At 34.7% G+C, this 72,089-nt stretch overlaps 6 protein-coding genes across 6 annotated transcripts; 4 read left to right on the top strand and 2 right to left on the bottom strand.

Moving 5' to 3' along the window:
• Nucleotides 1-16,064: 16,064 nt before the first annotated feature.
• LOC123683288 (histone H1B-like) lies at nt 16,065-16,430 on the bottom strand (the record flags this gene model as incomplete). Its single annotated transcript, XM_045622224.1, has 1 exon — nt 16,065-16,430. A coding segment is annotated over one exon (366 nt), but the record flags the coding sequence as incomplete, so codon positions are not given.
• Nucleotides 16,431-19,859: 3,429 nt separating this feature from the next.
• Nucleotides 19,860-20,226, bottom strand: LOC123682397 (histone H4). The gene has a single exon (XM_045620995.1). The coding sequence runs from the start codon at nt 20,215-20,217 to the stop codon at nt 19,906-19,908; it is 312 nt and encodes a 103-aa protein (XP_045476951.1). The 5' UTR covers nt 20,218-20,226; the 3' UTR covers nt 19,860-19,905.
• A 191-nt stretch (nt 20,227-20,417) lies between these two features.
• Nucleotides 20,418-20,892, top strand: LOC123682396 (histone H3). Its single transcript, XM_045620994.1, has one exon. It carries the CDS (start codon nt 20,423-20,425, stop codon nt 20,831-20,833), a length of 411 nt encoding a protein of 136 aa, XP_045476950.1. The 5' UTR covers nt 20,418-20,422; the 3' UTR covers nt 20,834-20,892.
• Nucleotides 20,893-26,971: 6,079 nt separating this feature from the next.
• Nucleotides 26,972-27,405, top strand: LOC123682117 (histone H2B-like). Its single transcript, XM_045620528.1, has one exon. The coding sequence runs from the start codon at nt 26,986-26,988 to the stop codon at nt 27,355-27,357; it is 372 nt and encodes a 123-aa protein (XP_045476484.1). The 5' UTR covers nt 26,972-26,985; the 3' UTR covers nt 27,358-27,405.
• A 4,743-nt stretch (nt 27,406-32,148) lies between these two features.
• On the top strand, nt 32,149-32,636 carry LOC123682824 (histone H2A). Its single transcript, XM_045621630.1, has one exon. The coding sequence runs from the start codon at nt 32,170-32,172 to the stop codon at nt 32,542-32,544; it is 375 nt and encodes a 124-aa protein (XP_045477586.1). The 5' UTR covers nt 32,149-32,169; the 3' UTR covers nt 32,545-32,636.
• A 14,633-nt stretch (nt 32,637-47,269) lies between these two features.
• Nucleotides 47,270-47,757, top strand: LOC123682822 (histone H2A). Its single transcript, XM_045621627.1, has one exon. It carries the CDS (start codon nt 47,291-47,293, stop codon nt 47,663-47,665), a length of 375 nt encoding a protein of 124 aa, XP_045477583.1. The 5' UTR covers nt 47,270-47,290; the 3' UTR covers nt 47,666-47,757.
• The last annotated feature ends 24,332 nt before the right edge of the window (nt 47,758-72,089 follow it).

Below are 72,089 nucleotides of genomic sequence, written 5' to 3'. Positions count from 1 at the left end.
GACTCGGATGTCACGCAGGTAGCTATAATCTCCCACGTGGTAAGGTCAATTGCTGCTGTAACCACAAATGCACGACTGACTTCTGTTGTTGATTTCATTTGTTTGTTATTTCCTTCTATGTTTCTCATTCTAACACTATTCATCGTATTGCACAGGGACGAAAGCTTGACACACGTGTCTAAGGAAACAACTTTGGTATAAGGGACTGTTCTTATTCCCTTTTTTTGTTCAATCAACAATTATCCAAGTAGGCCACTTCACATTGTTGATTTTCTTGGACTCGGATGTCACGCAGGTAGCTATAATCTCCCACGTGGTGAGGTCAATTGCTGCTGTAACCACAAATGCACGACTGACTTCTGTTGTTGATTTCATTTGTTTGTTATTTCCTTCTATGTTTCTCATTCTAACACTTTTCATCGTATTGCACAGGGACGAAAGCTTGACACACGTGTCTAAGGAAACCACTTTGGTATAAGGGACTGTTCTTATTCCCTTCTTTTTGTTTAATGAACAATTATCCAAGTAAGCCATTCCACATTGTTGATTTTCTCAGACTCGGCTGTCACGCAGGTAGCTATAATCTCCCACGTGGTAAGGTCAATTGCTGCTGTAACCACAAATGCACGACTGACTTCTGTTGTTGATTTCATTTGTTTGTTATTTCCTTCAATTTTTTTCATTCTAACACTTCTCATCGTATTGCACAGGGACGAAAGCTTGACTCACGTGTCTAAGGAAATCACTTTGGTGTAAGGGACTGTTCTTATTCCCTTCTTTTTGTTTGATTAACAATTATCCAAATAAGCCATTCCACATTGTTGATTTTCTTGGACTCGGATTACACACGGGTAGCTATAATCTCCCACGTGGTAAGGTCAATTGCTGCTGTAACCACAATTGGACGGCTGACTTCTGTTGTTGATTTCATTTGTTTGTTATTTCCTTCAATGTTTCTCATTCTAACACTTCTCATCGTATTGCACAGGGACGAAAGTTTGACACACGTGTCTATGGAAACCACATTGGTATAAGGGGCTGTTCTTATTCCCTTTTTTTGTTTAATCAACAATTATCCAAGTAAGTCATTCCACATCGTTGATTTTCTTGGACTCGGATGACACGCGGGTAGCTATAATCTCCCACGTGGTAAGGTCAATCGCTGCTGTAACCACAATTGGACGGCTGACTTCTGTTGTTGATTTCATTTGTTCGTTATTTCCTTCAATGTTTCTCATTCTTACACTTCTCATCGTATTGCACAGGGACGAAAGCTTGACAGACGTGTCTATGGAAACCACATTGGTATAAGGGACTGTTCTTATTCCCTTCTTTCTGTATAATGATCAATTATCCAAGTAAGCCATTCCACATTGTTGATTTTCTTGGACTCGGATGACACGCAGGTAGCTATAATCTCCCACGTGGTGAGGTCATGTTCATTGTTCATTAAACAAAAAGAAGGGAATAAGAACAGTCCCTTATACCAAAGTGGTTTCCTTAGACACGTGTGTCAAGCTTTCGTCCCTGTGTAATACGATGAAAAGAGTTAGAATGAGAAACATTGAAGGAAATAACAAACAAATGAAATCAACAACAGAAGTCAGTCGTGCATTTGTGGTTACAGCAGCAATTCAACAATGAACAATTGCTGCTGTAACCACAAATGCACGACTGACTTCTGTTATAAGGTCAATCGCTGCTGTAACCACAATTGGACGGCTGACTTCTGTTGTTGATTTCATTTGTTTGTTATTTCCTTCAATGTTTCTCATTCTTACACTTTTCATCGTATTACACAGGGACGAAAGCTTGACACACGTGTCTAAGGAAACCACTTTGGTATAAGGGACTGTTCTTATTCCCTTCTTTTTGTTTAATTAACAATTATCCAAGTAAGCCATTCCACATTGTTGATTTTCTTGGACTCGGATGACACGCGGGTAGCTATAATCTCCCACGTGGTAAGGTCAATTGCTGCTGTAACCACAATTGGACGGCTGACTTCTGTTGTTGATTTCATTTGTTTGTTATTTCCTTCAATGTTTCTCATTCTTACACTTCTCATAGTATTGCACAGGGACGAAAGCTTGACACACGTGTCTGTTTAATGTTTTAGTGTTAGAATGAGAAACATAGAAGGAAATAACAAACAAATGAAATCAACAACAGAAGTCAGTCGTGCATTTGTGGTTACAGCAGCAATTGACCTTACCACGTGGTAGATTATAGCTACCTGCGTGACATCCGATTCCAAGAAAATCAACAATGTGGAATGGCTTACTTGGATAATTGTTCATTAAACAAAAAGAAGGGAATAAGATCAGTCCCTTATACCAAAGTGGTTTCCTTAGACACGTGTGTCAAGCTTTCGTCCTTGTGCAATACGATGAAAAGTGTTAAAATGAGAAACATTGAAGGAAATAACAAACGAATGAAATCAACAACAGAAGTCAGTCGTGCATTTGTGGTTACAGCAGCAATTGACCTCACCACGTGGGAGATTATAGCTACCTGCGTGACATCCGAGTCCAAGAAAATCAACAATGTGAAGTGGCCTACTTGGATAATTGTTGATTGAACAAAAAAAGGGAATAAGAACAGTCCCTTATACCAAAGTGGTTTCCTTAGACACGTGTGTCAAGCTTTCGTCCCTGTGTAATACGATGAAAAGTGTTAGAATGAGAAACATTGAAGGAAATAACAAACAAATGAAATCAACAGCAGAAGTCAGCCGTCCAATTGTGGTTACAGCAGCAATTGACCTTACTACGTGGGAGATTATAGCTACCCGCGTGTCATCCGAGTCCAAGAAAATCAACAATGTGGAATGGCATACTTGGATAATTGTTCATTAAACAAAAAGAAGGGAATAAGAACAGTCCCTTATACCAAAGTGGTTTCCTCAGACACGTGTGTCAAGCTTTCGTCCCTGTGCAATACGATGAGAAGTGTAAGAATGAGAAACATTGAAGGAAATAACAAACAAATGAAATCAACAACAGAAGTCAGCCGTCCAATTGTGGTTACAGCAGCAATTGACCTTACCACGTGGGAGATTATAGCTACCCGCGTGTCATCCGAGTCCAAGAAAATCAACAATGTGGAATGGCTTACTTGGATAATTGTTAATTAAACAAAAAGAAGGGAATAAGAACAGTCCCTTATACCAAAGTGGTTTCCTTAGACACGTGTGTCAAGCTTTCGTCCCTGTGTAATACGATGAAAAGTGTAAGAATGAGAAACATTGAAGGAAATAACAAACAAATGAAATCAACAACAGAAGTCAGCCGTCCAATTGTGGTTACAGCAGCGATTGACCTTATAACAGAAGTCAGTCGTGCATTTGTGGTTACAGCAGCAATTGTTCATTGTTGAATTGCTGCTGTAACCACAAATGCACGACTGACTTCTGTTGTTGATTTCATTTGTTTGTTATTTCCTTCAATGTTTCTCATTCTAACTCTTTTCATCGTATTGCACAGGGACGAAAGCTTGACACACGTGTCTAAGGAAACCACTTTGGTATGAGGGACTGTTCTCATTCCCTTCTTTTTGTTTAATGAACAATTATCCAAGTAAGCCATTCCACATTGTTGATTTTCTTAGACTCGGCTGTCACGCAGGTAGCTATAATTTCCCTGGGGTAAGGTCAATTGCTGCTGTAACCACAAATGCACGACTGACTTCTGTTGTTGATTTCATTTGTTTGTTATTTCCTTCAATGTTTCTCATTCTAACACTTCTCATCGTATTGCACAGGGACGAAAGCTTGACTCACGTGTCTAAGGAAATCACATTGATAAAAGGAACTGTTCTTATTCCCTTCTTTTTGTTTAATTAACAATTATCCAAGTAAGCCATACCACATTGTTGATTTTCTTGGACTCGGATGACACGCGGGTTGCTATAATCTTCCACGTGGTAAGGTCAATTGCTGCTGTTACCACAATTGGACGGCTGACGTCTGTTGTTGATTTCATTTGTTTGTTATTTCCTTCAATGTTTCTCATTCTAACTCTTTTCATCGTATTAAACAGGGACGAAAGCTTGACTCACGTGTCTAAGAAAATCACATTGGTAAAAGGAACTGTTCTTATTCCCTTCTTTTTGTTTAATGAACAATTATCCAAGTTAGCCATTTCATATTGTTGATTTTCTTGGACTCGGATGTCACGCAGGTAGCTATAATCTACCACGTGGTAAGGTCAATTGCTGCTGTAACCACAAATGCACGACTGACTTCTGTTGTTGATTTCATTTGTTTGTTATTTCCTTCTATGTTTCTCATTCTAACACTTTTCATCGTATTGCACAGGGACGAAAGCTTGACACACGTGTCTAAGGAAATCACATTGGTAAAAGGAACTGTTCTTATTCCCTTCTTTTTGTTTAATGAACAATTATCCAAGTAAGCCATTCCACATTGTTGATTTTCTTGGACTCGGATGACACGCGGGTAGCTATAATCTCCCACGTAGTAAGGTCAATTGCTGCTGTAACCACAATTGGACGGCTGACTTCTGCTGTTGATTTCATTTGTTTGTTATTTCCTTCAATGTTTCTCATTCTAACACTTTTCATCGTATTACACCGGGACGAAAGCTTGACACACGTGTCTAAGGAAACCACTTTGGTATAAGGGACTGTTCTTATTCCCTTCTTTTTGTTTAATTAACAATTATCCAAGTAAGCCATTCCACATTGTTGATTTTCTTGGACTCGGATGACACGCGGGTAGCTATAATCTCCCACGTGGTAAGGTCAATCGCTGCTGTAACCACAATTGGACGGCTGACTTCTGTTGTTGATTTCATTTGTTTGTTATTTCCTTCAATGTTTCTCATTCTTACACTTCTCATCGTATTGCACAGGGACGAAAGCTTGACACACGTGTCTATGGAATCCACATTGGTATAAGGGACTGTTCTTATTCCCTTCTTTCTTCCCTTTTTTTTGTTTAATGATCAATTATCCAAGTAAGCCATTCCACATTGTTGATTTTCTTGGACTCGGATGACACGCAGGTAGCTATAATCTCCCACGTGGTGAGGTCATGTTCATTGTTCATTAAACAAAAAGAAGGGAATAAGAACAGTCCCTTATACCAAAGTGGTTTCCTTAGACACGTGTGTCAAGCTTTCGTCCCTGCGTAATACGATGAAAAGAGTTAGAATGAGAAACATTGAAGGAAATAACAAACAAATGAAATCAACAACAGAAGTCAGTCGTGCAATTGCTGCTGTAACCACAAATGCACGACTGACTTCTGTTGTTGATTTCATTTGTTTGTTATTTCCTTCAATGTTTCTCATTCTAACTCTTTTCATCGTATTACACAGGGACGAAATCTTGACACACGTGTCTAAGGAAACCACTTTGGTATAAGGGACTGTTCTTATTCCCTTCTTTTTGTTTAATGAACAATTATCCAAGTTAGCCATTCCATATTGTTGATTTTCTTGGACTCGGATGTCACGCAGGTAGCTATAATCTCCCACGTGGTAAGGTCAATTGCTGCTGTAACCACAAATGCACGACTGACTTCTGTTGTTGATTTCATTTGTTTGTTATTTCCTTCTATGTTTCTCATTCTAACACTATTCATCGTATTGCACAGGGACGAAAGCTTGACACACGTGTCTAAGGAAACAACTTTGGTATAAGGGACTGTTCTTATTCCCTTTTTTTGTTCAATCAACAATTATCCAAGTAGGCCACTTCACATTGTTGATTTTCTTGGACTCGGATGTCACGCAGGTAGCTATAATCTCCCACGTGGTGAGGTCAATTGCTGCTGTAACCACAAATGCACGACTGACTTCTGTTGTTGATTTCATTCGTTTGTTATTTCCTTCAATGTTTCTCATTTTAACACTTTTCATCGTATTGCACAAGGACGAAAGCTTGACACACGTGTCTAAGGAAACCACTTTGGTATAAGGGACTGATCTTATTCCCTTCTTTTTGTTTATGAACAATTATCCAAGTAAGCCATTCCACATTGTTGATTTTCTTGGAATCGGATGTCACGCAGGTAGCTATAATCTACCACGTGGTAAGGTCAATTGCTGCTGTAACCACAAATGCACGACTGACTTCTGTTGTTGATTTCATTTGTTTGTTATTTCCTTCTATGTTTCTCATTCTAACACTTTTCATCGTATTGCACAGGGACGAAAGCTTGACACACGTGTCTAAGGAAACCACTTTGGTATGAGGGACTGTTCTCATTCCCTTCTTTTTGTTTAATGAACAATTATCCAAGTAAGCCATTCCACATTGTTGATTTTCTTAGACTCGGCTGTCACGCAGGTAGCTATAATTTCCCTGGGGTAAGGTCAATTGCTGCTGTAACCACAAATGCACGACTGACTTCTGTTGTTGATTTCATTTGTTTGTTATTTCCTTCAATGTTTCTCATTCTATCGTATTGCACAGGGACGAAAGCTTGACTCACGTGTCTAAGGAAATCACATTGATAAAAGGAACTGTTCTTATTCCCTTCTTTTTGTTTAATTAACAATTATCCAAGTAAGCCATACCACATTGTTGATTTTCTTGGACTCGGATGACACGCGGGTTGCTATAATCTTCCACGTGGTAAGGTCAATTGCTGCTGTTACCACAATTGGACGGCTGACGTCTGTTGTTGATTTCATTTGTTTGTTATTTCCTTCAATGTTTCTCATTCTAACTCTTTTCATCGTATTAAACAGGGACGAAAGCTTGACTCACGTGTCTAAGGAAATCACATTGGTAAAAGGAACTGTTCTTATTCCCTTCTTTTTGTTTAATGAACAATTATCCAAGTTAGCCATTTCATATTGTTGATTTTCTTGGACTCGGATGTCACGCAGGTAGCTATAATCTACCACGTGGTAAGGTCAATTGCTGCTGTAACCACAAATGCACGACTGACTTCTGTTGTTGATTTCATTTGTTTGTTATTTCCTTCTATGTTTCTCATTCTAACACTTTTCATCGTATTGCACAGGGACGAAAGCTTGACACACGTGTCTAAGGAAACCACTTTGGTATAAGGGACTGTTCTTATTCCCTTCTTTTTGTTTAATGAACAATTATCCAAGTAAGCCATTCCACATTGTTGATTTTCTCAGACTCGGCTGTCACGCAGGTAGCTATAATCTCCCACGTGGTAAGGTCAATTGCTGCTGTAACCACAAATGCACGACTGACTTCTGTTGTTGATTTCATTTGTTTGTTATTTCCTTCAATTTTTTTCATTCTAACACTTCTCATCGTATTGCACAGGGACGAAAGCTTGACTCACGTGTCTAAGGAAATCACTTTGGTGTAAGGGACTGTTCTTATTCCCTTCTTTTTGTTTGATTAACAATTATCCAAATAAGCCATTCCACATTGTTGATTTTCTTGGACTCGGATTACACACGGGTAGCTATAATCTCCCACGTGGTAAGGTCAATTGCTGCTGTAACCACAATTGGACGGCTGACTTCTGTTGTTGATTTCATTTGTTTGTTATTTCCTTCAATGTTTCTCATTCTAACACTTCTCATCGTATTGCACAGGGACGAAAGTTTGACACACGTGTCTATGGAAACCACATTGGTATAAGGGGCTGTTCTTATTCCCTTTTTTTGTTTAATCAACAATTATCCAAGTAAGTCATTCCACATCGTTGATTTTCTTGGACTCGGATGACACGCGGGTAGCTATAATCTCCCACGTGGTAAGGTCAATCGCTGCTGTAACCACAATTGGACGGCTGACTTCTGTTGTTGATTTCATTTGTTCGTTATTTCCTTCAATGTTTCTCATTCTTACACTTCTCATCGTATTGCACAGGGACGAAAGCTTGACAGACGTGTCTATGGAAACCACATTGGTATAAGGGACTGTTCTTATTCCCTTCTTTCTGTATAATGATCAATTATCCAAGTAAGCCATTCCACATTGTTGATTTTCTTGGACTCGGATGACACGCAGGTAGCTATAATCTCCCACGTGGTGAGGTCATGTTCATTGTTCATTAAACAAAAAGAAGGGAACAGTCCCTTATACCAAAGTGGTTTCCTTAGACACGTGTGTCAAGCTTTCGTCCCTGTGTAATACGATGAAAAGAGTTAGAATGAGAAACATTGAAGGAAATAACAAACAAATGAAATCAACAACAGAAGTCAGTCGTGCATTTGTGGTTACAGCAGCAATTCAACAATGAACAATTGCTGCTGTAACCACAAATGCACGACTGACTTCTGTTATAAGGTCAATCGCTGCTGTAACCACAATTGGACGGCTGACTTCTGTTGTTGATTTCATTTGTTTGTTATTTCCTTCAATGTTTCTCATTCTTACACTTTTCATCGTATTACACAGGGACGAAAGCTTGACACACGTGTCTAAGGAAACCACTTTGGTATAAGGGACTGTTCTTATTACCTTCTTTTTGTTTAATGAACAATTATCCAAGTAAGCCATTCCACATTGTTGATTTTCTTAGACTCGGCTGTCACGCAGGTAGCTATAATCTCCCACGTGGTAAGGTCAATTGCTGCTGTAACCACAAATGCACGACTGACTTCTGTTGTTGATTTCATTTGTTTGTTATTTCCTTCTATGTTTCTCATTCTAACACTTTTCATCGTATTGCACAGGGACGAAAGCTTGACTCACGTGTCTAAGGAAATCACTTTGGTATAAGGGACTGTTCTTATTCCCTTCTTTTTGTTTAATTAACAATTATCCAAGTAAGCCATTCCACATTGTTGATTTTCTTGGACTAGGATGTCACGCAGGTAGCTATAATCTCCCACGTGGTAAGGTCAATTGCTGCTGTAACCACAAATGCACGACTGACTTCTGTTGTTGATTTCATTTGTTTGTTATTTCCTTCTATGTTTCTCATTCTAACACTTTTCATCGTATTGCACAGGGACGAAAGCTTGACTCACGTGTCTAAGGAAATCACTTTGGTATAAGGGACTGTTCTTATTCCCTTCTTTTTGTTTAATTAACAATTATCCAAGTAAGCCATTCCACATTGTTGATTTTCTTGGACTCGGATGTCACGCAGGTAGCTATAATCTCCCACGTGGTAAGGTCAATTGCTGCTGTAACCACAAATGCACGACTGACTTCTGTTGTTGATTTCATTTGTTTGTTATTTCCTTCTATGTTTCTCATTCTAACACTATTCATCGTATTGCACAGGGACGAAAGCTTGACACACGTGTCTAAGGAAACAACTTTGGTATAAGGGACTGTTCTTATTCCCTTTTTTTGTTCAATCAACAATTATCCAAGTAGGCCACTTCACATTGTTGATTTTCTTGGACTCGGATGTCACGCAGGTAGCTATAATCTCCCACGTGGTGAGGTCAATTGCTGCTGTAACCACAAATGCACGACTGACTTCTGTTGTTGATTTCATTCGTTTGTTATTTCCTTCAATGTTTCTCATTTTAACACTTTTCATCGTATTGCACAGGGACGAAAGCTTGACACACGTGTCTAAGGAAACCACTTTGGTATAAGGGACTGATCTTATTCCCTTCTTTTTGTTTAATGAACAATTATCCAAGTAAGCCATTCCACATTGTTGATTTTCTTGGAATCGGATGTCACGCAGGTAGCTATAATCTACCACGTGGTAAGGTCAATTGCTGCTGTAACCACAAATGCACGACTGACTTCTGTTGTTGATTTCATTTGTTTGTTATTTCCTTCAATGTTTCTCATTCTAACACTTCTCATCTTATTGCACAGGGACGAAAGCTTGACACACGTGTCTAAGGAAACCTCATTGGTATAAGGGACTGTTTTTATTTCCTTCTTTCTGTATAATGAAGAATTATCCAAGTAAGCCTTTCCACATTGTTGATTTTCTTGGACTCGGATGACACGCGGGTAGCTATAATCTCCCACGTGGTAAGGTCAATTGCTGCTGTAACCACAATTGGACGGCTGACTTCTGTTGTTGATTTCATTTGTTTGTTATTTCCTTCAATGTTTCTCATTCTAACACTTTTCATCGTATTGCACAGGGACGAAAGCTTGACACACGTGTCTAAGGAAACCACTTTGGTATGAGGGACTGTTCTTATTCCCTTTTTTTTGTTTAATGAACAATTATCCAAGTAAGCCATTCCACATTGTTGATTTTCTTGGACTCGGATGTCACGCAGGTAGCTATAATCTCCCACGTGGTGAGGTCAATTGCTGCTGTAACCACAAATGCACGACAGACTTCTGTTGTTGATTTCATTTGTTTGTTATTTCCTTCTATGTTTCTCATTCTAACACTTTTCATCGTATTGCACAGGGACGAAAGCTTGACACACGTGTCTAAGGAAACCACATTGGAATAAGGGACTGTTCTTATTCCCTTTTTTTTTTTGATGAACAATTATCCAAGTAAGCCATTCCACATTGTTGATTTTCTTGGACTCGGATGCCACGCAGGTAGCTATAATCTATCACGTGGTAAGGTCAATTGCTGCTGTAACCACAAATGCACGACTGACTTCTGTTGATTTCATTCGTTTGTTATTTTCTTCAATGTTTCTCATTCTAACACTTTTCATCGTATTGTACAGGGACGAAAGCTTGACACACGTGTCTAAGGATACCACTTTGGTATAAGGGACTGTTCTTATTCCCATCTTTTTGTTTAATGAACAATTATCCAAGTAAGCCGGAATGGCTTACTTGGATAATTGTTCATTAAACAAAAAGAAAATCAACAATGTGGAATACATTGTTGATTTTCTTAGACTCGGATGTCACGCAGGTAGCTCTTCTCATCGTATTGCACAGGGACGAAAGCTTGACACACGTGTCTAAGGAAACCTCATTGGTATAAGGGACTGTTTTCATTTCCTTCTTTCTGAATAATGAAGAATTATCCTAGTGAGCCATTCCACATTGTTGATCTTCTTGGACTCGGATGACACGCGGGTAGCTATAATCTCCCACGTGGTAAGGTCAATTGCTGCTGTAACCACAATTGGACGGCTGACTTCTGTTGTTGATTTCATTTGTTTGTTATTTCCTTCAATGTTTCTCATTCTAACACTTCTCATCTTATTGCACAGGGACGAAAGCTTGACACACGTGTCTAAGGAAACCACATTGGTATAAGGGACTGTTCTTATACCCTTTTTCTTTTTGATGAACAATTATCCAAGTAGGCCATTCCACATTGTTGATTTTCTTGGACTCGTATGTCACGCAGGTAGCTATAATCTCCCACGTGGTAAGGTCAATTGCTGCTGTAACCACAAATGCACGACTGACTTCTGTTGTTGATTTCATTCGTTTGTTATTTTCTTCAATGTTTCTCATTCTAACACTTTTCATCGTATTGCACAGGGACGAAAGCTTGACACAAGTGTCAAAGGAAACCACTTTGGTATAAGGGACTGTTCTCATTCCTTTTTTTTTTGTTCAATGAACAATTATTCAAGTAAGCCATTTCACATTGTTGTTTTTCTTGGACTCGAATGTCACGCAGGTAGCTATAATCTCCGACGTGGTGGTAAGGTCAATTGCTCCTGTAACCACAATTGGAAGGCTGACTTCTGTTGTTGATTTCATTTGTTTGTTATTTCCTTCAATGATTCTCATTCTTACACTTTTCATCGTATTGCTGAGGACGAAAGCTTGACAAACGTGTCTAAGGAAACCGCTCTGCTTTGGGGGACTGTGCTTATTTCTTTTTTCTTTGTTTAATGTACAATTATCCAAGTAAGCCATTCCACATTGTTTTCTTGGACTCGGATGTCACGCAGGTAGCTATAACCTACCACGTGGTAAGGTCAATTGCTGCTGTTACCACAAATGGACGGCTGACTTGTGTTGTGGATGAACAATTGTTCAAGTAAGCCATTCCACATTGTTGATTTTCTTGGACTCGGATGTCACGCAGGTAGCTATAATCTCCCACGTGGTAAAATCAATTGCTGCTGTAACAACAATTGAACGGCTGACTTCTGTTGTTGATTTCATTTGTTTGTTATTTCCTTCAATGTTTCTCATTCTAACACTTCTCATCGTATTGCACAGGGACGAAAGCTTGACACACGTGTCTATGGAAACCACATTGGAATAAGGGGGACTGTTCTTATTAACTTCATTCTGTATAATGAAGAATTATCCAAGTAAGCCATTCCACATTGTTGATCATCTCGGACTCGGATGACACGCAGGTAGCTATAATCTCCCACGTGGTAAGGTCAATTGCTGCTGTAACCACAAATGCACAACTGACTTCTGTTGTTGATTTCATTTGTTTGTTATTTCCTTCGAAGTTTCTCATTCTTACACTTTTCATCGTAATACACAGGGACGAAAGCTTGACACACGTGTCTAAGGAAACCTCATTGGTATAAGGGACTGTTTTTATTTCCTTCTTGCTGTATAATGAAGAATTATCCAAGTAAGCCATTCCACATTGTTGATTTTCTTGGACTCGGATGACACGCGGGTAGCTATAATCTCCCACGTGGTAAGGTCAATTGCTGCTGTAACCACAATTGGACGGCTGACTTCTGTTGTTGATTTCATTTGTTTGTTATTTCCTTCAATGTTTCTCATTCTAATACTTCTCATCGTATTGCACAGGGACGAAAGCTTGACACACGTGTCTATGGAAACCACATTGGAATAAGGGGGACTGTTCTTATTCCCTTCATTCTGTATAATGATCAATTATCCAAGTAAGCCATTCCACATTGTTGATCATCTCGGACTCGGATGACACGCAGGTAGCTATAATCTCCCACGTGGTAAGGTCAATTGCTGCTGTAACCACAAATGCACGACTGACTTCTGTTGTTGAATTCATTTGTTTGTTATTTCCTTCAATGTTTCTCATTCTAACACTTTTCATCGTATTGCTGAGGGGCGAAAGCTTGAGACACGTGTCGAAGGAAACCACTTCGGTATAAGGAACTGTTCTTATTCCCTTTTTTTTCGTTTAATGATCAATTATCCAAGTAAGCCTTCCACATTCATGTTTTTCTTGGACACGGATGTCACGCAGGAAGCTCTCTTTTGCAGTCAGGCTATAAATTAGCCTTTTACTGCTCCATCTCAATATAATTCACTTCTGGTGAGCTATTTTGATCTGCTCTAGCAGGTGGCAAAGTTTGTGTAATCATTACACAATCTCTGTGCCAGTAAGGGTTTGGCTCTAATACACACTTCCTAGAGAAGTGCCATCTTCGGTCGTTTGTGTTTCCTAGGAGCTTTTTCATCGTAGTCGCAAGCCTTCCTTATAAAAGGGTTTGCATGATTTTCCATTTCAATGAAGGTCTTCACGCTCAGATCTTTTAGATGGTCGCCCAGGAATGGTATTTTCAGGTCTTCATGTACCTATCCGTACCTTGCTGACAAACCAAGCTGCATTTACGGCTGGTCTTAGGATCGTATTCTGCACGACTTGAAGTCTCTGCAGGTGCGTCTTTGCGGCGTATCCCCAAGCCGAACATGCGTAACACATGACCGGCCGGATGGTGGACTTATAAAGAAGAAGCTTGTTGGAAAGAAACATTTTTGTGCTTTTGCAAAGTAGCGGTTGCAACGCTGCCGCTGTTGTCTTTCCCCTTCGTCACAGCTGATGTGACGTGTTGGTTCCAAGTGAGCTTTTTGTCAAGTATCACTCCCAGATACTTGGCCTCGTTTTTCCATTACAATCCTCCTACCGAACATTACGACGAGTCCGATGGGATCTATTTTCTTTCGGCTAAAAAAAACTGCTTCGATCTTCTCAGGGTTTCTTGTAGGTACTTCGTTGCCATTTTGGGACACCAAGAACTGGCAAGAAAGGCGGTATCGTCAGCGTAAAGTGCCATGGAGTTTTTCACCGTTTTTGGCATTTCGGATACATATATTGTGAAAAATATTGGAGACAGCAGAGATCCTTGCGGAACTCCGGCTGAAAGAGACCTCTCTGAAGACAATACTCCGTCAAATCTGGCTCTAAACTTGCGAGAATGCAGGTAAGAAGCTAAAAGTTGGACCATGGAGAGTGGGAAACCTGCCGTAAGCAGTTTGTATAGCAGTCCTTTGGGCCGTACTTTATCAAACGATTTGGCTACATCCAAAAACACAGCTCCTGTGACTTGTTTCCGGTTATATCCATCCGTGATTGGTTCCACTACTCGGAGCACTTGTTGCACAGTGGAATGTTGGCTTTAAAAACCGAACTGTTCCTACTGTATGATATTCTTTTCTTTCGTTATTGTGTTGAATCTTTAGCATTGACTATATTCGTCAGTGCTACTAAAGCTTTTCGAGGGAGGTTCCGCAACGTCAAGTTAGTAATGCCGTCCGGTCCTGGTGCCGTTCTCACTTTACTCGACATAATAGTGTTCTGGATTTCCTGAACGGTTCGAAACCAATAGCTTCCGTTGATTCATTTTTCACTTTGCGGTTGACGTCCTCAATGTGGTCCAATTCCGCATAGTTGTAACTACAGCTGCATTGGCGTTGGAGGTTATCTGCGAAAGCTTCAGACTTTTCTTCTGGACTGTATACCATTCCTCGTAAACCGTGAATCGGCGGGGTTGGTTTCCTATCTGAGTGCAATGCTTTGGCCATCCGCCAAACACTGTTGTCTTCTGTGGAAAGAGAAAGTAGTTTCTCTTCCCAACTATCATTCCGGACCTTTCTGAGAGCCTCCTTGACTCTATCGTTGAGCTAGAGTGCTTCTCTCTGATAAGCTCCGCCATCAATAGGTTATTACCACCAATAACACCCAAGAATCGCTCGAATTTCATGTTTTCTATTTTCAGCTGTTTGAAATGCAGGAATAAGAAAAAACCTTCTAATTTTACACAGACATCCTAAAGGACTAATGAACACGTAGGTACCTTTCATTTTGCAAACACAGAACCTTTCATAAACTATAATTGATCATTTCAAAGAGCGATTTAACGAGCACACATATATAGGTATTAAATATGAATAACAAATATTAATCGCTCTTTGAAATGATCAATTATAGTTTCTGAAACGTTTATTTGTGATTGCAAAGTGATAGATACTTACGTATCAATTAGTCCTTCAGAAAGTATGTGTGAAATTAGCAGCCTGATATTATTCATTCGGTACCTGCATTTGTCCGATTTATTGTTACGTGAATATTGGCATTTTTTCGATATTCCGCTTGAATTATATATTTATTTGAAGTACCTATATGTACCTATTCGGTAATGATTGATTGCAAGTACTGACTTTGTTTTAAAGGTAAAAAAACCTGACCCGCCACCTCTTGTCCACATGTTTTTGGATAAGAACAAGATCTATGTTAAAACTGTCGAAATCAAAATCAGGATAGATATTTTTCAGGGGGACACGCAGTCTCTTCTGGTTTTGTTTGGCGCTAAACCTACTGAGAAGCCAGTTAGATACATCGACGACCTCAAGCTCTACTCCGCTAACGACGAGCAATTGGGAAATGTGGTAGCGTTCTTTGAGGCTATCGGAATGAAGCCGGGGAAAGATGAATGTGCCGTGGTTCAGGCGAAGAGAGAAGTCAAGTACAATTAATAGGGGACAGATCTGGTCGGCACGCAGAACCTGACGATACAAGAATGCCAGAGTCTTTCATCTACCTCAGAGCACATCAAGCCCTAAGATCCCTGAAATGAAATGAAGAACATTTTCAAGGCAAAATTTGTAAAAAAAATGTTTGTAGTCTCATTCTAAAATAAATTGAAGGACAACAATCAATACGGTAAGGACTTTCGGTTTCAAGGTGGACAGAGAAATGGGGAATCAGAAAAATTGGAGAACAAGATGAATATTTCAAATTTGATAGATAATTTTTGAAGGTCCTGAGAAGGACCGATTAGTTAGACGAACCATTCTCATCACAACAGTAATTTTTATATATTTATTCACTTCTTCTTCAAAGGTGCTGCTTTTTTCGGAGTTGCCACAGACTTGACTGATTTGGGTTTTGGAGCTTTCGGTTTCTTAGTTGGCGATTTCGCAATCTTCTTAGCTTTAGAAGGGGACTTGGCGGCTTTGGGGCTCTTCTTCTCGGTTGTTGCAACTGCTTTCTTCGTTTTCGTTACAGCGGCTTGTTTTTTGGCAACAGTAGACTTCTTTTTCTTCTTGTCGGTCACCACAGCTGATGCCGAAGTGGATTTTTTAAGATCATCTTTGGACTTGGAGGTGGCTTTTTTAATCACTTTCTTCTGGGATCCCGATGTCGAACCACCAGCTGCCAATTTGAACGAACCAGATGCGCCTTTTCCTTTTGTCTGAACTAAAGATCCAGATTGCACAGCTGATTTGAGGTATTTCTTAATGAAAGGAGCCAATTTTTCCGAATCTACTTTATAGTTGGAAGCTATAAATTTCTTGATGGCCTGCAATGACGATCCACTTCTTTCTTTCAAATCTTTGATGGCGTTATTAACCATCTCTGAAGTCGGAGGATGGTTGGGTTTGGCCTGTTTCGCGGTCGCAGTCTTTTTCTCGGATTTCTTCGCAGTTTTCGCACCGATTGGAACGGACGCACCGCTTTGTTGCACCTCTGTATCGGCAGAAGACATTATCGTGATAATTGATGAAATCGTTACACTGTATATATTTCAAAAACGTTAGATACACTTTCTGCAGGAAAAATACTGAAAATTAATGCATTAAAACTGAAGTCGACGGAAATTTGGCTAGAAATGTATGAATATGAGGATTATTTCGAGCAAAATGCTCAATTGATCAATCCTTGAAATTTCCGAATGGAAAAATCAAAAATAGAAAATTTCTGCACCATCTCGTCTAGAAATATTCCCGGAAAATTTCCCATAATCGATAATACACGACATTCGAAAGAAGGAATGTGAATTCCGGTATAAAACGCTATCGTTAACAAAGGTGGTCCTTCGAGCCGGAGTATTGGCCTCAGTTTTCTCCATGTAATTTGATTAATAGGAAATATAATCAATTGTATTTCAGGGAACGTAAATTGTTCGAATTTTCGTTAATTCAAAGCATACTTGATATAATCGATAACTTTCCTACAATTAGGGTTATTATAGTTCTGAAAGTGGCGAGTCGGTAGGGTGATCTAGTGTGGATGAATCTTCTAACTGTTCAATGAAGACAATTTTAAATCAACTCGTGAGAAATAACAGACAGGAAAGGATAATAATCGTATTTTGGAGCAGGCTGGAAATGTAGCTGATTGTTCATAAATTCATAGAAAAGCTTTTCCGCTAAATAATGCCGTAATACAAAAGCGCGTTCGGAAAAAGTAGTCAATCTAATATGAAAACTCGATTAATGTTAGACACGCACTAACGGATGAATTACCTGAAGAACGAACCAGGAGGTAATCATACAAATTAATAGTTTGGAAAAAAAAAGGATAATATAAAATCTCCATAAAAAAAAAACAATTTGTAATCCCATACTGGAAGCAGGAATCAGCGAATGATATAAATGGGAACCAGCGATATCGTGCAAACAAAACTATATTACCTCATTTAATTAAGATATCAAATAATTCAGTAAGTAAACTACTTTTAATAATTCAAGTGAAATAGTAAATTGTTAATTCTGCACTTCAAACATGTGAAACTTAAGTAACACGGGAGAGTATAAATCTCAAGTATAATATTGACAGTCCAATGGGCACTGGAAGAATGTCTAGGTAAAGTTGCTTCACACGCCACTCATTATTATTATTATATTATAATAATATTGTATTATAATTATATTATAATGGATATGGAATGTCTTGATGATGAGTCTGATAACTCACTGGCAGATTGAATGGTCATAGAATCGAAAGTATAAATTTCCATCAACTCGTCATTAAGCTGAACGATGAAGAGAGCCTGAAATGAATGTCCACATTCACGTTCCAATATTGTGAATTGACGAGAAATTGAAGGCTCAATTTTAATTATTTTTATATTGTAAACTATTAGATGAATATCATTTTTACTGAAGAAGGAGAGTCTCTCCGAAACGTATGATTATATATTTTTTTATATGAAATAAACAAGTTCATTAAAAACCTGACACTTCCAAATAAAGGAAATACTATTGACTATATATATATATATATATATATATATATATATATATATATATATATATATATATATATATATATATATATATATATATATATATATATATATATATATATATATATATATATATATATATATATATATATATAACTTAGACGCAATAATGGTCGTGATTTATACAGAATGATTTCTCAGGGAATCGGTGTGAACACCAAAAAAATACTCTGTTTTCTTTGCCGAGCTTTCGGATTTTATTCAATCCATCCTCAGGGCTTCTACAAGATATCAACAAAAATTATCAGTTACAATAAAGAGAAAAAATAAACATTCTATATATATATATATATATATATATATATGAACCCATCGGTTCATATTTGACACCCTTATGAGAGATAAGTTCAACGGTTGATATATATGTTTTTTCTTTGTAAATATAATATGGATTGTACCGTGTGTGAAATATTGTGCAATACGGGATAGGAATGAGAAAATTGGCTTCTCGATTAGAAAATGTGTGATCTCGTTATACGCGGAGGGGATTAACTTAGCGAGAATTATCAACTCAAACGGGTGGGATGAACGGAACTTCTTCTTCTTGATAGTGCCTATCCGTTATCGGATATTGGAGACCATTCTGGCTATTGTGACCTTATTCACTGTTGCACGAAACAGTCCAATTGTTGTTTCCCAGAACCAGACCCTCAAATTTCTGAGCCACGAAATTCTCCTCCTGCCGGGACCTCTCCTTCCCCCAACCATGCCCTGCTGTATAAGCTGGAGAAGGCTGTATCTTTGTTCATTCCGCATGATGTGGCCCAAGTACTCCAGTTTCCTCCTCTTCACTGAGATCTTTCTTAATTATTAAGTCAGTGCATGGCACTTTTACTCGTTGACTCCTTGTGGTTATCGGTGCGGGTTTAGGGGGGCGTTCACGTTCATACGCCTTGGTTGCCGGTTTCAGGACCTCCTCTTCACGGTGTCAACAATTTCAGTTTTCTTGTTGACTAATATTAGAACCCTCTCATTGGTCATGTGCTCTGTCCAATTGATTCGGAGTATTCTTCTGTAGAGCCACATCTCGAATACTTCAAGCCTCTTACACGAAGCTTCAGTAAGCGTCCATGACTCCACCCATACAGAAGCACAGGAAAGACATAGCACTTCAGAAGTCGTATTTTGGTCTTCTTGTTCAGGTCGTGAATCGTGAAAAGTTTTTTCATTTTAATGGAAGCTGCTCTTGCCTTTTCAATCCTACAGCGGATTTCCCTCGAATGATCCCATGCCGAGGTACGAAATTGTTTCGACTCTACCATTCTGTTGTCGATGTAAAGTTGATGAACGTAACGCGCAGAAGAAATAATTATATATCTTATCGCCGCCTACCGTCATCGATTCTGTGAAAATATTTTATGGAATAATTTATATAAGCCCATTTCTTAATTTGTTCAAATTGATAAAATAAGGTGGCAATAAAATTTGGATGAGAAATGTTACTCCTAGTGCACTACTAACCAAATGCTTATAAACTTGAATAGATAACACTTGTTTGTCCTCGGAATATTTTTACATTTTGCGATCGTATGGTCACAGCAATTCCAAGTAAAAAAAAAAAAAAAAAAAAAAAAATTAATAAATAATATTTATAGTTAGGTGAATGAAAATGTTAGCTGTTTACCCTTAACGCTGAATTCCAAAAGAATTATCTCGTCATAGTAATTTGGTTGCCCATCTCACGGACAGGCTTAGGCTTTGTGGGAATTTTGTTTGCTTTCGGATTGTATGATATTTGTGTAATGGAAAAAACGAGAAAACGTTAACTTTGTGGTCCTGAAAAGGACCGATAGCAATATTTCGATGGTGAAATTTAACCTCCGAAACCGTACAACGTACGACCTTGGCGTTTCAAAGCATATACGACGTCCATTGCTGTTACAGTCTTCCTTTTTGCGTGTTCGGTGTAAGTTACAGCGTCTCTAATAACGTTTTCTAGGAATACCTTAAGTACACCTCTAGTTTCTTCGTAAATCAAACCAGAGATACGTTTCACCCCACCGCGGCGGGCCAATCTTCTGATAGCGGGCTTCGTGATTCCTTGGATATTGTCTCGTAGAACTTTCCTGTGACGCTTAGCGCCACCTTTTCCCAAACCCTTACCACCTTTGCCTCTGCCAGTCATTTTTCAGTTAACGACTACAATAACAAGAATTAACTAAAGGTTTCAGCGGAAAATACGGCTTTTATACCATCACAGTTTTCCCCACCACTAGATCTACACGACCAACCAATGATATTGCGAGAATGTGCAGTGGAACCGCCTACCTATTCCGCTATAAATAGATGAATCTAAGATTTCCCTCAACTAGTTTATACCCATACTCGAGATGGCCCGTACGAAGCAAACCGCAAGAAAATCCACTGGCGGAAAGGCACCGCGTAAGCAACTTGCCACAAAAGCGGCACGTAAAAGTGCACCCGCTACTGGTGGCGTAAAAAAACCTCATCGTTACCGTCCAGGTACCGTAGCTCTTCGTGAGATCCGTCGTTATCAGAAAAGTACCGAGCTGTTGATTCGCAAACTTCCTTTCCAAAGGTTAGTGCGCGAAATTGCCCAAGACTTCAAGACCGATCTCCGTTTCCAGAGCTCCGCCGTGATGGCCCTTCAAGAAGCTAGCGAAGCTTATCTGGTCGGTCTATTCGAAGATACAAATTTATGTGCCATTCACGCCAAGAGAGTAACCATTATGCCGAAGGACATTCAACTTGCTCGACGTATCCGTGGCGAACGTGCTTAAGCATCTTTTTCACAAAGTTTAAAATCGGTTCTTTTCAGAACCACAACTTTTTTTTTTACATTTATACAATTGATTGATTTCTTATAAGGTATCCCAAATTAAAGATCCGATATCAATAGTGCAATATAACCTTACTTAATTTCTTCCAACAAAATGCGTTACGAATTTCAATTTTCCATCAGTCTTTTGATATCCTCTATATCTTGGCGCAATAGCTTATTTTAAGCTGGAAGCAAATTATGCCGTCTTATTTCCAATTCGATCATTCAACTGCAAAAGATTCTGATGACCAGCATTAGAGAGAAGCGATACCGTGATTTCTAGATCACGTTGTGAAACGTGAACGTTACTTTATGATATCAGTGAAATTAAAGCGTGACGTGATCACTGTTTAGGTTGCTTGTTAATAATATTTGTATGAATCACCCAAACCTTAGTTCGTTTATCTTTGCAACTCGAATTGGTCACTCATTCAAAGCAAAATTGTTATGAAAACATCCATTTTTCTTACATATTCAACTCTTTTCCTTATTTCAGATTTAGTTAGGAACGTAACAGAAGGATATCGATTTTTCAAATGTTTCCTCAAATTTGAAGAGGTGATTTTGAAAGATAATTTCAACTTGCATAAATTACAAGTAGCATAATTTACATCAACTTTTGTGAAGAAAGCCCAAAGATTGCTGGTCTTTCGCCTGTTATTATTCTTTCGCCTATTATTATTATGTCGCTGACGTGTTTTCGTTTATTTTTTATAATACAGAGTACCATTTATTGCTTCGGTCGACAACTTCAATATAGAAAGAATTTCTTTGGGATTGTTTATCAAAGATAAGCATAAAATTAGAATTTTATTGCCACCACCAATTATGCAGTAATGCAGTAGTTATTAGTTTGCAGCAAGTATTTATTGTTTAACTAGTTCTACAAAAATACTTCCTACAGCATGCGAAGTTGCCTACGATGCTGGGATTGTCATAAAAATATGCAATTATGTTAGTCGAAAAAGGTTCCGAAGCAATAAAAACATCAGGCTGCCTTCATAATTTACGATTGCAACGGACGCTGATATGCCCTGAAAAGATCTGTGAAATGTTCAAACTGTGATCCCGTCACGCTCTGTATTCGTTTTTCGGAACCGTGACTACCTGTGACATTCTGATCTCAGTGATTAAATCACAGTTCGTGAAATATCGCTCTTCTCTAATCAGCATTCCACCGACTGTTTCATAACATTTTGAAGAGGATAATGAGCATACAAGTTGTAAATAACATCCCATCACCAGTAAGGGTTAATGTACAACAATCTAGCTTGCGACATGTTTGGAATACCATAGACGATGAGATGGCGGTAGTTTTTGCAGACACTCGCCATTGCTAGAGTCCATCGAACTCTGTGCTAAGCTTTAATTCTTGGGGTTTGATGAAATGTCCATCAGTTGATTATTCAGGTGATGCGTCAGCAGTGTTGTGAAAGGCAGTGCTATGGTTCCTAAATGGTTTTGTCGGAGATGACCCGGGACCAACTTCTATTTTCTTTTGAAGTTTGTAGGTTCGGGTATATACCCGAACTTAAATAGGTGGAGTCAATTTAGGTGGTACGATCTCAAATAAAAAGTTTACACTGAGAAGGTAATTTTTTAGTGAGTCAGCAGAGGTCGAGTGAGATTAGTCGACAGAGTAAGACGTGTCAGCAGTGAGTAGTGATTTCCCAGCCCACTGGTGAGTTAGTTTTTGTGATTGTGTATGTTGTAATTTCAGTGTACTGTGTTGTTCAAGTGTGATTGTTGTAAAGCAAACAGGCCCATTGAAAAACGCTCTTAGGAGCGGGTTCGATCAGAACCCTGATCTATTCCACCGTCTCTAACGCGAGTGAGACAGTCATGGATGCGACGACGAGTAGTTCCCCGGTCAAGCCGACAGCAGATCAAGTAGAGACAATTTTGGACTACTTTGCTTCCGACGAAAAAATTTTGAGAACATTATTTATCAGATTAGGCGAAAAATTAGGTATCCCAACGGGTGAAACTCCCGAAAGGAGGTCAAGGAAATCGAAAAGGCAGAAAACACTCCCAAAATCTATTGAGAATTCCCCAATTCAGACAAAAAACAGGTTTGAAATCCTTTCAGACCTTGAAGTCAACGAAAAACTTGATGACGTCTCCATGGTCTCAGACGATGAAGACTCTCAAATTGACCACGCCCCCAACAGCGAAACCGGTAAAGATGGCAGCACATCAGCAACCCCCACCCAGAGGAACACCCAAAACAACCACGCCCCCAAAGGTTCGTCATTCAGAGGTACAATCGAAAACATGCATTCTATTCCTCCACCCAAGACCAAGATAGAATTTCCCCCTCTTAAAAAGAAAGCCGAGAACAGCCCACAAAATAAGCCAATAGAAAAAACTATAAGAATACCACCAATTAAGATCATGAATAAGAATTCTTTCCCAGCTATAATCAAACTAGCCAACCAGAGGAATATCAAGATCAAATACGCCCAGGAAAAAACTGACGCCCTCCACATTCACCCAGCAACGGAAGATGACCATAGGAACCTCACAAAAGGTTTAGACGAATATGACCAAGATTACTACACATATACAAGGACCGAAGACAAGGAGTTGAGAGTAGTAATCCGTGGAATCCCATCACATGAATCCACAGAGTCAGTTAAAGAAAATCTGACGAGCTTGGGTTTTGAAGTAAACCAAGTCTGTCAGTTATACAGAAAAGTTGATGGCATCAAACACAACTTTCCGATGATGCTCGTGAAAATGCCAAAAACAGATAAAAATAAGAATATCTACAACTTAGAATTCTTAGGGTTCTTCAAAATAAAGGTAGAAACTCAAAAAACAAAACAAGTATACAGGCAATGCTTCAGGTGTCAAAACTTCGGACACACACAAGCAACCTGCAGAATGACCCCGAAATGCGTCAAGTGCGGAGAAGATCACTGGTCTTACGAATGTAAGAAACCAAAATCCACCCCAGCAGTATGTGCCAACTGTAAGGAGGCACATCCATCAAATTACCGCGGCTGCAGAGAATTCCCAGCCAACAAAACCCCCAACATGAACAAGAAACCCAATCAGGAGCAAAAACATTTCTCTCAGGACAGAAATAAAAAAAGAGAGAACGTTTCCTATACCCAAGCGGTAAAAGGAACAAAAACAGAATTAGTCAACATCTCGCAACTAGTGGACCAGCTGAATAGCATAACAAAAATCCTAGCTCAACTGACCACAGCTGTAAATGAAAACGCTAATGGACGTTAAGAGGAGACAGCCAACATCCCTGAGGATCCTATCTTGGAACGCCAATTCCATCATAAACAAAATAACGGAATTACAAGAATACGTAATTGAGAAAGATTTTGACGTCATCCTTCTCAACGAAACGTTTCTGAAACCAGCTGACCAACTTTTCCTCCTGAATTATAAAACATACAGAAGTGACAGACTTACAGGAAGAGGAGGCGGAACCGCCATCATAATAAAATCCTCCATTGAGCACAAGAGGAGTGAGAATTTCGAAACTGACAATTTAGAAAACACAACAGTCGAAATCAAAATGGCCGATAACTCGGTAATTGTAGTCATAGCGGCCTATAATTCTCCCTGTAAAGAATTACTAGCCACAGATCTAGACAAAATTTTCGCCCTCAAAAAGAAAATAATCTTGGGTGGAGATCTCAATGCCAAGAACACAGCCTGGAACTCCAGACTTAACAATTCGAGAGGACGGATACTAGAGAAGAACACTGATAAACATAATTACCAAGTTATCGGCCCCCTAAATCCCACACATTACGGCTCTGGTAGACCGGACGTTCTGGACATATTTGCCATTGCCAACATCAGAGAGATGATAAGTGTCGAATCAGAATCAGCCCTCAGCTCCGACCACAATCCCATCATTTTGAACCTCGATGATTGGCAAGAGAACATTGTAAATAACAGTCATTCCATCACAAACTGGTATATATTCAGAGAAATTCTTCAAAAAACCGCAAGAACGCCTCCTCCTCTGAATTCAAGTCAGGAAATAGACAGGGAAGTAGAAAGGATCACTAAGGAAATCTGGGAAGCCGCAAACGCATCCAAAAGAAAAGTCAGAAATGACCGGAACCCCCATCAACTACCTGCTGAACTAAAAGCCCTCATAAAAAGAAAAAACAGGGCTCTTAGAAAAGCACACACCACCATGAACCCAGCAGACAAGTCGGAAGCGAACAGATTGACCAATCTAGTGAAAAAAGGAATAGCTAAACACAGAAATGATAAATGGCAATCACTGCTGGAGGAGATAAATGAAGACTGTGAGGAAGCAGGGCACAACTACAAATCGTTGTGGAAGTGGAACAGGACACTTAAGAAGAAAAGCAAAAAAGGAACGTCTCCCCTACATGGACCGTCTGGATTAGTATACTCAGATGAAGCAAAAGCTAACCTTTTTGCCGAAAGACTGGAGTTACAATTCAGCCCCAATTATGGTCCCGATGACGACATAGTCTTCGAAGAACGAGTTGATCAGAAAATTAAGATCATCCTGGAGAACAACAGTAATGAAGACGCTGTTGATTTGACACCATCAACCAATGAGGAAGTGATTGAAGAAATCAGGACCCTCAAAGGTAAAAGTGCCCCAGGAGAAGACGGCATCTCCAACTCCCACTTGAAGAACATCCCGGAGAGTTATATTTGTTACCTGACAAATATTTTCAATGGAATACTGAAATTTAACTACTTCCCTAGAACGTGGAAGAACGCAGTCGTGATTCTCATTCCAAAATCAGGCGAAAACCCGATATTCCCCCAAAATCATCGACCTATAAGTCTTCTTAATTCAACTGCCAAACTTGCAGAAAAAATTATTTTAAGAAGACTTAAAGAAGAACTCGAAGACAAAGAAATTATCCCTCCAGAGCAGTTCGGGTTTAGAGAAGAACATTCAACCGAACAACAAGCATTAAGGCTTACAGAAAATATCATAAATTTCTCAAACTGGAATCACGTCAGCACAGCCATATTTTTCGATGTATCCAAAGCATTCGACAAAGTATGGCATGAAGGACTCCTGTTCAAAATGAACGAATTCAATATCAGTATTCCATTGATAAGAATAACAGCAAGCTATTTGAAAAACAGAAGCTTTCAGGTGAAAGTTGGAGATGCCAAATCAACTAAAACAAAAATGTCTGGGGGAGTAGCTCAAGGTGGTGTTCTCTCCCCAAACCTGTACAACATATATACAGCAGACATCCCCAAAAATTCAGGACTCGACACTAAAGTGTTCACTTACGCCGACGACACGGCAATACTGACGCACTCCAGAAACCTCAACTTGGCCAGCAGGTATCTTCAAACAGCAGCTGACTCCATACTAGACTGGATGAAACAATGGAAGATTAAAATCAATCCCAATAAAACTCAGGCTATTGTTTTTTCTAAGAAGAACACCCTACCTTCTGAAGAGTTGGTAATAGAAGAAACCAAGATACCCTGGAGGAATGAAATCAAATACTTAGGTATAATTTTCGACAAAAAAATGACCTGGAAACCGCATATAGATTCAATTAAGACTAAAATTCAGAGAAGAAAAATTGAACTATATCCATTTATAGCAAGGACCAGCAAATTAAATCTTCAAAATAAACTAAGACTTTACAAAGCAATTATATTACCGATCTTCCTCTACGCTTCCATAGTATGGGGTCAAACTGCCAAGTCACATATGAGGTTACTGGAGACAGAACAAAATAAAATATTGAGACAAATCACCAAAGCTCCCTGGTTCATGAGAATGAAAGCCATCAGAAAAGATCTCAAACTCATGGAACTAAGCGAACAGGTGCGACTGAGAAACATAAAGATGCTGGAGAAGTTGACAAGCCACAAGAACCCGAGGCTTGTTGAAGTACTAAACTATGATCCACACGAGAAGTCAAAAATAAAGCGTCCTAGGTTGGCGCTACTCTAGTGGGGACAAAATGTAGCCCGCACTCTTCATTTCTCACATCAAAGAGAATAACAGATTGAAGACAAAAAAGTAAAAGTATTTCAATAAAACTAACTTGAGAATTAAGAAAGATCTATGGTGGTAATTTTTTAGTTTTCACTTTTCGTCAGATTGATCGATTGAAGATGCCTCCTAAAACTAGCGGAAAAGCTGCCAAGAAAGCTGGCAAGGCCCAAAAAAACATTTCTAAAAGCGACAAGAAGAAGAAACGCAAGAGGAAGGAAAGTTACGCTATCTACATTTATAAAGTATTGAAACAAGTCCATCCGGATACGGGTATTTCAAGCAAGGCTATGAGCATCATGAACAGTTTCGTTAATGATATTTTCGAACGCATCGCCGCCGAGGCGAGTAGACTTGCTCACTACAACAAACGTTCGACAATAACCAGCAGGGAAATTCAAACAGCAGTGCGCCTTCTCTTGCCCGGTGAGTTGGCAAAACACGCCGTCAGCGAAGGAACTAAAGCAGTAACAAAATACACCAGTTCCAAATAAAGCAGGAATTGTTGTTGCATATCAAACGGTTCTTTTCAGAACCACAAATTTTTAAAACTTATAATTATAGTCTGATCTCTAATTTCACCGTTAACGACATGTAGATTTATCAATTTGAAATAATCCATACTAATATAATTCGAATATGTTCGTCAACTTCCTATACCATGTCTGATAATTTTGCACACCAATATCATATATATATATATGTATATATATTCGGTTCAATGTTATTTACCTGCTTTTCAATTGTTACTATATATATATATATATATAAATATATATTTATACCGTTGCAGGGTAAGGCTTAGAGGTTGCCGGTTCCTCTCAGAACAAGGCAACACTCAATTGCTTCTGAGGAAACTTTTCACAATTCTCGTGGTCCACAAGATCATCTCCTTTTGCGCCTTCTCTATTAGATCTTCGTGAAGTCCAAGTTTGGCTGTGTTCCCAGTTAGATGCATCTCAACCAGCCCATTCGTGGTGTGAGTAGATATATATATATATATATATATATACATATATATATATATATATATATATATATATATATATATATATATATATATATATAAACCTGTTGCAAACAGTGATTGTTAAAAAAATATATATATATATATATATATATATATATATATATATATATATATATCTATATATATATCAATATATATATATATATCTATATAAGGATAAGGACAGTCCCTCTCAGAGAAATACTAACCGTAGACACGTGTTTCGGGCTTTCGGCCCTCATCAGTACGGTGAACAAGTGTTAGGATGTGCAACACTTGAAAGAAACAACAAACAAACAGAGTCAACAACAGAAGCCAGCAATCCATTTGTGGTTTCAGCAGGAAGACCCAATGTGTTTTCGGGCAACAACCGACATCACCACGCGAAAAGCTATAACTAACTGCGTGACATCCGAATCCAGGAATAATAACATGTCGGAAGGATAACGAGGGTAATTGTTCATAAAACAAATCATAAGGATAAGGACAGTTCTCTGAGAGGGACTGTCCTTATCCTTATGATTTGTTTTATGAACAATTACCCTCGTTATCCTTCCGACATATATCTATATATATATATATATATATATATATATATATATATATATATATACAGGGTGAGTCTTTGACTTGTACATATATTTTAACCGAAGGTTCTTGAGGTCAAAAGAAACACTTTTTTCATTTACCATTTTTTCCGATTCGGCCCTGTTAAAAAGATATAGCCATTTTAAATTTTCAAAATGAGCTAATTCACCCCTGAAAACCGGAACACTGAAGTTTTCTCAAGCATAAGATATACCTCTTGAACTTTGGAAATAAGCTACTAAATTAGAAAAACCATCATAAACTCACGTTTAACATTCCATTTGTTGAACAAAGTAGTGTTTATAATCAAATAAATGAGTTATTCCAATTTCGTTGACGCTAAAGATTAAATATTCTTCTCTTGATTTCTATTTCATTTTCGATAATTATAACGAATTGAGCTCGCTACCAGCCATATTAGCTCTGATACTCATATCCATTCATTCATTATATTTCATTTATATGATATCGTTGTTTATTTTTCGTGCAAGAATTAACCTTAAAATCTCAAATAAATAATATTCATCTATGAAAGATCTAACACAGACTATAGTAATCTGTGGTTTTAAGTTTGAATTTCAAATTTCGAGTGATGCCAAATATAAACACAGCAGTTCGGTTCGAATAATCTATGTTCTAACCTAAAATTTTCATTTACAGTTTACACTGTTATTGTTATAAGATATTTGTTATGAAATGAAGCATTTGATTTGTTCCAACTATCTCATAAAAATATTGAAATGCATCAATATTTTTGAAACCATCAGTATGAAAATATGGAAATATGTAAAATATTCTGGCTCTGTAATCAATGGAAAATGTTAGACTCCACTTGTAATCAAATTTGTTGTTAATGTGTACCTACATTATAGCCAACTTTACTACTTAATTCATCTTGATTTTGGCATTGAAAATAAATGAGAAGTATTCAATATAATTATCCACAATAGAATATTTGGTTTCTTTCAACTCACCTGATTTGTTTTCACATTAAAACAATTATGGCCCTCTTGGAAGTATGTCAATCATAAGCTCTTAGGATGAATTTATGGAATAGCAAAAGAATAAAAGTATTCAATCTCAATCACATGAAAATTTGTCTAGTATGTACCTAGTGGTATGTTTCGATGTGTGTGGTATGTTTCGATGTGAGTTAGAATGAGCCGAAGAAGAATACAGTATTGTTCGATAGCAGCAGTCTTTAGTGGGATATTGATTGTTGTCATTATAATGGGACTATTTTGTGAAAACTTTTTTAAACATGGGTTTTATGAATAATCTGGACTTTTCAAAAAGAATGTTGATTTTAGTGAAGTATCTTCTTATTATCAGAGCTGTGCCAAAGCTCAGTGATTTTTAATCAAATCGAGGAGTTGAGGTGAGCTTATTCAAATAACTTCATTTTCAAACTAAGTTGGCTAGTACTTCAATTCTTAAATCTGAGACATGACTTCATAGTAAATATTCATTTCTGTGGTTTTTTTTCCACAATAGAACAGAGTTGCATTCAGCCAAAGTACCCAATTTTTTGAATTTCACAGATAATTTTTTTTTTTTTAAGATCAAGTTATTCGAAAACGGCGCTTTGTACGAGAAAATATGAAGAATACTTTTATTTTTCAAATTAGCCAAATATTCTTCAATGAACGTTCAAATTACTATTAAGAGTTGGTTTCTTCGAATTTCTGGTATTTTGATGGTATGTTATGTTCATAACATAGAAACAGAAGAATGTGTATGGAATCTGGTGTTCGGAGAAGATGTATCACATCAAAAAAAAGCTATATTTCAAAAATCATTTCCTTCGATACAACCATTTCCGAGATATAGCCGATAATCACATTTTTTTAACGATTTTCAACAGCCTGTATCTTTTTAACCGGGCCGAATCGGAAAAAATGGTAAAGGAAAAAAGTGTTTCTTTTGACCTCAGGAATCTTGGGTTAAAATATATGTACAAGTCAAAGACTCACCCTGTATATATATATATATATATATATATATATATTTTCAGTACTGCATTATATATATATATATATATATATATATATATATAGTATATTTCAACCAACAAAGAAAATCATGATTCAAGACGAGACAACCAAACATACACCTCGATTTATATATATATATATATATATATATATATATATATATATATATATATATATATATATATATATATATATATATATATATATATATATATATATATATATATATATAAATAATATCAGTAACTGTTTAGTTTCCATGCGTTCTACCGTTGTAAAATCCCGCCCAGTTTCCCTTCTTATCTCTTCGTTCCTGATATGTTGCAATCTGGAAACTCTACAAGATCTTATCGAAATGTCCATCTCTAATTTGTCTATGGTCTTTTTTTTTCTGGAAGTTGCCAGCATTCACAGCCATAAGTTAAAATAGATTCTACAACTGTTGTGTAGATTGTTGCCTCTGATATTGAAACCTTTTTTTTTCGTTTCAGTAGCCGTTCAGTTGTTTATAGATAGAGTTGAGTAGGGGTGGAGGAGTCTCGATAGAAATGGCCCCCATTAATTGGGGATCTGCTTAGTGGTTATGTTTGCCTTAGAATGTTAGATGATATCATAGTTCTCCAGTCGCATACTCCAGAAAGTTTATTTTAATTGGGGTCGGATCTTGTATATTCTCAAAATTTAAATATGTATGTCGTAAAAAGATTTACCCAGATTTTTTCCTAATTAGGATGTCTATTAGCTGTTCTTTCGATCCTATTCTTGGGACATCCTTTCTGCTGTGTAGTAATTTTCAACTCTGTATTTCTCAGAGTAACTAACGCTAAAAGATTACATATATCATGCTGTTACAATCATTACGTGTTCTTCAATTAACGGAAACTCTAGAGCCCGTAAGCAATCAGAGGTCTCCCCAAAGGACGTAGTTAATATCACACAATCTACTTCTACGAAAGATGAAAAAAAACTCCTCTCCTGACCTATCTAGCTGCCGGTATCACTAGGCAACAACAGTACCTAGAAGTGAAGGGAATCCAATATGCTGATGTCATCATCAAAATGACATCACACCGAATAAATAAGTCAAAATCATTATTTTGATCCGTATCTGATAGAACGCTCGAGCTTTTCGGATTCTGAAGAGTTTTTATGTCAAAATAGACGACGTAATATCCCCACCAGACAAATGGAAGCAGGAGTGCCTCAAGGTTCAGTTCTAAGCCCAAAATCAACAACATATGCATATGCAACGCCCCAAAAAGGTCAAGGAATATGCTAGCTCTATACGCAGATGATAGATGTCATTTACAGAATAGTGATCGCAGCACTAGATGATTTATATATTACAGACGAATGTTTCATTAAGGTGAAAGATTCAAATGAAATGACTTAACCTGCATAGTCAACTGTGCGATTGTATTTTTCTTCCTGTTAATTTCTAGCTGTTTGCGGAACCAATTATCAAATATATTGGGACTGTATGCAAATAAAAAAACAAACAAAAAACAAATAATAATTCAAACTCTATGGATGGCAATCAATGGCATTCAATGTATGAAATTAGTATACTAAGCCCTACCTCATTCAGAGTATGGAACGTACTACGCTGATTGGTCGAAACCGCGAGTATATATATATGTATACGAGGACATTTTCGAGGAATTATCAAAGCCCAACAATCATTTTACTCTGCCATATTCGCGTATTATATTATAATGTCTGGTCGCGGTAAAGGTGGAAAAGTTAAGGGTAAGGCAAAGTCTCGTTCCAACCGAGCTGGATTACAATTTCCAGTTGGTCGTATTCATCGTTTATTACGCAAAGGAAATTATGCTGAACGAGTTGGAGCTGGAGCACCCGTCTATCTAGCCGCTGTTATGGAATATCTAGCCGCCGAAGTTTTGGAATTGGCCGGTAACGCAGCACGTGACAACAAGAAAACCAGAATTATTCCCAGACATCTTCAGCTGGCAATCAGAAACGACGAAGAGTTGAACAAATTGCTATCGGGAGTAACTATCGCTCAAGGTGGTGTTTTACCGAATATCCAAGCCGTCCTCTTGCCAAAGAAGACAGAAAAGAAATCATAAATACAATCTGTATGTGAAACGGCCCTTTTCAGGGCCACAATATTTCCTCATTGAAAAGATTTTTTTATCATCTGATCACTTTGGGTATAATAAAATTGCGACAATTTCACGGTCCTACTGACATTCGTAAGTAGGGTAAATGCTCTGATTTTCGACCAAATTAACAAAAACATCGATTTCGGGTACGACTTTTTCACACATAAACTAATCAAATTTTAAAGGTGTTGATGTTCATCGATTCTTTGGCTAGTTTTAAATAATTTGTCATATAATTTTAAACGTTCTCTTCGCATTCAACCTTCGAAATGTGAAAACGGAAAATCTGAATAACATTCGGGTCACGACCATGCCGCAGAGTTCTCGACCATTTTTTTGTTTGTTTTCGACCACTAATAATAGTGGCCGCTCGCTTCTCGTCTTCACTTAAAAATTTTATATTTATATCAATCAGATGGATTTCAGATGAGGTAATTGAGTAAGAAACACTGGGAACGTAAAAAAATTATTCTGCAAAAGTTTTCATTTTCTATAAGTATTTCAAAATAGGAACTCATATTAAATAATATTATTTGGTTATTTTGTTCTTAAGATCTTTTCAGAAACTAATGAGTATATAAAACACCGACCACAAGTGGTCGAGAATTAAGTATAGTATATCCAAAGTCACTTGGAGGAAGCCAGAATATTTCAATTATATGTTCAAGGGTTGTCCAAGTTTCCAGAAATTCCTTTGGGGCCAGTGAATTTATTGCCTAACAATACTTTCGAATAAACCCCCGGTATTTAGCGGATCGCGGTTTCCATTTCAAAGAGACATCTGGCCGAGCGTTTTTATGGACTAGTTCAAGTGGCTTTGTATATACTATACATTCAAATTGGTTCTCGACCGAGAATAAATGAAAGGTAGAATAAGTATGTTTCAACGTTAATTCAGTGGTCGCAAACTAATATTAAAAAAAAAAAACGAACATGATCCAACAGAAATATATCGGTTGAAATAAACAATTATTGAAATTACATATTGGTTGTCGACCACTTTGGTCGAGAAATAAAAGGTAAAAATTTTCCAATACCAGTTCGCGACTGCCGAATAATATACATTTTCCCACAACTGCTATGAAAAGTAGCGTATTCTTCATAGCTTACTCAATTTCAAAACTATGTATTGCTCATACTGTGGGAAATATTATTTCTCACAGCACTTTGCCCACACCTCGCTTGGTAGACCAATGTAATTGGGCTTTTGAGTCGTTTCTATGGAAACGCAATAAATTCGCACATACTATCAACGAAGGCCATTTTGATTTGAATCAAGTCCATTACTTGAATTATTGAAATTTGTGCAGTTGTAGGAAAAGTACAGTGTGCAACATGTGGAGAAAGTCCTTTTCTCGCTCGTGTGAACTCGCGAGAAAAGTTGGACTTTCCCCACTTGTTGCACAATATACTATTTCAGCGCGAAAACTTTGACCTATACCCCTACTATGCAAACTATCTTGAAAGGGTAGCAATGGTCGAGAAAACACGTACGGCGGAAATATTTTACACTACAAGATATATTTTATTATTATTTTATCTCAAATCACGGAATGGTCGAGTCGAGAGACACTGACGGTCGGCTAACCAGTGCATTTACCCTATATAATTACATAATACGACCCCATTCTGATCATACGACCTATTTTCGAATCTTCATTTATTACTTTATATTTCATGATAGAATATTGTTAACTCATCAATCTCAAACACGGGATAATGTGGGTGGAATGAATGCCTATTGTAACTATAATACATCCTTTGTTCTTACAATGTAATTTTGCTATTTTAGCTATTCTTTGTGTGACGCTTAGGATCACGCCACATTTTGCATTAGAGATAAGTAATGTTATAAATTCTCAGACGCATTGTTTTTTAGTCAGTCAATAACCAGTCAATAATAGATCAGTTCATGACAGATAGTTTTGATTGTACCTTTCGTCTTTTTCTTGTAAATAAAGTTTTTTTTAAAAACAAGGTTTTCCATCTCAAAAACATAATTGGCGACGAGGATGGGATCTCTTTAAATATTTCGGAAATAATAGCGCGACGAGAAAAACGCGACGTATTATCTGAAATATTGTGCCGGTCGTAGAAGTGACAAAACAAAAACTTTCTTTCGACTATCAGTTTCAACTGTTAAGGTGAGAAGCAACCCTGAGAAGGAAGCCAAGAAGCCCTGATCTTTGGAGTAGCGCCCAAGACGACTTCACTACAAGGAATACGAAACAAAAAAAAGGTTAGCAATCCTTTCTAATTGACTCCCAGTTTACCTATTCTGGCCCAAATATAGTCAACCTTTTCCCAAAGTTTTGAGTGTAAAACTTGTAGAACAGTTTTTCCTAGGTTTCTTTAAAAAACCGACATAAGAGTTTTTCTAGGTTACTCAATTAAAAAACCGATTACCAATTTTAATTCAAGATTACTTCAATAAAACATTTTAAAGGCCGTAAAGCGCAAACAGTAAAAATGGCATTAGAAAATATAAACTTAACATTACCGGAAAAGTTCGGGATGCTTTTGCCAAGATTTTCAGGAGTGGAGAATGAATTACATTCTTTTATAAAAAGTACAGAAGAATATTTAAGGATGTTCACAAATGAACAAAATATAGTAAAAAGTTATTGTTTATCAGTTGTTAAAAGTAAATTAGTAGGAAGAGCGTTAGCTGAGGTAGCAACTTCCGATATTCCTGATGATTGGAATTCTCTAAAGAGATTCTTACAGATTAAATTTGGCGATCAAATCAATTTAGATGTATTGATACACAAATTACAATTTTTGAATAAATCACATAATGAAGATATAATAGATTTTATTGATAAGATAATTTCCTTAAAGATAAGAATAAATTATAGAATTGACGCGGATCCCATGCCAGATCCAGAAAAACAATTATATAAAACTAATATTTTAAAGATTTGTAAAACAGTTCTTATATCAAATGCCCCAATAGAATTGAGGACTTATTTAATAACAAATAATGCTTTGAATTTTGACGGAACAGTAAATGCAGTTAAAGATTATATATCGAATTTAGCTCAATATGATTTACTTGATAAAAGCAGAAGACAAAAATTTCAAACACGCCCTGAAAAAAATAATTTCAGAAATAATCCCAACACGAGAACAAATAATTATAGATCAAATAATATTCCTAATAATTATCATTTTAGATCGAATAATAATTATAATTCGAATTCAAATTCAAATTTCCCCTCACAACCTATTCAGTTTAATCAAAGACCTGTGAATAGATACTATCCCTCAAACAAACAAGTTTTTGGACATACTAATACTAATACTAATGTTTTCAAACCAAATCCTAATCAAAGAATTAATACACCACCAGAAAAAATGTCAGTACAAACAAGAGTTTACCCCCAAAAACGTCCAAATTATTCGACGCAATTCCCAACGAATCCCCAAAAGAAATTTTTTAATGAACGCGTTTCTAATGAACCACATTTTACTTTTGAAGAATTAACTCAAATAGGATCAAATCCTAATAATGAATCCTTTGATAGATTTTATAATAAAAATCATAATAGAGATTTTCATTCGAAACCTTCGACTTCCAAACAAAATTTTCGAGACCCTACTTTAGAAAACGAATTGACATAAAGCATACGCTAGATAATACAAATCAAAATCCTATTAAATTACCAGTAGACCTGAATCATCTAGAAACTAAAAAGAAAGATTTATCACAAAAACAGAAACTGCATATTGCAAGTGATTTTAGAAAATTAAATGAAAAAACTATTGACAGTAATAATCCCAAACCGGAAATAAATAGTCAATTGTCGAAATCTATAGAAATGAATAACATTGAATACGTATTTTCCAAATGCGATATAACTAATGATTACAATAAAAGCGAAACCAATGAAATTGAAAATAATAAAGTCACGGAAGAAAAATCAGATAAACCCTCTGAATTATTAAATACTATTGAACAAAAAGATGATGTTTTGATTCATAAATCGATAGAAGATGTAAATGATCATAATTATACGGATATTTCCAGTGATCCAAAACGAAAATACTTAAGGACAAAAATAAATAAAGAATATTCGAATGATATGAATTCCCATAAAATTCCCCATGATATTTGTCGAAAAAGCAAATTTAAACGACCTCCCATACAATTTCAATCAAGTTACGTAGGTCACGAACCTTTCAATTACTCCTATTGTAATACAAACCCAACTGTTATCAAAGCACCGATTATTCGCAACCTTGATCCTATATTCAGAAGAAAGCAAGTATGCAATTCCCGATTTTTCTCAACTAATAAAGAATGTGCTTACCCATTGAGTAGAATTATTTTAGAATCTGATAATGAAATGAATCAAATTGAAACATTGAATTCCCAAATAGATGATTTGAATGAAATTAAAGATTTAAATTGTATTGAAGATTTTAATGGTATTGAAGATTTAAATGGTATTGAAGATGATTTAGTTTCAGTGATTAATCAAGTTACTGACGAAGAACTTGATAAATGCTTAGAATTATTAAATGCGAGTGAATACGAAAATAATGATAATGATGAATTTACTAATGAAATTGAAGATGATATAATTGACTTCGAAACTCAAAATGTTATTATTCATGACAATATAACTATTCATAGCAATATTGAGAATCCAATTTTCGAAATACCTTATACAGAAAGAAGTATTAACTCATCTAATTTACAAATAATATTCAAGACTGCATCTAATTATAATGTTACAAAAATTAAACTATTCGGAGAAAAACTCAGATTTATTGTTTCCATAAATTCAATCGGAAGCGATTTATATAAATTTATTAAAGAATATATTAGACCAAAAAGTTCCTATACATTATTTTTCAAGTCACCAGAATTGGAAAAACCACTTATACGAATTTTGCAAGAGAAATTTGATTATAAGAGTTTTGATTTAAAAATTTCAAGAATCTTGTTAGAAGACGTTGAAGACATAGATGAAAGACAACTTAGAATCACTCAGTATCATGAAACCAAAACGATACATCGAGGATTAAGAGAAAATCTTATTAGTTTGAAACGGAAATTTTATTGGCCGAATATGAATAAAGATGTTCAAAATTATATAAATTCCTGTGAATATTGCCAGAAAAGCAAATATGAAAGAACTCCAATTCAATTACAATATAAACCTAATCCTGTTGGTTCTAAACCCTTTTCTCATCTTTATTGTGATACAATACGATTTGGTCAAACATACTGTTTAAGTATAATAGATTCATTTTCTAGATTGGGACAATGTTATCCCTTACTTCAAAAGAACGGATTAGAAATTGTAGATAAATTAATAATTTATTTCAGCCATTATGGCATACCTAATAGAATAACATGTGACAACGGAATTGAATTTAAAAATAATGTTGTACAAGATCTATGTAAAGTGCATAAAATCGAAATTCATTACATTACAAATTACAACCCAAATTCGAATGCTTTAGTGGAACGATTTCATTCAACGCTTATAGAACAATTACGAACTATTGAAGGTAAAAACAGTACTTTTCAAAATAAATTAGCTCAAGCTTTATTAAGCTATAATAATTCAAATCACTCAAGTTTAGAAATGACCCCCATGCAAATTATTAAGGCAGACTTAAATTACTCATTACCTATTGAACGTACGCATAACGAACAAGTTCAAAATTATATAGAAAATTATATTGAAAATTTGAATGACATCACGAAACAAATAGAAAGACAACGAGATAAACAATTAAATCGATTAGAAAAAACGAATTATAAGAGACGTGCGAAAGAAGATCACCCTCTCAATAAAAACCCGACCTATATCAAAGCTCCAATTACAAGAAAACTTGATCCCGCATTCAAAAAGATAGATGCGAAAGAAATTGATTCACATCGTATACAAGATTATAAGAATAAACATATTTATCATAAAAAAATTCTGAAACAACGGAAAAAGTAAATTTTAATTTTTATTTCAGATTGAAAATGAATTATTTCATCGTGACACTCACACTACTTGAGATTATCATAGAATCATTTACCTTAGAAATTATTCCTATTGAAAATAATATTTTACCTATACAACTTGGAAGAGCATTTATTACAAATAGAAATTTGCAATTAATATATCATATTGATTTAAGTAAAATTGAAAAAGTAATTAGCGAATATCAGAAAGAAATTGAGAATATTAGAAAAGAACCACTAGGTTTTGCACAAACAGCGAATTTTAAATATTTAAGACATTCCAATGAATTGAATATCAAGGCCCTTGAAGAATTATTAAATGAAAATATAAAAACAAAAAGAGGACTTATTAATCTCGGTGGAAAAATATCAAAGATATTATTCGGAACTTTAGATTCAGATGATGAGGAATTATTTAAGAATTATTTTGATGGCATAAAGAAAAATGAGAAAATACTCATGAGGAATCAAAAGAATATTGCTACTGTAGTTAATGACTTAAAGAACAAATATAACGATAAATTTCAAAAAATAACTGAAAATTTGAAATTATTACAAATTGTACCTGCACTCCAAGAAGTCGAACAAATGCATCTTATGACATTTCAAATTAAAGATATTAAAAATACTATTGATGAAATTCAAACGGCAGTCAGTTTTGCTAGATTACATCTTTTACACGAATCTATTCTGCCTCACAATCAATTTTCTGAATTAATCAAAAATGTTACGATAATCCCTGTTCATCATTTGAAGGATTATTATCAACTTTGTTATACGAAAGTTATTTTCAAAAACAAGATGTTATTGTTCTTAATATCGATTCCAACTATTTATGAAAAGGAATACGAGTTGTATAAGTTTTACTTCCTATCACAAAATAATGAAACCCTTCCTTACACCGATTCCTATTTGCTATCTCAAGAAGAAATATTACAATGGTCGACAAGTGAATGTCATCCAGTTGAAAAGGACTTCCTATGTAATCAAGAATCCATGAAGAAACCTCCAAGATGCCTCATCAACGTTTTGAAAACCCATAAAGAAAATTGTACCAGAACAACATCAGTTCCCTATTCAGATTTGAAATTATTAGAAGATGGAAATATTTTATCTCTAGACAATAGAAAAGTCATAGAGAAATGCCCTCACCAAATTAAACATTATTTTATTCCGCCAATGGCCCTGTTGCATTCTAAATGTACTATAAGTAATTCACAAAAAGAAATTTTTCCTCTAACCATCATAAATGAAGAAAAATATATTATTCTACCCAAGCAGACCCATTTTATCAAGAATGATTCTCAAGAAGAACTTATCAAGAATGAAGATATTCCAGACATCGTTTTAGAAAAATTAGAGCAGTGGAATCTTCAACCTATTGGAATAACATTTGCATTTATTTTGACAATACTTATAATTATTATTGTTATTGCTTTTGCTTGTAGATATTTCAGAAAAAATGTATCTTTAAAAGCTACACCTCAGCAAGGTGATACCTTTTTCCAAGAAGGGGAGGAATTACATAATACGACCCCATTCTGATCATACGACCTATTTTCGAATCTTTATTTATTACTTTATATTTCATGATAGAATATTGTTAACTCATCAATCTCAAACACGGGATAATGTTGGTGGAATGAATGCCTATTGTAAATATAATACATCCTTTGTTCTTACAATGTAATTTTGCTATTTTAGCTATTCTTTGTGTGACGCTTAGGATCACGCCACATTTTGCATTAGAGATAAGTAATGTTATAAATTCTCAGACGCATTGTTTTTTAGTCAGTCAATAACCAGTCAATAATAGATCAGTTCATGACAGATAGTTTTGATTGTACCTTTCGTCTTTTTCTTGTAAATAAAGTTTTTTTTAAAAACAAGGTTTTCCATCTCAAAAACATAATTATATACAGTGGCTTAGGTAGCTATTAGACCCGGGTCGATCGCAACCCACCGACGAGATAATCGGGTCGAAAGACATAATACAGTGGGAGATCAGGTAAGAAATTTACGAAATGGGTTGTTCTGAATAATGGTCTATTTTCGAATAAAAATGAACAAATTTGTAAAACAGTCCCCCACTATGAACAGTAGAGAAGGACTTATTCTAGTTAACTAGACCTTCAAACTTCGATTTATCGAATCGAATAAATTATCGTATAATTCGATAATTATCGTACCGGTGGCAACGATGGATTTCGGAGTTACTTTCGAGCTACAATTTATTTATTTTGTATTATTCAATAGTTATGTCAACTAATGGGGCTATGTTAATTGGTGCTTTTATCTTTTGAAAATGAAATAAAACAAAAGTAAAAGATAATGAAATCAAACTCAATAAAAAATAACTATACTACGAGGTTGCAACAGGTAAGTCGAGTCCGATTGTTCATTAAATTAGTGGAGAAATGGTGGACTGTATAAGCGACAGCGAAACATATGAAAATGATACTAAAGTCTAAAATTGTGGTTAACATTATAACTTACCTGATGGGCGTCAGGTAAGAAAACATAGCCTCTCCACAGGGCCCTTGGTGCGGGATATACAGGGTGTTTCCTAAACATACGGCAAAAATTCAGGGGGTTGTTCCTTGGACTATTTTAAGCATGTTTTGTCCTTGGATGATTTTTGAAAAACCTCTTTGTTTCGAAGATACAGGGCGAACAACATTTTTCATATTTTTAAAATTAATAATAGTTCAATAATTAATAATAATTTGGATTGGAAGAGGTGGACCTCATTTATGGCCTGCTCGTTCCCCGGACTTAAACCCCTTAGATTATTTCCTATGGGGCCATCTAAAATCATTAGTTTATACCACTCCAGTAGAAAATGTGGAAGACTTGCGAAATCGGATCATTGCTGGGTGTAACTTAATAAGAAATGATCCTGGTGTTTTTGAAAGGGTTCGGCAGTCAATGAAGAGAAGATTGGATGCTTGTATGCTGGCTAGAGGTGGTCATTTTCAACAGTTTTTGTAGGTTGAGTTGAATTTTCATGTAATTTTTCATAATAAAATGTTATTATCTGAAATTTTGTTTCCCCTATATCTTCGAAACAAATAGGTTTTTCAAAAATCATCAAAGGACAAAATATTCTTAGAATAGTCCAAGGAACAACCCCCTGAATTTTTGCCGCATGTTTAGGAAACACCCTGTATTTCAGCTCCAACTTTCGGTTTTCAAGGGCGGTGTAGAAAAGCTCTAACATAATGCGTTCGAGCGAATATAAAATCGACGAATAATGCGGGAGTTTCCGAATGAAGCCACCAATTGTTCACTTGTACACTCGCGAACTTACCATCTTTCGCTATACCTCGAACTCACACAAACAGGTAGGAATGCTACACCTATCAATAACGCTCCCATGGTTTGAAAAATGCTAGGGTTCGTGTTGTAGTAAGGAAAATGTATCGACGAAAAGCTACAAAAATTCTACTTGCTGAAGAATCCGACAATCCGACAAGTTCGACAATCTAGGAATAAAAGTCGTAACTTAACAACATGAACACCTAATTGAAAATGCGTAAAGTGAATGATATCTTACCTACAAAAGGAAATTTTTTTACGGTTAATTGGGATCCGGGAATTGAAAGCACGCGGGATGATTTTATATCATCCCGATATGAAAAATTCAACGAGGTAGAGAATGATGAAAATGTTTCACGATTAATGAATTATGTAGAACCACACTCGAATCGTTTCGCCAACGATGTGATCTTCAGAAACGTTAGGCTACTAACATGTCCCTGGGGAGGGGGGCTCAAACTACCTCCACTACCTACCACATTATAGGTTAATCGTAACACCTACCAATCACAGTATATCGTTATAATCTACTTATAACTAAACTACAATTTGTCACTAAGAACCGTAAACTTCAGCGGATTGTTAATTTTCCCTTTGAACATACGTTCCATTGTGGCCAAAAACACTCTTCATTAGAATACTTGAACAGTTTTAACGATCTATCACACCAATAATCAAGTTTTGATAATACTGACGACAGTTGAGTCATTAATTAAATTATCGCCGATTTCAACGGATAATGTTCGACTGTGAATTTGAATCCACGCCACCAGAACTTCGAGTAGCTATCCGAAAAGCGTACGAAGCTTTTATAAACTGGTGTGCGAGTGAAGATGAAATAAGTCCAGTGCATTATGCTAAATAGCGAGCATAGATACTTGAAAAGGCAGAATGTTGGATACAAAGCGAATAAGTCAAGTGTTCCTTCAGGAGCAATAAAAATTTCTGAACGATGCTCCTGTAGAATGTCTCCCTAGTGAGGTAACTTCTGAATTCCTTCAGTGCATATTAAAACAGGTTGCTTTGATTATTGCCATCTCCTGAGTTGGCGCAGGTGCGATGAACTTCTGAAATTGAGAATGAATGTGATATGGAAACGTTAGAAAATCGGATCATAATAACTTATTCTCGCGCAAATCTTTCAATTACATAAGCAGAGTGGATCAAAATAGCGAAACAATACTGTGACACGCGCAACAAAAACTGCGACTGTAAAAATGGTTATTCTTACAAATGAGGGGTTTGGCGAAGTTACACGACAGCCTTTAGAGCAGGGGGGTGAAACCGCTAGTGCTAACACTGGCAACGGATGTGACGTCACAGTCACTCAGCATTACACGGTATACGTATCACGATGTAAAAATTTTATTCTCATAACAAGCCAATCAGCGTTCGAGGTTTCCAATAAATAGGTATTTGATTGAACAGCCAACAATTAATTGTGTTTGTAATGCATGTATGGTAGCAATGAACAGATCAAGTAGTTTTTATTGTCGCTTATTACAAGTTCTGTTTTAGGTTTCAGGTAATCCATGAGAAACTAAATTTAGAACATAATTAGACTGGGTTTTTCCTCATATCGTATTTCAATGTACTAATATATCTGAAAGCCCTCTTACTTGCGATTATAATATTCCTTCAAAATCAACTGGATTTAAGTTAAATTCTGTTCCTCGGCCTTTACTGAAATATCAAATTAATTATCATCATCCCTATGATTCCAGAACTTCCCCAAATGTTTCTTGTATGGAAAATATTAATGATTTTAACATGCCATGTGAAAGTAAAACTTTCGATGATTTTTGAAGTTTGATGAATAATTAATATTTAGTTTTTTATGTTTCAGAAGGAAGAAAATCGTTATTTTGCATAGAAATATTTCTGATTTACATCTGAAAAAACACGTTTGTATAATGATTTCAAAACTTAATTGCAATGAAAAATGAATGATGACTATTTTGAGCAGTTCAATAGTTAATTTATGTTGTATATCTGGGACAAAATTTGATTTTCTCCTCACAAACAGAGTGGGCAAATTTCGATGTTTTTGCACTACAACTTCTAAACCTGAGGTGATAGACAAAATCTGATATCCCATATTCTCGGTCTCTTGTTTTGAGAAACTAACAAGGTTAGAATTCATTTTTGGCCACCTTTTGTTTTCGAGTTATAAGCGAAAATTGGAAAAATGGCGATATCGAAAGCTTTTACATCTCCGCTTATACTGATGCTAGAGCTCCGAAATTTAAACATTATACAGACACTTTTTTACGTAGAATCCAGTGGCGTGCTCGTGTTTTCGAAAAGGTTTTTAATTACGAAGCTATGACCCAAAGTTATGTTTTTTCAAAGGGAACACTAAATTTCTATGCCATGTTTTGAAAGCTTAATTTTTCCTGATTTCAAAAATTTATAACATTGAATGATTTGTATTAAAATAAACAACAGAAAATGGTCAAAAACCTTTTTTTACCTAAGAGTCTCAATATTTCTATGGTTTCAACTGTTGATGAGCTCATAAAAATTGAGCTTTCTATAACAAGAGCAGTGTCCTTCCGGCAATCTGATTATTTCTATGCTTCTTACTCATTTCTACAAAATTCGAATCAATTCGGCAATTGTTCATAAAACAAATCATAAGGATAAGGACAGTCCCTCTCAGAGAAATACCAACCGTAGACACGTGTTTCGGGCTTTCGGCCCTCATCAGTACGGTGAACAAGTGTTAGGATGTGCAACACTTGAAAGAAACAACAAACAAACAGTTGTTCTGTTGTTGTGTTGTTGACTCTGTTTGTTTGTTGTTTCTTTCAAGTGTTGCACATCCTAACACTTGTTCACCGTACTGATGAGGGCCGAAAGCCCGAAACACGTGTCTACGGTTGGTATTTCTCAGTACGGTGAACAAGTGTTAGGATGTGCAACACTTGAAAGAAACAACAAACAAACAGTTGTTCTGTTGTTGTGTTGTTGACTCTGTTTGTTTGTTGTTTCTTTCAAGTGTTGCACATCCTAACACTTGTTCACCGTACTGATGAGGGCCGAAAGCCCGAAACACGTGTCTACGGTTGGTATTTCTCTGAGAGGGACTGTCCTTATCCTTATGATTTGTTTTATGAACAATTGCCCTCGTTATCCTTCCGACATATATATATATATATATATATATATATATATATATATATATATATATATAATGGATAAGAATGTTAGGATGTTTCGATCTAGGAAATTCAGTGATACACTTTTATATCATCCAAGCTTTCGGTAAGACTTCTTACCTTTCTCAAGGATCTGCAATATATATTAAATATAAACATTACAAATAGCAAGTTCACAAAACTAACGTACATATATTGTGGTTTTATTCCTTCCTGTTGATCTTATTTCAAAATATTCAAAAAACAAAATAGTTCAACCCAACTACTCTCTCACAGTAATAAAGATTAAACAAGTAACAAATATTATTGATAACACTCATATATTAGTTTTGTGAACTTGCTATTTGTAATGTTTATATTTAATATATATTGCAGATCCTTGAGAAAGGTAAGAAGTCTTACCGAAAGCTTGGATGATATAAAAGTGTATCACTGAATTTCCTAGATCGAAACATCCTAACATTCTTATCCATTAGATATATTGCGATCAATAATTTTCTTACGAATTATATATATATATATATATATAAACAATGGTTTAAGGGGTGTTGGAACACCCCTTAAACCATTGTTTATTAATTACTTTAGGTATATATATATATATATATATATATATATATATATATATATATATATATATATATATATATATATATATATATATATATATATATATATATATATATATATATATATATATATATATATATATATATATATATATATATATATATATATATATATATATATATATATATATATATATATATATATATAAATAATATCAGTAACTGTTTAGTTTCCATGCGTTCTACCGTTGTAAAATCCCGCCGAGTTTCCCTTCTTATCTCTTCGTTCCTGATATGTTGCAATCTGGAAACTCTACAAGATCTTATCGAAATGTCCATCTCTAATTTGTCTATGGTCTTTTTTTTTCTGGAAGTTGCCAGCATTCACAGCCATAAGTTAAAATAGATTCTACAACTGTTGTGTAGATTGTTGCCTCTGATATTGAAACCTTTTTTTTTCGTTTCAGTAGCCGTTCAGTTGTTTATAGATAGAGTTGAGTAGGGGTGGAGGAGTCTCGATAGAAATGGCCCCCATTAATTGGGGATCTGCTTAGTGGTTATGTTTGCCTTAGAATGTTAGATGATATCATAGTTCTCCAGTCGCATACTCCAGAAAGTTTATTTTAATTGGGGTCGGATCTTGTATATTCTCAAAATTTAAATATGTATGTCGTCAAAAGATTTACCCAGATTTTTTCCTAATTAGGATGTCTATTAGCTGTTCTTTCGATCCTATTCTTGGGGCATCCTTTCTGCTGTGTAGTAATTTTCAACTCTGTATTTCTCAGAGTAACTAACGCTAAAAGATTACATATATCATGCTGTTACAATCATTACGTGTTCTTCAATTAACGGAAACTCTAGAGCCCGTAAGCAATCAGAGGTCTCCCCAAAGGACGTAGTTAATATCACACAATCTACTTCTACGAAAGATGAAAAAAAACTCCTCTCCTGACCTATCTAGCTGCCGGTATCACTAGGCAACAACAGTACCTAGAAGTGAAGGGAATCCAATATGCTGATGTCATCATCAAAATGACATCACACCGAATAAATAAGTCAAAATCATTATTTTGATCCGTATCTGATAGAACGCTCGAGCTTTTCGGATTCTGAAGAGTTTTTATGTCAAAATAGACGACGTAATATCCCCACCAGACAAATGGAAGCAGGAGTGCCTCAAGGTTCAGTTCTAAGCCCAAAATCAACAACATCTGCATATGCAACGCCCCCAAAAGGTCAAGGAATATGCTAGCTCTATACGCAGATGATAGATGTCATTTACAGAATAGTGATCGCAGCACTAGATGATTTATATATTACAGACGAATGTTTCATTAAGGTGAAAGATTCAAATGAAATGACTAAACCTGCATAGTCAACTGTGCGATTGTATTTTTCTTCCTGTTAATTTCTAGCTGTTTGCGGAACCAATTATCAAATATATTGGGACTGTATGCAAATAAAAAAACAAACAAAAAACAAATAATAATTCAAACTCTATGGATGGCAATCAATGGCATTCAATGTATGAAATTAGTATACTAAGCCCTACCTCATTCAGAGTATGGAACGTACTACGCTGATTGGTCGAAACCGCGAGTATATATATATGTATACGAGGACATTTTCGAGGAATTATCAAAGCCCAACAATCATTTTACTCTCCCATATTCGCGTATTATATTATAATGTCTGGTCGCGGTAAAGGTGGAAAAGTTAAGGGTAAGGCAAAGTCTCGTTCCAACCGAGCTGGATTACAATTTCCAGTTGGTCGTATTCATCGTTTATTACGCAAAGGAAATTATGCTGAACGAGTTGGAGCTGGAGCACCCGTCTATCTAGCCGCTGTTATGGAATATCTAGCCGCCGAAGTTTTGGAATTGGCCGGTAACGCAGCACGTGACAACAAGAAAACCAGAATTATTCCCAGACATCTTCAGCTGGCAATCAGAAACGACGAAGAGTTGAACAAATTGCTATCGGGAGTAACTATCGCTCAAGGTGGTGTTTTACCGAATATCCAAGCCGTCCTCTTGCCAAAGAAGACAGAAAAGAAATCATAAATACAATCTGTATGTGAAACGGCCCTTTTCAGGGCCACAATATTTCCTCATTGAAAAGATTTTTTTATCATCTGATCACTTTGGGTATAATAAAATTGCGACAATTTCACGGTCCTACTGACATTCGTAAGTAGGGTAAATGCTCTGATTTTCGACCAAATTAACAAAAACATCGATTTCGGGTACGACTTTTTCACACATAAACTAATCAAATTTTAAAGGTGTTGATGTTCATCGATTCTTTGGCTAGTTTTAAATAATTTGTCATATAATTTTAAACGTTCTCTTCGCATTCAACCTTCGAAATGTGAAAACAGAAAATCTGAATAACATTCGGGTCACGACCATGCCGCAGAGTTCTCGACCATTTTTTTGTTTGTTTTCGACCACTAATAATAGTGGCCGCTCGCTTCTCGTCTTCACTTAAAAATTTTATATTTATATCAATCAGATGGATTTCAGATGAGGTAATTGAGTAAGAAACACTGGGAACGTAAAAAAATTATTCTGCAAAAGTTTTCATTTTCTATAAGTATTTCAAAATAGGAACTCATATTAAATAATATTATTTGGTTATTTTGTTCTTAATATCTTTTCAGAAACTAATGAGTATATAAAACACCGACCACAAGTGGTCGAGAATTAAGTATAGTATATCCAAAGTCACTTGGAGGAAGCCAGAATATTTCAATTATATGTTCAAGGGTTGTCCAAGTTTCCAGAAATTCCTTTGGGGCCAGTGAATTTATTGCCTAACAATACTTTCGAATAAACCCCCGGTATTTAGCGGATCGCGGTTTCCATTTCAAAGAGACATCTGGCCGAGCGTTTTTATGGACTAGTTCAAGTGGCTTTGTATATACTATACATTCAAATTGGTTCTCGACCGAGAATAAATGAAAGGTAGAATAAGTATGTTTCAACGTTAATTCAGTGGTCGCAAACTAATATTCAAAAAAAAAAAAACGAACATGATCCAACAGAAATATATCGGTTGAAATAAACAATTATTGAAATTACATATTGGTTGTCGACCACTTTGGTCGAGAAATAAAAGGTAAAAATTTTCCAATACCAGTTCGCGACTGCCGAATAATATACATTTTCCCACAACTGCTATGAAAAGTAGCGTATTCTTCATAGCTTACTCAATTTCAAAACTATGTATTGCTCATACTGTGGGAAATATTATTTCTCACAGCACTTTGCCCACACCTCGCTTGGTAGACCAATGTAATTGGGCTTTTGAGTCGTTTCTATGGAAACGCAATAAATTCGCACATACTGTCAACGAAGGCCATTTTGATTTGAATCAAGTCCATTACTTGAATTATTGAAATTTGTGCAGTTGTAGGAAAAGTACAGTGTGCAACATGTGGAGAAAGTCCTTTTCTCGCTCGTGTGAACTCGCGAGAAAAGTTGGACTTTCCCCACTTGTTGCACAATATACTATTTCAGCGCGAAAACTTTGACCTATACCCCTACTATGCAAACTATCTTGAAAGGGTAGCAATGGTCGAGAAAACACGTACGGCGGAAATATTTTACACTACAAGATATATTTTATTATTATTTTATCTCAAATCACGGAATGGTCGAGTCGAGAGACACTGACGGTCGGCTAACCAGTGCATTTACCCTATATAATTACATAATACGACCCCATTCTGATCATACGACCTATTTTCGAATCTTCATTTATTACTTTATATTTCATGATAGAATATTGTTAACTCATCAATCTCAAACACGGGATAATGTGGGTGGAATGAATGCCTATTGTAACTATAATACATCCTTTGTTCTTACAATGTAATTTTGCTATTTTAGCTATTCTTTGTGTGACGCTTAGGATCACGCCACATTTTGCATTAGAGATAAGTAATGTTATAAATTCTCAGACGCATTGTTTTTTAGTCAGTCAATAACCAGTCAATAATAGATCAGTTCATGACAGATAGTTTTGATTGTACCTTTCGTCTTTTTCTTGTAAATAAAGTTTTTTTTAAAAACAAGGTTTTCCATCTCAAAAACATAATTGGCGACGAGGATGGGATCTCTTTAAATATTTCGGAAATAATAGCGCGACGAGAAAAACGCGACGTATTATCTGAAATATTGTGCCGGTCGTAGAAGTGACAAAACAAAAACTTTCTTTCGACTATCAGTTTCAACTGTTAAGGTGAGAAGCAACCCTGAGAAGGAAGCCAAGAAGCCCTGATCTTTGGAGTAGCGCCCAAGACGACTTCACTACAAGGAATACGAAACAAAAAAAAGGTTAGCAATCCTTTCTAATTGACTCCCAGTTTACCTATTCTGGCCCAAATATAGTCAACCTTTTCCCAAAGTTTTGAGTGTAAAACTTGTAGAACAGTTTTTCCTAGGTTTCTTTAAAAAACCGACATAAGAGTTTTTCTAGGTTACTCAATTAAAAAACCGATTACCAATTTTAATTCAAGATTACTTCAATAAAACATTTTAAAGGCCGTAAAGCGCAAACAGTAAAAATGGCATTAGAAAATATAAACTTAACATTACCGGAAAAGTTCGGGATGCTTTTGCCAAGATTTTCAGGAGTGGAGAATGAATTACATTCTTTTATAAAAAGTACAGAAGAATATTTAAGGATGTTCACAAATGAACAAAATATAGTAAAAAGTTATTGTTTATCAGTTGTTAAAAGTAAATTAGTAGGAAGAGCGTTAGCTGAGGTAGCAACTTCCGATATTCCTGATGATTGGAATTCTCTAAAGAGATTCTTACAGATTAAATTTGGCGATCAAATCAATTTAGATGTATTGATACACAAATTACAATTTTTGAATAAATCACATAATGAAGATATAATAGATTTTATTGATAAGATAATTTCCTTAAAGATAAGAATAAATTATAGAATTGACGCGGATCCCATGCCAGATCCAGAAAAACAATTATATAAAACTAATATTTTAAAGATTTGTAAAACAGTTCTTATATCAAATGCCCCAATAGAATTGAGGACTTATTTAATAACAAATAATGCTTTGAATTTTGACGGAACAGTAAATGCAGTTAAAGATTATATATCGAATTTAGCTCAATATGATTTACTTGATAAAAGCAGAAGACAAAAATTTCAAACACGCCCTGAAAAAAATAATTTCAGAAATAATCCCAACACGAGAACAAATAATTATAGATCAAATAATATTCCTAATAATTATCATTTTAGATCGAATAATAATTATAATTCGAATTCAAATTCAAATTTCCCCTCACAACCTATTCAGTTTAATCAAAGACCTGTGAATAGATACTATCCCTCAAACAAACAAGTTTTTGGACATACTAATACTAATACTAATGTTTTCAAACCAAATCCTAATCAAAGAATTAATACACCACCAGAAAAAATGTCAGTACAAACAAGAGTTTACCCCCAAAAACGTCCAAATTATTCGACGCAATTCCCAACGAATCCCCAAAAGAAATTTTTTAATGAACGCGTTTCTAATGAACCACATTTTACTTTTGAAGAATTAACTCAAATAGGATCAAATCCTAATAATGAATCCTTTGATAGATTTTATAATAAAAATCATAATAGAGATTTTCATTCGAAACCTTCGACTTCCAAACAAAATTTTCGAGACCCTACTTTAGAAAACGAATTGACATAAAGCATACGCTAGATAATACAAATCAAAATCCTATTAAATTACCAGTAGACCTGAATCATCTAGAAACTAAAAAGAAAGATTTATCACAAAAACAGAAACTGCATATTGCAAGTGATTTTAGAAAATTAAATGAAAAAACTATTGACAGTAATAATCCCAAACCGGAAATAAATAGTCAATTGTCGAAATCTATAGAAATGAATAACATTGAATACGTATTTTCCAAATGCGATATAACTAATGATTCCAATAAAAGCGAAACCAATGAAATTGAAAATAATAAAGTCACGGAAGAAAAATCAGATAAACCCTCTGAATTATTAAATACTATTGAACAAAAAGATGATAATGTTTTGATTCATAAATCGATAGAAGATGTAAATGATCATAATTATACGGATATTTCCAGTGATCCAAAACGAAAATACTTAAGGACAAAAATAAATAAAGAATATTCGAATGATATGAATTCCCATAAAATTCCCCATGATATTTGTCGAAAAAGCAAATTTAAACGACCTCCCATACAATTTCAATCAAGTTACGTAGGTCACGAACCTTTCAATTACTCCTATTGTAATACAAACCCAACTGTTATCAAAGCACCGATTATTCGCAACCTTGATCCTATATTCAGAAGAAAGCAAGTATGCAATTCCCGATTTTTCTCAACTAATAAAGAATGTGCTTACCCATTGAGTAGAATTATTTTAGAATCTGATAATGAAATGAATCAAATTGAAACATTGAATTCCCAAATAGATGATTTGAATGAAATTAAAGATTTAAATTGTATTGAAGATTTTAATGGTATTGAAGATTTAAATGGTATTGAAGATGATTTAGTTTCAGTGATTAATCAAGTTACTGACGAAGAACTTGATAAATGCTTAGAATTATTAAATGCGAGTGAATACGAAAATAATGATAATGATGAATTTACTAATGAAATTGAAGATGATATAATTGACTTCGAAACTCAAAATGTTATTATTCATGACAATATAACTATTCATAGCAATATTGAGAATCCAATTTTCGAAATACCTTATACAGAAAGAAGTATTAACTCATCTAATTTACAAATAATATTCAAGACTGCATCTAATTATAATGTTACAAAAATTAAACTATTCGGAGAAAAACTCAGATTTATTGTTTCCATAAATTCAATCGGAAGCGATTTATATAAATTTATTAAAGAATATATTAGACCAAAAAGTTCCTATACATTATTTTTCAAGTCACCAGAATTGGAAAAACCACTTATACGAATTTTGCAAGAGAAATTTGATTATAAGAGTTTTGATTTAAAAATTTCAAGAATCTTGTTAGAAGACGTTGAAGACATAGATGAAAGACAACTTAGAATCACTCAGTATCATGAAACCAAAACGATACATCGAGGATTAAGAGAAAATCTTATTAGTTTGAAACGGAAATTTTATTGGCCGAATATGAATAAAGATGTTCAAAATTATATAAATTCCTGTGAATATTGCCAGAAAAGCAAATATGAAAGAACTCCAATTCAATTACAATATAAACCTAATCCTGTTGGTTCTAAACCCTTTTCTCATCTTTATTGTGATACAATACGATTTGGTCAAACATACTGTTTAAGTATAATAGATTCATTTTCTAGATTGGGACAATGTTATCCCTTACTTCAAAAGAACGGATTAGAAATTGTAGATAAATTAATAATTTATTTCAGCCATTATGGCATACCTAATAGAATAACATGTGACAACGGAATTGAATTTAAAAATAATGTTGTACAAGATCTATGTAAAGTGCATAAAATCGAAATTCATTACATTACAAATTACAACCCAAATTCGAATGCTTTAGTGGAACGATTTCATTCAACGCTTATAGAACAATTACGAACTATTGAAGGTAAAAACAGTACTTTTCAAAATAAATTAGCTCAAGCTTTATTAAGCTATAATAATTCAAATCACTCAAGTTTAGAAATGACCCCCATGCAAATTATTAAGGCAGACTTAAATTACTCATTACCTATTGAACGTACGCATAACGAACAAGTTCAAAATTATATAGAAAATTATATTGAAAATTTGAATGACATCACGAAACAAATAGAAAGACAACGAGATAAACAATTAAATCGATTAGAAAAAACGAATTATAAGAGACGTGCGAAAGAAGATCACCCTCTCAATAAAAACCCGACCTATATCAAAGCTCCAATTACAAGAAAACTTGATCCCGCATTCAAAAAGATAGATGCGAAAGAAATTGATTCACATCGTATACAAGATTATAAGAATAAACATATTTATCATAAAAAAATTCTGAAACAACGGAAAAAGTAAATTTTAATTTTTATTTCAGATTGAAAATGAATTATTTCATCGTGACACTCACACTACTTGAGATTATCATAGAATCATTTACCTTAGAAATTATTCCTATTGAAAATAATATTTTACCTATACAACTTGGAAGAGCATTTATTACAAATAGAAATTTGCAATTAATATATCATATTGATTTAAGTAAAATTGAAAAAGTAATTAGCGAATATCAGAAAGAAATTGAGAATATTAGAAAAGAACCACTAGGTTTTGCACAAACAGCGAATTTTAAATATTTAAGACATTCCAATGAATTGAATATCAAGGCCCTTGAAGAATTATTAAATGAAAATATAAAACAAAAAGAGGACTTATTAATCTCGGTGGAAAAATATCAAAGATATTATTCGGAACTTTAGATTCAGATGATGAGGAATTATTTAAGAATTATTTTGATGGCATAAAGAAAAATGAGAAAATACTCATGAGGAATCAAAAGAATATTGCTACTGTAGTTAATGACTTAAAGAACAAATATAACGATAAATTTCAAAAAATAACTGAAAATTTGAAATTATTACAAATTGTACCTGCACTCCAAGAAGTCGAACAAATGCATCTTATGACATTTCAAATTAAAGATATTAAAAATACTATTGATGAAATTCAAACGGCAGTCAGTTTTGCTAGATTACATCTTTTACACGAATCTATTCTGCCTCACAATCAATTTTCTGAATTAATCAAAAATGTTACGATAATCCCTGTTCATCATTTGAAGGATTATTATCAACTTTGTTATACGAAAGTTATTTTCAAAAACAAGATGTTATTGTTCTTAATATCGATTCCAACTATTTATGAAAAGGAATACGAGTTGTATAAGTTTTACTTCCTATCACAAAATAATGAAACCCTTCCTTACACCGATTCCTATTTGCTATCTCAAGAAGAAATATTACAATGGTCGACAAGTGAATGTCATCCAGTTGAAAAGGACTTCCTATGTAATCAAGAATCCATGAAGAAACCTCCAAGATGCCTCATCAACGTTTTGAAAACCCATAAAGAAAATTGTACCAGAACAACATCAGTTCCCTATTCAGATTTGAAATTATTAGAAGATGGAAATATTTTATCTCTAGACAATAGAAAAGTCATAGAGAAATGCCCTCACCAAATTAAACATTATTTTATTCCGCCAATGGCCCTGTTGCATTCTAAATGTACTATAAGTAATTCACAAAAAGAAATTTTTCCTCTAACCATCATAAATGAAGAAAAATATATTATTCTACCCAAGCAGACCCATTTTATCAAGAATGATTCTCAAGAAGAACTTATCAAGAATGAAGATATTCCAGACATCGTTTTAGAAAAATTAGAGCAGTGGAATCTTCAACCTATTGGAATAACATGTGCATTTATTTTGACAATACTTATAATTATTATTGTTATTGCTTTTGCTTGTAGATATTTCAGAAAAAATGTATCTTTAAAAGCTACACCTCAGCAAGGTGATACCTTTTTCCAAGAAGGGGAGGAATTACATAATACGACCCCATTCTGATCATACGACCTATTTTCGAATCTTTATTTATTACTTTATATTTCATGATAGAATATTGTTAACTCATCAATCTCAAACACGGGATAATGTGGGTGGAATGAATGCCTATTGTAACTATAATACATCCTTTGTTCTTACAATGTAATTTTGCTATTTTAGCTATTCTTTGTGTGACGCTTAGGATCACGCCACATTTTGCATTAGAGATAAGTAATGTTATAAATTCTCAGACGCATTGTTTTTTAGTCAGTCAATAACCAGTCAATAATAGATCAGTTCATGACAGATAGTTTTGATTGTACCTTTCGTCTTTTTCTTGTAAATAAAGTTTTTTTTAAAAACAAGGTTTTCCATCTCAAAAACATAATTATATACAGTGGCTTAGGTAGCTATTAGACCCGGGTCGATCGCAACCCACCGACGAGATAATCGGGTCGAAAGACATAATATAATACAGTGGGAGATCAGGTAAGAAATTTACGAAATGGGTTGTTCTGAATAATGGTCTATTTTCGAATAAAAATGAACAAATTTGTAAAACAGTCCCCCACTATGAACAGTAGAAAAGGACTTATTCTAGTTAACTAGACCTTCAAACTTCGATTTATCGAATCGAATAAATTATCGTATAATTCGATAATTATCGTACCGGTGGCAACGATGGATTTCGGAGTTACTTTCGAGCTACAATTTATTTATTTTGTATTATTCAATAGTTATGTCAACTAATGGGGCTATGTTAATTGGTGCTTTTATCTTTTGAAAATGAAATAAAACAAAAGTAAAAGATAATGAAATCAAACTCAATAAAAAATAACTATACTACGAGGTTGCAACAGGTAAGTCGAGTCCGATTGTTCATTAAATTAGTGGAGAAATGGTGGACTGTATAAGCGACAGCGAAACATATGAAAATGATACTAAAGTCTAAAATTGTGGTTAACATTATAACTTACCTGATGGGCGTCAGGTAAGAAAACATAGCCTCTCCACAGGGCCCTTGGTGCGGGATATACAGGGTGTTTCCTAAACATACGGCAAAAATTCAGGGGGTTGTTCCTTGGACTATTTTAAGCATGTTTTGTCCTTGGATGATTTTTGAAAAACCTCTTTGTTTCGAAGATACAGGGCGAACAACATTTTTCATATTTTTAAAATTAATAATAGTTCAATAATTAATAATAATTTGGATTGGAAGAGGTGGACCTCATTTATGGCCTGCTCGTTCCCCGGACTTAAACCCCTTAGATTATTTCCTATGGGGCCATCTAAAATCATTAGTTTATACCACTCCAGTAGAAAATGTGGAAGACTTGCGAAATCGGATCATTGCTGGGTGTAACTTAATAAGAAATGATCCTGGTGTTTTTGAAAGGGTTCGGCAGTCAATGAAGAGAAGATTGGATGCTTGTATGCTGGCTAGAGGTGGTCATTTTCAACAGTTTTTGTAGGTTGAGTTGAATTTTCATGTAATTTTTCATAATAAAATGTTATTATCTGAAATTTTGTTTCCCCTATATCTTCGAAACAAATAGGTTTTTCAAAAATCATCAAAGGACAAAATATTCTTAGAATAGTCCAAGGAACAACCCCCTGAATTTTTGCCGCATGTTTAGGAAACACCCTGTATTTCAGCTCCAACTTTCGGTTTTCAAGGGCGGTGTAGAAAAGCTCTAACATAATGCGTTCGAGCGAATATAAAATCGACGAATAATGCGGGAGTTTCCGAATGAAGCCACCAATTGTTCACTTGTACACTCGCGAACTTACCATCTTTCGCTATACCTCGAACTCACACAAACAGGTAGGAATGCTACACCTATCAATAACGCTCCCATGGTTTGAAAAATGCTAGGGTTCGTGTTGTAGTAAGGAAAATGTATCGACGAAAAGCTACAAAAATTCTACTTGCTGAAGAATCCGACAATCCGACAAGTTCGACAATCTAGGAATAAAAGTCGTAACTTAACAACATGAACACCTAATTGAAAATGCGTAAAGTGAATGATATCTTACCTACAAAAGGAAATTTTTTTACGGTTAATTGGGATCCGGGAATTGAAAGCACGCGGGATGATTTTATATCATCCCGATATGAAAAATTCAACGAGGTAGAGAATGATGAAAATGTTTCACGATTAATGAATTATGTAGAACCACACTCGAATCGTTTCGCCAACGATGTGATCTTCAGAAACGTTAGGCTACTAACTATATATAGCAAAACATGTCCCTGGGGAGGGGGGCTCAAACTACCTCCACTACCTACCACATTATAGGTTAATCGTAACACCTACCAATCACAGTATATCGTTATAATCTACTTATAACTAAACTACAATTTGTCACTAAGAACCGTAAACTTCAGCGGATTGTTAATTTTCCCTTTGAACATACGTTCCATTGTGGCCAAAAACACTCTTCATTAGAATACTTGAACAGTTTTAACGATCTATCACACCAATAATCAAGTTTTGATAATACTGACGACAGTTGAGTCATTAATTAAATTATCGCCGATTTCAACGGATAATGTTCGACTGTGAATTTGAATCCACGCCACCAGAACTTCGAGTAGCTATCCGAAAAGCGTACGAAGCTTTTATAAACTGGTGTGCGAGTGAAGATGAAATAAGTCCAGTGCATTATGCTAAATAGCGAGCATAGATACTTGAAAAGGCAGAATGTTGGATACAAAGCGAATAAGTCAAGTGTTCCTTCAGGAGCAATAAAAATTTCTGAACGATGCTCCTGTAGAATGTCTCCCTAGTGAGGTAACTTCTGAATTCCTTCAGTGCATATTAAAACAGGTTGCTTTGATTATTGCCATCTCCTGAGTTGGCGCAGGTGCGATGAACTTCTGAAATTGAGAATGAATGTGATATGGAAACGTTAGAAAATCGGATCATAATAACTTATTCTCGCGCAAATCTTTCAATTACATAAGCAGAGTGGATCAAAATAGCGAAACAATACTGTGACACGCGCAACAAAAACTGCGACTGTAAAAATGGTTATTCTTACAAATGAGGGGTTTGGCGAAGTTACACGACAGCCTTTAGAGCAGGGGGGTGAAACCGCTAGTGCTAACACTGGCAACGGATGTGACGTCACAGTCACTCAGCATTACACGGTATACGTATCACGATGTAAAAATTTTATTCTCATAACAAGCCAATCAGCGTTCGAGGTTTCCAATAAATAGGTATTTGATTGAACAGCCAACAATTAATTGTGTTTGTAATGCATGTATGGTAGCAATGAACAGATCAAGTAGTTTTTATTGTCGCTTATTACAAGTTCTGTTTTAGGTTTCAGGTAATCCATGAGAAACTAAATTTAGAACATAATTAGACTGGGTTTTTCCTCATATCGTATTTCAATGTACTAATATATCTGAAAGCCCTCTTACTTGCGATTATAATATTCCTTCAAAATCAACTGGATTTAAGTTAAATTCTGTTCCTCGGCCTTTACTGAAATATCAAATTAATTATCATCATCCCTATGATTCCAGAACTTCCCCAAATGTTTCTTGTATGGAAAATATTAATGATTTTAACATGCCATGTGAAAGTAAAACTTTCGATGATTTTTGAAGTTTGATGAATAATTAATATTTAGTTTTTTATGTTTCAGAAGGAAGAAAATCGTTATTTTGCATAGAAATATTTCTGATTTACATCTGAAAAAACACGTTTGTATAATGATTTCAAAACTTAATTGCAATGAAAAATGAATGATGACTATTTTGAGCAGTTCAATAGTTAATTTATGTTGTATATCTGGGACAAAATTTGATTTTCTCCTCACAAACAGAGTGGGCAAATTTCGATGTTTTTGCACTACAACTTCTAAACCTGAGGTGATAGACAAAATCTGATATCCCATATTCTCGGTCTCTTGTTTTGAGAAACTAACAAGGTTAGAATTCATTTTTGGCCACCTTTTGTTTTCGAGTTATAAGCGAAAATTGGAAAAATGGCGATATCGAAAGCTTTTACATCTCCGCTTATACTGATGCTAGAGCTCCGAAATTTAAACATTCTACAGACACTTTTTTACGTAGAATCCAGTAGCGTGCTCGTGTTTTCGAAAAGGTTTTTAATTACGAAGCTATGACCCAAAGTTATGTTTTTTCAAAGGGAACACTAAATTTCTATGCCATGTTTTGAAAGCTTAATTTTTCCTGATTTCAAAAATTTATAACATTGAATGATTTGTATTAAAATAAACAACAGAAAATGGTCAAAAACCTTTTTTTACCTAAGAGTCTCAATATTTCTATGGTTTCAACTGTTGATGAGCTCATAAAAATTGAGCTTTCTATAACAAGAGCAGTGTCCTTCCGGCAATCTGATTATTTCTATGCTTCTTACTCATTTCTACAAAATTCGAATCAATTCGGCAATTGTTCATAAAACAAATCATAAGGATAAGGACAGTCCCTCTCAGAGAAATACCAACCGTAGACACGTGTTTCGGGCTTTCGGCCCTCATCAGTACGGTGAACAAGTGTTAGGATGTGCAACACTTGAAAGAAACAACAAACAAACAGTTGTTCTGTTGTTGTGTTGTTGACTCTGTTTGTTTGTTGTTTCTTTCAAGTGTTGCACATCCTAACACTTGTTCACCGTACTGATGAGGGCCGAAAGCCCGAAACACGTGTCTACGGTTGGTATTTCTCTGAGAGGGACTGTCCTTATCCTTATGATTTGTTTTATGAACAATTGCCCTCGTTATCCTTCCGACATATATATATATATATATATATATATATATATATATATATATATATATATATATATATATATATATATATATATAATGGATAAGAATGTTAGGATGTTTCGATCTAGGAAATTCAGTGATACACTTTTATATCATCCAAGCTCTCGGTAAGACTTCTTACCTTTCTCAAGGATCTGCAATATATATTAAATATAAACATTACAAATAGCAAGTTCACAAAACTAACGTACATATATTGTGGTTTTATTCCTTCCTGTTGATCTTATTTCAAAATATTCAAAAAACAAAATAGTTCAACCCAACTACTCTCTCACAGTAATAAAGATTAAACAAGTAACAAATATTATTGATAACACTCATATATTAGTTTTGTGAACTTGCTATTTGTAATGTTTATATTTAATATATATTGCAGATCCTTGAGAAAGGTAAGAAGTCTTACCGAAAGCTTGGATGATATAAAAGTGTATCACTGAATTTCCTAGATCGAAACATCCTAACATTCTTATCCATTAGATATATTGCGATCAATAATTTTCTTACGAATTATATATATATATATATATATATATATATATATATATATATATATATATATATACTTCGAAAATGTGATTACGAGATCCCTGTAAAATTTCAACGCTACGAGGTCCATGTCTTATAACCCAACAATCCGAGATCCTTTCCTATATACCCTATATACATTGTATACCGCGTGGCAATGAGATCCGTTCAACGTTGCCACTAAGACGGATCTCGTTAGATGTGAGATAAGTATCAAAATCTTTGTATATCGATAAGGGTCAAAATCGCATATTCGTCGGATCTCGCAAGATGCAGAACATGTCGTGTACTTGGAATATGTATTTATGCCAACGCCAGAGTCAATCATTGTAGCAGGTGTTCCTATTTCATCATTTTTAGGGCTGAACTCTGTCATAATCTCACCGATTTTTGAGTGGTCGAAATTTAAGTTTCGACTCCCTGTTGATGAATTCGTCTTCAATTGTAAATCTGTTTGCGTGTTTGTATACACGAAACATTCGAGATGAAGGACAGTGTACTTGGGTGGTTTCGTATCGCGAAGTTCGTTAACTGGTAAAATCTGACCAAAATTTTAGTGAATATGTCTTTTAGAAATGTTGAGTTTCTATTTATTTCAAAGCTATGAGTTTGACTTGAATGAAATTACGCACTCCCTTGAAATACGACAATTTGAAGCCTTCCGTGAAATTTCATGTTCCTCAGTGAACCAGAACCATAGAGCAATTGAAAAGGATATCGAAAGGCGACTATCAAATATCTCTGATACCACAGAACCGATAGGATCGAGTTTTCAGAGGCTTTAACTAAAACACAGCCCGGAACTGTGCGAAATATAAAGCTGATCATATCATCAGTATAATCAAATATAGACCAAGGATAATTCAAGAAAAATATGGAAGATGCCATAATGAGAATTTCGGTAATTGATCTTTCGAACGGGTTGCATTTTTACGCATATATATGAAATAAGCATTTCAAGCTTGTTGCAAAATTTCGAGTGCCTTGCTAGAATAAGGTTTGAAGTAGTCATACTCATTTCAATTAATTTGAAGAATAATTGATGAAAGTAGTTTTTCCTCCACGATTTTTTGCCAACACTTATATGTAGGGTTTAGCCAATAACTGGATTGTAGTTTGATTAATTCAATAATTTTGGTTTGAATCGAATTTCAGTATTGAATTTAGGTGAAAATTCAACATTTTGAGTTTTAAGGAACATTATAGATCGAATAGTTCCTCTCATTTATCAATCAGATTTAAAAATGTTAAATTGAATTTTTCAAAAATAAATCATTTATTTTTGAAAAAATGAGTGCTGGTGGCAACAAAAATCTGAGTTCAAGACAACGATCTTTCACGAATGCTTCTCGTTAGAAACACATTATTTTGGTTTGTGTTTTTCATAATTTTTCACAGGAAAAATGAGATTCCGAAATAGTAATCGACAGGACTATTTCATGAAACCATAAATTCTTTTTATCAAAGGTATTTTGATTTTGGTGACAAGAGCTGTCGAGTTTTACTACAGGTAATCTCGAAAAAACTGATGAAAGATGATATCATACAGTTTTCCATCAAGGTAATTATTTGTGATTCAAAATCGAGCGTTTCAGATTAGTGGAAATCAAGAAGGGGAAAAGTGTAATTTCACAATATTCAATCAAAACAATGTACAGCAATGTACAGTCTTAGATAAAACGATGTAAGTACTATATGTATCTGTGTGAATATTAAAATATTCGTGTGTACTTACACAATAAAGTATATAGATATTAATGATGCATTGATCCCATGTTTATATATATAGGAAAATACAATTATTTGTTCGAAGTGTTTTATCTTTTAATAAGTAACTCATGTTATTTCGATGAAATGTGTTACCTGATGAGCAAGTGGTGCACATCTTTCTTGAGATTTGATACCTGCATTCTATTTTCTATATCGATGAAAGCAAAATCAGCTGCTTATACATATATAAAACTTTGGAGTTAAATTTTTATAATCTCTAATCATCTATAGTATTTAGTCGAAGTATTAGGCAGAGATCCAAATATAAGCAGAAACGAGTCATATTAAAATGATGTATTATATTATAGTATGATTCAAATGAATCGAAATATTTGCTCATATAACCTCCACTTTCAGGACATTAGCACACAATATCAATATATATTATAGTTCGAAAACAATATCAATTTTAATATGAAGACAATAGGACATAAAACGTTCAACTTGGTGTTCATTGTCTTGGAACTTTATATTTTATAACAACAATGTCCTAGAAGTAGAGGTATATTTTGATTGGTTCTTCATGATACAGTTGGGGTAGAAAATATATCAAAACCAATTGAACCTGCTTTTGACAGCGAAACAATTTCCCTCGTCAATTTTTATACATGTTAAGAAAATAATACTGATAAATCCTTAATTTTATCAGAAAAAAAATTTACCTATATAATGTATGAGAATCAGACATAAAAAACATAAAGTGTTTCTCATTCTCGTTAATTTTTCTTGTATTTCATTTCTTTCTCGGACTCTATATTCAATTTTTTTTTTGTGCATTGCCTGAAATTTAGTCAATAGCATATAACACGTATTTCCACAAAACGTTTTCAATTATCACATAAATAAGAAAACAAACAGAAATTATTGTTATTGTTTTACAGGATCAATAAAGTATGTTATGTTATGTTATTAAAATGAAATTTATCTTCTGAGGAATATTTCTGAATTATCGAAAAAATATGTTGATTAAAAACTCCTCTCTGAATATAATATTCTTGAGAGAATATGCATGAGTATTACTCAAGTAGAAATATAAGGACAATTTGAATTGTATCCTGGGTTGAGTGAATCCCATGCGGATAATTGGAATACTTGGTAACATTGACCAGCCGACCAAGATGCGAATCGCTAGTTAGAATAACGTGTTAAAATAAGAGAAAGTTTGGGATGCACAAATTTTTTGTTTTCTTTGTTTCATTTCGTTAAATCTGAGTGAATTCTGAATTTCTTGATCGGTCAATTTGAGTAATCGAGTGATTTCTAACATAAGGGGGTTGTGTCAAGTAACCGTGCAAGTAACGGTGACTGTGTTAGCTTTTCATTATTATTGTGCTCTTTCAAAAACCATTCACGAAAAACTCATTTGGTTAACCGGTAACGAAATTCAAAACAAACTTTTCTGTTGATACTGCCTGCTACATTTCAATCAAAAAGCCCTTTCGTTTCGACTGGATACGATAACTTGAAATTCCTTGTTTTACGAGTAGGTAAACATGAAATTTCCAAAAAACATATTCATCCGGCTATAAAATCTGAATTGTTCGTGAAACAAAATATTGTAAATACCTACTATGTACAGTGCTCAAGCAAATTCATAACAGTGTTAATAATGAGGTTAGGGAAAATCGTAAAATGATAAAGTATCTAGTGAACATGATACTTTTCCTATCGACACAAGAGCATTTAGGGGAATCAATGAAAGTGTTAATACTGACATTCGAGGAAATTTGGAGAAGCTTGTTGAAGTCGCCATGACGTCAGACGAAGTTATTAGAATATATTTCCGTTCCGTCTGTATTTTGCAAATTATATCGAAAACCTTTCAGAATGATTAAATTGATTCGGTGACCAAAATTTTGAGGCAAATAACATTTATAACGAAATGGACAGTGTTTTTACTAGGAATAATGTATTCATTATTCATTAATAACTGATACTGTTGTAGATTATTATCTGTTTAATTTCCATAAAATGAATGTTTTGTTACTGAAATATATGTTTTTAGTTATGTTCAATATACGGCCTAATAAAAAGCGTCACTTCCACTTCTGATAATAACATTTTTAAATCTGATTGATAAGTGAGAGGAACTATTCGATCTATAATGTTCCTTAAAACTCAAAATGTTGAATTTTCACCTAAATTCAATACTGAAATTCGATTCAAACCAAAATTATTGAATTAATCAAACTACAATTCAGTTATTGGCTAAACCCTACATATAAGTGTTGGCAAGAAATCATGGAGGAAAAAATTCTTTTATCAATTAATCTTCAAATTAATTGAAATGAGTATGACTACTTCAAACCTTATTCTAGCAAGGCACTCGAAATTTTGCAACAAGCTTGAAATGCTTATTTCTTATATATGCGTAAAAATGCAACCCGTTCGAAAGATCAATTACCGAAATTCTCATTATGGCATCTTCCATATTTTTCTTGAATTATCCTTGGTCTATATTTGATTATACTGATGATATGATCAGCTTTATATTTCGCACAGTTCCGGGCTGTGTTTCAGTTAAAGCCTCTGAAAACTCGATCCTATCGGTTCTGTGGTATCAGAGATATTTGATAGTCGCCTTTCGATATCCTTTTCAATTGCTCTATGGTTCTGGTTCACTGAGGAACATGAAATTTCACGGAAGGCTTCAAATTGTCGTATTTTAAGGGAGTGCGTAATTTCATTCAAGTCAAACTCATAGCTTTGAAATAAATAGATAATAATAAATAATAATTTATTTTTAATATGTACAATACCACTTCGGATATTTTAAATTTGATATTTTGAATTTTTTTTGGATGACGCACGGGTTTCGTCTGAAATAATAAAATCTACTTATGTCTCTGTATGATGATATTTTCAAATGAACGATATTGTTATGATCATGCAGAGAAACAGTTTTTAGTTTTTTAACGAAAACCGTGCATCGAATTGAAAAATGTTAGATTATCAACTTTGGTGAAAAATGATTGGGAATTTCGAGAATAATTTTTATTTGAGGAAAAATATGTGGTATACTATCAATGTCTACCGAAATAGGCAAGTCATTTGACCTGCCTATTTCCGGCCTATTTACCCACTGGTGGAAATAAAAAAAAAGGTGATAGATTAAAGAATGCCTCTTGATTCATAGTACATGAATGACAACTTTCATTGAAATATCGGAAGTGTTATTGGAGATATTAAAAATGAATGAATTATTTTCGAAAACTTTACTACCCTGAAAAGGTTAGGACATATGTTCATATGAAGTTTTTTTCTTAAAATGGGCACCAAAATCACCTCCATGGATATTGACATTCAATTACACTCTGTATATAAGAAGCAGTGCTGGTTATTCATGAGTCTGTTTCTGAATTCGTTCATTTCGTGATGAATTGCCTGATTAGTATTCTTACGCAACGCAAATGAACCACAATTATTGGCATTAGAGCTTCAAAATCAAGCAGTCGTGGATGATAGTTATTTTCTATACAAGTGGGATAAAATTATTATTATTATATGAGTGTGTATGTTGAAAACGAGTGCGTAGCACGAGTTATGTAAGCACACGAATATATCAATAATGATGCATTATCAAACATTTATATAGTACGACGATTAATCTACGACTGCCTATAATGAACAAAATATAACACAACATTGTACTGTTGTTGATATCATTTCCCTCGAAATCATAAGAATATGTTTATTACATTGATGACTACTTGACGTCAAACAAGTTGGTTTGCAAACAACACCTTTTTAGAAAAATATTCAGCTGGTATTCAATGTGTTTGATCCAAATGAGTTATTCAAAAAGACTTCCACATTATACAGGGTGTTTCATTCGAAAACGGAAATACTTCCTGGTGCATAGGTGGCACCAAGGCGGTTCTGGGGATACCCCATTTATTGGGTCTTACTGTCTTCATAGTCGAGATACAGGGTGTTTTTTGAATTTCACCCGTTTCTTTCTAAAGCCATATCGAACGAACCACCCGGTATATTTTCTTCATATTTGGCAAACATATTCCTGATTGAGAGCCCAAACGTATCATGCAATAACCGCCTCGAAAATCCATGTCTGGGTTAACAAAAAATTATGAATCGTTTGAATCCTCGTAACAACACCCTGTAGATCGGAATTTTGAAAATCTGAACTAAAAACTGAACTGGGAGGTGTACTTCAAATTTTAACGCAGACAGTTTTACTGCACAAATTTTCAACGTAAAAGTGAAGTTTTTAAACTTCGATACCTGAAAGTGGTTTGAAATGACTTCTAACAATAAATCATGAAAAATATTGAATTCTTAATTATTTCAAGATTACTTTGTAATTCATTTCTACATTGGTTGTTTGTCATCTATGCACCTGTGAAATATTTCTGTTGCCCAATGAAACACCCTTTATAAAAAAGCAGTTACGGCTATTGGTAGAGTTTAAGTTCTTTAGAGTGAATTCTTTTCCGAAAAATATGTAACTTAATGAAGTTTGAGTTGTGTAGTGAATTCTACTACGTAACGCGAATGTATCAAATTATGTGGTCCAATAGCTCAAAAATGAGGAGGTCGTAAAACATAACGTACATTTACGGCAATTCGATTAAACATCGCTATTTTCTTTTTAGTTCAAATTATGTGTCAAGACAGCGTTGAACACAAAAATTTTACAGACTTATATCGATACAGTGTTGGTTTAGAAAACTGATATGAATGCGTTAAAAATTATCTTCGTCTGGGCAAATTATACCTGTCAACGCTTGAAGTGCCCCCTGCATATCGGTCTCCTCTTCCAGATGACACCAGATGACGGACTGTCGTGGTAGAATGAAGGAACGTCGATATTATGCATAACTCTAACGTTTGTTTCTTTTTCTAAAACGGTCATATACAGAGTGTTCATCAATTTTTCAGTATCGCTTGAAATAACAGAATAGCTCTTAGGAACCAATACAATTAATATTACTTCCGAACGAACCATCAAACGTTTTGTTTATTTTTTGTTCCGAAGATGCAGGATATTCTCCGGCAAATACGAAAATATTGAAAAGCAATAACTTTCAAGCCACAGGATGATTATTATGGTTTGATATTCTATTACTAATACATAACCTTCGAATTCTAATAAATGTTCAAGACGTAATTCAAACTTATTGTTAATAACCCTTTCTGGTATATGTGAAACTAACATATTTCTAAGATAATGTGAAAAAATATTTTTATCCATTAGTCGTGAACACAAGGAAAATTTTTCATTTCGAGTGGAACAAATTTAATCACCCAAACCAACGATGGTTTTAATATACAATGTGTCCCGAAACTATGATGCCAAAACAGAACATTTCTCTTGAAAAATCAATAAGACTTCATTTTTTTCCCAAAAATCATTCGTTGCAGAGATTATAAAAAATTGAATGTAATTTTTATTCGTTAATTCCACATTTTCCGAAATCGTTCAAAGAAGTTTGTTCTTTTTCAATTCGGCGTAATAGTTTCCGGACACTCTGTATGTACAGGATGAGCTAAATTCGATGCTCACTGAACGTATCTCGAGACTCATAAGACTAGATGAAAAAATCTTCAAGGACTCCTGAGCTCTTCTTTCGAAATAAACCAAGATCAGAAAGCTGATCATAGATATCTTGCTCAGTTCTCAAGTTACAAGACATTCATGAAAAATTACTGTTTCAAATATTTCAATATACAGGGTGTTTCCTAAACATGCGGCAAAAATTCAGGGGGTTGTTCCTTGGACTATTTTAAGCATGTTTTGTCCTTGGATGATTTTTGAAAAACCTCTTTGTTTCGAAGATACAGGGCGAACAACATTTTTCATATTTTTAAAATTAATAATAGTTTAAATAAAAATGCGTACCGCACTGTGTTTACTAAGTAGGTACAATTTATTTTTAAATTTGTTTAATAACATTCCAATTACTAAAAACGGCCAGTTTTTATTAGTTTATACCACTCCAGTAGAAAATGTGGAAGACTTGCGAAATCGGATCATTGCTGGGTGTAACTTAATAAGAAATGATCCTGGTGTTTTTGAAAGGGTTCGGCAGTCAATGAGGAGAAGATTGGATGCTTGTATGCTGGCTAGAGGTGGTCATTTTCAACAGTTTTTGTAGGTTGAGTTGAATTTTCATGTAATTTTTCAAAATAAAATGTTATTATCCGAAATTTTGTTTCCCCTATATCTTCGAAACAAATAGGTTTTTCAAAAATCATCAAAGGACAAAATATTCTTAGAATAGTCCAAGGAACAACCCCCTGAATTTTTGCCGCATGTTTAGGAAACACCCTGTATATATCTTATATTCAAGATATTCAATACATTCTAAAATACTGTCTTCAGTAATTTTTATGTTTCATATGATACTGATAACACATCATAGAAATCATTACCTACCGTTAAAAAAATAAAGAGTAAAATTGATGTTTCTCAAATGGTACACCATATATTTTTCGACGCAGTTTTTTGTCCGCAGATTTGTCGAAAAGCATCCCGTTATCGCTTTTTAAAAAATGTTATCTGTTTCAAAGATATTGTATTTTTGACTTCGTTGTTTTGATGGGACACCTCGTATATAAATATTTTTCATTTATCTTGAGATTCAATTTATTTCCCGTTATTCCAGTAATTTTAATGGTCAATATTTTAAGAATAACACAGCATAGGAATTAATAATCGTTTTATCGTTTCACTTATTTCGAGATCTAATTCATCAGTTAGATCCCGAAAGAAATGAAACATATTTAAATCTATCCAGTCAAAAAAAAATTTCTGTTATCCGTTTCAAACATAGGACACCGTTTTGATGGCACACCTCATATATACATATTTTTCATCAATTTCGAGATCAATTCATTTTGTATTCTTCGTATTATTGTAATTGAGTTATATATAGGGTGTTCCCACTTAATTAGAAATCAAATATCGATTCAGAGATATAGAGGAGTGTTGGTATTTTGAAAATTGGACACTTTAATGACTGGATTACAATTCTACGATGAACACAAAATGAATTAAATGTGCAGATAAATGAGAAATATTTAGTGTTTGATTGTTTCAGTCTTTACTTGTCGGAAATTCCGCTTTATATTATATAAAGCGGAAATAAGTTATTTTACTTTTTAATCATCGAGAAATATTTATATATAGGGCGTCCCATCAAATAATAAAGACAAATTACTCAATCTTTGAAACAGATGACATTTTTGAAAAATCGATAACGGTACACTTTTCGACAATTCTGAGGTTGAAAAACTTTTCAACGCAGTTTCTTGTTTTTTAAATGGAACTCTACATATTTAGAGTGTCCCATTTATGAAACACCAACTTTGTTTTATGTCTCTGACACGTTAATTAATTTCTATGATCTGTTAAGAGTATTCTTTAAACCATAAAAACTACTGAAAAAAACCGTTTAAGAATTTTTCGAATTCCGAAGGAATTCCTATTATATATTATGTCAACTTTCCACATCAAATTTCCTTGATATTGGATGAAATTTTGTGGTTTATTTCTCGTGTAAAATCTTTTTTGTAGAGGTTCTATTCTAGAAAACACAAATGTGCGGTGCAATTTGATGGAAAATAACCTGGAATCATAAAAAACCTTTTTGTTAAACTCGCATCTTAACTAGTGGAATCTGAGGTGGAATTTAATGTCAGCTTAGAGCTACGGGATTTAGAGTGGAATGGTGTGAGAAACACACAAGCAAAAGCATATTTCTTATTACATCATTCTTAGTAGATTCCAATATAAATCTCTTCAATCAGCAGATTCAATTTGAGACGTTTGGTGCAAAAATCGGTTTTAATTTAAAATTTTCGAAATTGAGTTGTAGGTGTAGTCTCTCTTGATATACAATAATTTTATTCGACTTATTATTCATATGTACTAACCAATTTTCATAGTTCATCCTGCTATTTCATGTTAAAGAATAATATTCGCATTGAAACTCAAATTGTTCATTTAATAAATAATTTGTTATAAATAATTGGATACCTTCCTCATGTTTGTTCCCACTGAAAAAATAACAAGCAGGTGCTACCTTTTAAATAACCAACAGTTATTAAATCGCAAAATTATGTGAGCGCTCTTGTATTATGGTAACAAAATAGCTTCGCCTCTTTTATATCACAATTTGAAAAACGGTACTCATCGTCGAAGGCTCTGAACTTATCCATTTCCGAGAGAATAATCAACAAAAATTTTAAGATTTGATTCTTTCTGAAATTGGAATTCAAGCAATTCGAAGAAGATGTTCTAATTAAAAATGATGTTTTAGATAGGAGTATTGACCTCAAATTCAAAGTTACTTGTTAGAAATGTTTTCATTTAGTAAAAAGAGTTAGCACCTTTGTTTGCAATGAATTGAGTTATATTATCATTAGTCTTCTAGCAAAAAATTCATTTTTCAAAAGAAAACGAGAGTTTTCGGGGAATACCCTATAAGAAGAAATCTTCTTCTCTTACATATTACTGATTGACAAATACAACAGAGCAAAGGAAATTACATTCAACAATACCTAAGTTTTTCCAAAAAAAGCCATAGACGAATATTCGGTATATACGAGAAATTGTAGAAAATATTGAAGCTTGTCAATGATACCTACAATCCGCCTAGTATAATTCGAAATCATTTGGTACGTGTCCCAGATATGATATTTTGCATTCCACCCTACATTAATCTTCAGTAGGTACTTCTGTTTATTGTTGGATACAAAATCCGATTCAGTAGGCTGGTGTAACATATCAATTTTCATAGAAAATTTTTCTTGGGAAAATGTAACGAAACTTTTCCTCCAACAATTTTTTTTTTAATTATTCAGCGACGTCACTCTCAGCCTAAAACTAATTGATCTGCGATCCGACATAATGATATCCGTTCTTAGAATTATAAATTGACAATAACAAAATTCCAAAGAAATATCTATTGACCGATTTTCAAGAAGATACTCCAAAAATTTCCATGAATTGATTTATGGTTTATAAAATCAATTCAACATATTGGCTCTTGAATTTGAGCTCTATCAATAAATATTTTATGATCAAAGCCTAGAACAACATTATGCAAAGGTACGAGTACTCAATATTTTTCTGTCTCGAGTACATTAAATTAGGAAAGGAAACGTACGTCTCGAATGATTTCATTTATAGTATTGAAGAAGAGATAATTTTTTCCTCATAAATATGAAATACTTCGATGAATATCATTTATTCATTAGATAAAACTCGCTCTTATTCATTTCGTTCAATTTTACTTATGTATATTCGAACACCTACATTAAAAAGTTGAAAATTTCCAACAAAGACCATCCTATACACTTATCGAAATAACAGTTCAAACTGCCCTAGCTAGACTTTCAAGCGTTGTCAGGAATTAGAGTATCAGAAAGCGAAATAAATGCATTCCCAAACCCTTCTCGTCATTCCACTTAGATAAATCACCACGAGTCATGACATGAATAATAGGTATGTATTTAATTCATCAAATTGATAAAGAGTTTCGACTTTCCGAGATCCACACAGTGTTGCAATTCAAGGATCTCCCAAAGTACGCACGACACCTCTAGGACGATATACATTTTCGATGCCAGCGCCAATTTTCCCGAACTTCATTTGTACAATTTGCATGTAATTAGTGACCGCTATGAGCTCCATCTCAAACTTCGCCAGAATGATATATACTACCTCAGGATACCAAAAATGAACGAAATACGTTACGAGATCCGGCCATCGGATCTCATGATCTCGTAGCGTTGATAACTTGGCTGTATACGGATCT

Source organism: Harmonia axyridis, chromosome 6, assembly GCF_914767665.1.
Source record: "Harmonia axyridis chromosome 6, icHarAxyr1.1, whole genome shotgun sequence".
Lineage (NCBI taxonomy): Eukaryota > Metazoa > Arthropoda > Insecta > Coleoptera > Coccinellidae > Harmonia > Harmonia axyridis.
This window is presented reverse-complemented; position numbering and strand designations above follow the sequence as displayed.

Coding starts and splice junctions, on each gene's coding strand:
- LOC123682397 (XM_045620995.1), bottom strand. CDS start 20,217: ATGACTGGCAGAGGCAAAGGTGGTAAGGGTTTGGGAAAAGGTGGCGCT.
- LOC123682396 (XM_045620994.1), top strand. CDS start 20,423: ATGGCCCGTACGAAGCAAACCGCAAGAAAATCCACTGGCGGAAAGGCA.
- LOC123682117 (XM_045620528.1), top strand. CDS start 26,986: ATGCCTCCTAAAACTAGCGGAAAAGCTGCCAAGAAAGCTGGCAAGGCC.
- LOC123682824 (XM_045621630.1), top strand. CDS start 32,170: ATGTCTGGTCGCGGTAAAGGTGGAAAAGTTAAGGGTAAGGCAAAGTCT.
- LOC123682822 (XM_045621627.1), top strand. CDS start 47,291: ATGTCTGGTCGCGGTAAAGGTGGAAAAGTTAAGGGTAAGGCAAAGTCT.